The following is a 71,269-nucleotide window of genomic DNA, read 5'->3' as shown; positions in this document are numbered from 1 at the left end:
AAAAATGTAATTCACCACGTATTAGGAAGAATAAGCAATTATCCCTTGTGAATTATGCCTTCAATCAGTGCATATAAACAGCTGGTGATGCAGAACAGCCTTCACTTAAAATCAGAGAACCTTTTAGGAGAGTTGGTTCATTTCCATATATTTACCAAATTTTCTTCCTATAAAAATATCATGTCTTTAGGAAAAAAAAAAAGTGACTTAATCCTCTTGGTCTCTGGGGCAAATGGTGTATTTTTAGGTATGACTAATTAGCAAACATAGAGGGGGGATTTTAAAGCTGCTCTGAGAAGAGCTCTGTCACTTGAAACGTTCAGGAGGTGGTTGCTGGTTGTTATTTCTCTCCAGCGGTGTCGAGCTCAGATGGATGAGGCTGGTTCCTGATCCACAAGTGTCAAGCTCTTGCCCACCAACTTTTCTGGGAGCCTGATTCATGGGAACTCTCCAGAGGCAATCCCAGAGGGAGCAGCGTTGGTGCTGAGTGTGGGGTGATGCCCCTTGGAGAGCATCACTAATGAGCCATTAAAAGGGGAGGCATGGCAGTTAATTTTGACTTTAATTTTATTTAATAGTTCATAACACTTAATTTCAATATTTAACAAGCTAAACAGAATGAACAACTTGTGTGCTTTTTATGTTAATTGGCAATATTTTGCTGCTGACTGCTCCTGTGCTCTTAACCCTCCAAGTTCTTTCTCTTGACCTTAATTAATGCTCTCCAGGATTTCTGCTCTGCCACAGCTGCAATGGGTTATTTCTTCTGGTTGTTACCACTTTTGAGTAGGGAATATTCCCCAAGCTAAGGGGGTGTGACAGTGTTCCCAGGGGTCCAAGGATGAGGGAAGAGATGAGGATCTGACTCCATATTTCAGAGGGTTTGATTTATTATTTTATGATATATATTATATTGAAACTATACTAAAAGAATAGAAGAAAAGGTTTTGTCAGAAGGCTGGCTAAGAATAGAATAGGAAAGAATGATAACAAAGACTCGTGGCTCAGCTCTCTGTCTGAGCCAGCTGTGATTGGCCATTAATTAGAAACAACCAACATGGGCCAATCACAGCTGCACCTGTTGCATTCCACAGCAGCAGATAATCAATGTTTACATTTTGTTCCTGAGGCCTCTCAGCTTCTCAGGAGGAAAAATCCTAAGGAAAGGATTTTCCATAAAAGATGTCTGTGACAAGGGGGAATGACAGCTGAGTCTCAGGCAGTGCCTCCTGAGATGCTGCGAGGTCTGCAGGGGTGTGTGGTCACCCAGGTGCCTGGAGAACCTTTGGGGAGAATGTTTGCATTTTCTCTTAAATGGCAATGCACAATTTTAATGGCAGACAAGCAGGATTTCTAAACATAAATGCTTTGAACCACCTGAGGCCAAGGACAGATCCAACTGCAGGCAGAGGGAGGGAAACTGCCCATCTTCTCCATGGCTGATGCACCTCATCTTCCAAAAGAAGTTGGATTCATTTTTATTTGCTGAATTGTTGCTGTTTTAGGCCAAAATAGACTTTTCTAAGGAATGGAACAAGTGGCACCATTTTGTGGGTGTGTGCAATAGATGGCTTGGGACATGATTGGTTTTGGGACGAGGCAAAAAAGAATTAACAGCTCGGGAATGGTTTTGTGGAGAGAAGGCCCTCAACCCTTGCTCCCTGTGTGGCATTAATTTTCCTGTGCCACCAAAGCTAAGCAAGGATTGTTTTTCTGCTCTTGAGGGATGATGGGTAAAACAGCATCAAAACCCTGCAGTGCACTGTCTCCTGCCTGATTAAATTATAGTCAGAGCATTTCTTTCTGTCCATGGCCTCTCTGCTTATCACTTATAAAGTAACGGAGTGCAGTGATTTGTCCAGCCCGTGTTCCTCTTAATAGACTACATCACATTAGAGTGTCTAATGGGTACTTGGAGCACTTCTACAAAACTCATCAATACGCTTATGGAGTGCACCTTCCCTCACCTTTCTCCAGGGTATCTATAAAAGTATGGATATGCAGTCTGTGCTCATCATTAAACCAGAAGTAGTAAGTATTATTTCTTCTCATGAGATTGTGAAAGCATGGGCTGTGTAAACTCATTTGCACCAGCCAGAGGTTAGAGACCTGTATCTAAACTTCATTTTAACACTATCTTATCACTGGAGTTAATGTATGGTGATAGGTGCAGATGGCAGAATGATTGATTGAGTGAAGTTAATTTGTGTGCTGACTGAGAGGTGTGGTAGGGAATGGAGACATCCGTCACTGCAATGTGTTCTATAATATATATATATATATATTTGTGTGTATGTGTGTGTATTAGGATCACCTGCTGCTGATGTTCTCGGCAGGAGTAGGAAATTGAAGCTGTGTCAAACAAAACTAAAATTGTGTCTCTTTCACTGCTGCTCCTTGTCTTGGCTGGATCAGCCTGTGGTGAGTTTGAGATGTGGATGTGTTGGGATGTGGAGGGGGTGTTCCTGGAGGGTTCTGTGGTGGGACATGTCTCACCCAGTGTGTGCAGAGCTGCTCTGTGCTGTTTGAGGTGCAGGGTCTCACCTGATCTGCTGTTGCATCATGCAAGGATCACTCTCCAACACCCCAGTCTGGCTTCCCTTCTCCTGACAGAGGAGGATCATGAGTGGAGAAACATTGATTCCTCTTGCTGCAAAATGAGAGCTCCCACCAGTGAGGTCTGCAGCACATGGACAAGCAATTCCCAAACTGAGGCTGCAGTGAGGCTGGCGCTGACCAAGTGTGTGCATTTTGCTGGGCTGTGACCCCCAGAAGGGACACTGGGCCAACTCTCACAATCCTTACAGCTGGGATGGCCCTGGCAGCAGGGAGGTGCTGCTTGTACCTCTTCCTTCTGCTCTTTCCAAGAAGTCCCAGCTTGTGCACAGAAATGCCTAAAGCCACGTGCTGACCTGCAGAGAAGAACAATCCATTGCTCCTCCCTGGGCTGTGAGTGAGTGCTACAGGGGTGACTGATGCCATCCACCCTGGTGTGCTGATGGAGGGCTTGGCAGGGCTGGTTCTCTGCTTGGGGCACCTCTGCAGCTCAGCTGGGCAAGGGAACAGAGCAGCTCCTGGGCGGGAGAAGCATGGACCATGCCAGCCAAGGCTGCTTGTTCTCCATGGGAAGCAGTGTTAGCAGAAATTGGAATTTACAAGGCCTTGCTGCGCAATTATTTAAGTGTGTATTGGTCTCTCCCCTCTGTCACCTCTTTTATGGGTTGGTGCAGCCCCTGCTCTGTTAGGATCCAGAGGAGCCAGGTGACCACTGGCAGCTGTAATAACTCTGTGAGCAATAACAGGAGCTGCTGCAGTTTAGCAATTGTTAACTATGTTCCTCATTGAATTCTGTTATAGCTGTGCAATTAAGCTCACTGTAGTATGTTACACCTAATGTGTTTATTAAGAAATCTACTGAACCAAAACAAACATATCCATACCATCTGACAAACTTGTTTTACACCAAAGTTAATTAAAGAGGAGGATTCCTCCTGACTTGAATATTTTCTTGCCTTGCACCTTAAAAACCAGGTAATTTTAAACTAATTGGATTGTTAGCCATGCTCAACAGAGAGCAATTCTGACTGCAGGGGTTTCCCAAATGCTTGGGGACATGGTGGGCACCATGCAGGTTAAGCAGGACTGAGCCTGGTGCAGGGCAGCAGGGCAGGGGATATTTTGGTGTACAGGTCAGCACAGGGCAGCAGGGCAGGGGATATTTTTGTGTACAGGTCAGGCAGGGAGGGGAGGTTGCTTATCCCAAGCCAGGAGCTGAGATACCTGAAAAAACCCTGTGGGATTTTGGTTTGGGTGAACTCACTGCTGACCTGGAGGGCATTGGCTTCCTGTGAGCTGTTTTGTCTTCATCTTGGGAGGATTCTGCAGTCTCTGCAGGACTGTGCAATTTAGCAGCACGCTGGGTTTGATGGCAATGTCTCTTTCAGGTGATGTTATTGCAGGTGCTGTGGGAACTGTTGTGTCAAGGTGGAGCCAGGTCAGCAAATTCTTTGTGTTCATATGTCTAGAGAAGGAGGTTTGCAACATCTGTATTAAGGTAAAGGAGGCAGGGAGGAAAGCTTCCAGGCAAGTATGTTCCTTCCTATTTAGCTTTTATTCTTTTTTTAAAACTACACCAGTGTTCTAATAAAAGATAAAGCTTCCGGGAAGAAGCACTGTCTCTCTCTTACACTCATAGACCAGAGGATATTGATTTCCTTAACTCTTCCAGAGGGAAGATGTGCCCAAAAAGGTGATGAGTGGAGGCAGGGTGGCACAGCAGCATCTGAGCTGTGCTGGGGGACAGGCTCTGGACACTGAGGGCTGTGCTGGGAGGGAGCTCAGCCCAAAGTGCGAGTCTGAATATGTCCTTGGAGAGCCAAGCCTTCCCAGAGATCTCACCATCTCCTTGGAGAGCCAAGCCTTCCCAGAGAGTGACTCTGAAGTTTGCAAGCAAACTTTGCTTTCTAAACTGCACTGAAGAGACACAGTCAGCTCTGTCACTCTTGTTCAGCTTAATACTGCAATCTCCTTAAAAGCCATCATTACATCTGCCACCTGCTAAGCAAGAGTGATTTCTTTTTTTTTTTAATAGTGAGAGAGCTGTTTACTGGTATTTGAATGTCATCTAAGATTAAAAACTTTATTCAATTACCTTCTGAATGGTACCTCAGTATGATCTGATGATAGACAGGTAGTAAAGTGAATTGATTTGATTTTGTCTGAGAGATTCATCACAGGAGGTGAAAACCCAAAATATTCCCCAGCAGTAAATTAATATTCTTTTCCTGCTCATAAAAAAATCAAATACTTGTGGTGTTAATATATTTTAATCTTGTTAAGATTTGAATTGTGGATGTTCTTGTAAAGTTTTGTGTTGCCCTTTGTGAGGAGTGGCTGTTTATTTATTGTTTCTGTAATGAGCTCTGGCTGATGGACACTGATTTCCATTCCACAACGTCTGAACCTCTGGTTTCAGGGAGGGCACAGCTGTGAGTTGTTGCATGGCTAAATATCTTGAAAACAGTTACACCTTAAATTATGTCAGTACTGCACCTTCTTCTGTCTCCCTATAGAAAGCCACCTCCTGGTTTTACACACTCTAACTCTTTCCAGAGGCTTTCCAGGCTGGTTCAGCACCTTCCCACCCTGTTCCCAGTGTCTCTCCCACTTTCTTCACTGTACCCAAAAGCTGAAAGACAAGCCACAGTGCAATTAACCCAAATTATCTTCAGCACCCTTGAATGAGGGATGCCCTGCACAGCCTGGTTTGGCCATGCTGCTCACATCTTCACTGTGCTGTTCCTCCCTGGTTCCTGCAGCACTAAAGCACAAAGATATGTGTTTGGAGAGGGTAGGAGACCCTGCTAAGGCTTCTTGGTACAGAACTCATCTCTTCTGTAATATCTCTGATCATTTGTGTGCTGCTGGTTGTTCCTGCAAATAGCTGCTGAACCTGAGATCAGGATGCTTTTGATTAAGACATGCTGGGATGGAGACAGAATGTGCCTGCCTGATGTTTCCAAAATAGGAAACCTTCTAGCACTGCCACATTATGGCTTGGAGATGGGAAAATTATGCACTGGCTTCTCAGGAATTTTCATATTGTTTTTTTTTCCTTCTCTGTAGCACTCAAGTCACATTCATTTAATAACCTTACATGGGGTGGGTTAGGGGGGAAGTTTGTGCAACGCAATGCAGCTTAATTTGAATTTTATAGCAGTTTAGTACCACTTGGTGTGTGCAGCCTTTCTGGCTTTGATTTCTTTAATAGCCATACAGACATTTTCCTGCTGACGAAGTATCTGCTACTCTGCCCATACAGGGAAGATTGTGTTTGCAATCTTGGAGCTGAAGAGTCTGGAGAAAACTCAGGGTGGGAGTGTGCTCCTGCAAGGTGCCTTTGTAGAAAAGACAGCACAGACAGCTGAGGTCCAGACCTGTGACCGTGTTCACGGGGGTTTTCAGATGAGGGAAGAGACGAGGATCTGACTCCGTGTTTCAGAAGGCTTGATTTATTATTTTATGATGTGTATTACATTAAAACTATACTAAAAGAATAGAAGAAAAGGTTTCATCTCAGAAGACTAGCTAAGCTAAGAATAGAAAAGAATGAATGATAACAAAGATTTGTGGCTTGGACTCTCTGTCTGAGCCAGCTGACTGTGATTGGCCATTAATTCCAAACATCCACATGAGACCAATCCCAGATGCACCTGTTGCATTCCACAGCAGTAGATAATCATTGTTTACATTTTGTTCCTGAGGCCTCTCAGCTTCTCAAGAGGAAAAAATCCTAAGGAAAGGATTTTCATAAAAAGATGTCTGCGACACAGACCAGTGTCATTCCTGTTTGGTACTGGGCTTTCCTGGCCCAGGGAAAGAGTTCTTTGTGCTTTTCCACAGCAGGTTGGGTTTCACTGGGGCTGGACTGTGCTGAGGGACAGCCACAACCACAGTGTTTCCCTGTCTGGTGCAGGAGAATGGTCTCAGGCCTTTCCTTTGCTGATTGTATTTTTCTAAGCCATCCCTCAGTGCTGCTGGTCCTTGTGGGGCAGGGATTTGGCACCTGCCTGATTTTAAATTTTGTGTAAGATTTCAATTTTGTGTAAAGCTGAAATCCTTGGTGCCTCGGGATATCCACAGTGTAAAGTGTCGCAGACATATTTTCATTAAAAATCCTTTCTTGGGATTTTTTTCCCTTCTGAGAAGCTGAGAGGCTTCAGAAACAAAATGTAAACAATGGTTATCTGCTGCTGTAGAATGCAACAGGTGGATTTTTGATTAGCCCATCTTGGATGTTTATAACTAATGGCCAATCAAGGCTGAGCTGTCTCAGAGTCTGAGACAGCTGGCTTTTGTTACCATTCTTGTCTATTCTATTCTTAGCTAGCCTTCTGAGAGGAAACCTTTCCTTCTTTTTCTTTTTAGTTAGTTATAAAGTAATATATATATATATATATCATAAAATATTAATCAAGCCCTCTGAACATGGAGTCAACATTCTCGTCTCTCCCCTCACCTGAAGACCCCTGTGACCACTGTCACAGTAAAGCTGGAGTATCTAAACCTCCTCTGTGTCAGCATGAAGCAACCTTCACACCAGGCCATTGGCAAGGCTGTGACTGAGTTTGCAGAGGAGAGAGGATGGACTGAAACTCTGTGAGTGAACAAAGCTGTGCTGCAGCTGTGGAGAGGAACACAGGCTTGGGGAGCTTTACAAACTGGATGGTTTAGGACAGAAAATTTCTGCAGAACTTTCCTGAAGCTAAGGACATACACAGTTGTCCTTGTCTACTTCAAAGGACAATAAGTTGTTACATTCCCTTAAAAAAAGACTCAAAAAAGCACTTATTTTATGAGTGGGCTTATTAAGTACCTAAGATGTGAGAATTGAATTTCATCAACCATAGAAACTCAGACTAACCTTAAAAAATTAAGCCACTGCTAAGATAAAAGATGGGAGGACAAGAACACAGTATGTGTGTATTCTGGTCAGCTCCTTCAAGAGCTTCTCACTGCTAATAATTTTTGTAGCACCCCTTTTTTTATTTCTAGCTCCAACCAGCACTTTCCTATGCAGTTTTATTTCCAAGTTCCTTACAGATGTCCAAATAGATTAGACTTGCTACATTTTTCCCGTGGAAAACGAGTTATCTTTTTAAAGAAAGAGATTGGATTCAGTCTGGCATGAGCTTCTCTTTGTACACCCATGCTACATTTTATACTGCTTTCCATTAGCCACCATATCTTTTAATTATTGTTCCCTTCATAACTTGTCCAGGAAATCTTGCACACTAGTGCAGTTGGATTAATGGGCTTCTCTTAAACACAGTTTTATATTTGCTGTTTCCTAGCACACACTGCCATTTATGCCTTGATAGATTTTTTTTTTTTTTAATTATCATTATCCTCAGGAATTATCCAGTCCCCAGAACTTAAGTGCCTTAAGCTCTGGCTCTTACTTTCACTTCAGATGGGAGTGATTTCCATTTCTATTAACTCATTCATATTAGTCATCCTATTTGTGTCCCAGCACTCAGAATCCACATTTTTGAGTGCAAATTGAAGTTAAATTTTCATTTAGGTTTGGGATCTTAGCCCTGGTTTGGGCAGGGAAAAAAAGCAGCGCTCTGGGCATCCTCTCAGGGTTCACCTTGTTTGAGATGCAGGAAATTCCCAGGTCTGCTGTGACACTGGTGTCACCTTTACATTTTGCATTTATTTTCTTCCCTGTATTTTGATGTCTGGCCTTGTTATCAATGCAGGGCATTTTGAACCTTTGCAGGAAGTGCTCTCCACCCATTTCCACTGGCTGGACCAGATGGGCAAAGGACATGGCATAGTAAAAAAAGAACAAAAACATTCTTATGATGAACAGTTCCCCACACATAGTGTGCTTTCCTACTCATTCCTACATCCATGGCTTGAATATCTGTGGAGATGCCCAATGGGAGTGAAAGTTCAGAGGAATAAGAGGACGGAATTGTCCCCAGGGAAGGCTGGTAGATGGGATGTGCTCAGGGAAGGGGACCTGTGTGCGAGATGGGGCAAAGGGAGGAATGACAGTAATTGGGCAAAATAAGGGAAAAAGAGAGTCCTCCTGCCAGGACTTTGTGTAGGTTGCTGTCATGGGGAGTAAAGAAGTTTAGAAAAGCCTGGCACCCTCTGGAATACTGAGACCAGAACACTTTCAGCTAAGCCAGAGTCTCCCAGTCCCCATGCTTGGCCAGAAAACCAGTTTTTGTTGAAAGAGGCGCTGGCTCTGTGCCTCGGAGCAGAATGAGAAATGCCTTGGGGTTTCACCAGGGAGAAGAGGAGGAAGAAAAAAGCCATTCCTTCCTAATTTGATATTCAGTGCAGCTTCTCCTGTGTTTCTTAACACTGCCTTAACACACTCCAGAAGATGCCATTCCCTCCACGCAGCTGTTATTTGCTTTATAGTTATCATTTATTTCTATTTCTGCTATCTAAACTGCTCCTGCCCTGGGCACAAGTACAAGGCACGTTTTAGAGAGGGAGGAGGATAATCTGAAGTGTCTGAGCCTTTCCTGAGCAGGTAATGGCCTTGGGGTGACAGTGGAGGTTTGCTGGGTCAGGAGTGGGATGGATGCGGAGGCCGGAGCTGAGCCCTGGGGCTGCAGCCCCATCCCATGTCCTCCCTGCTCTGAGGACCAGGGCAATCTGGTCCTCAGGGAAATGGAAAGACATTCGTGGAGTCCCCTTTCTGCTGGGACTTGCTCCTGTGCTTATTTGACTCACACATCTCGTTCCTCATGAGCCCTGGTGCTCCAAAGGCTCTCCCTGGTGCCAGGGAGGGCATTTGTGCTGGTGAGGGACAGGGATGCAGCTTCTACAGATCCAAGTATTGACCAAGGTGTCAGGTGTGGGAACAACTCCTCTGACCCCACTGAGAGAGGCCAAAATCTCTCATTTTATGATCCAACCCCCTGAGAAAGAATTGGGGCTAAGGCTGCGGAGATGCTTCAGCTCTGGGAAAAACCTTTTCTTGCATAGAGGAGAACATGTTGTTTCTACATGTTTCATTTTGAATGGTTTTAGTAGATTCCTTTCATGCTCTGTCTAGACATGGGATTGTGTTTACTAGAAAAACCTATTTTTCTTAGCAGCAGTTTAAAAAACGTTCTTGGCTAATATAGTTTGCCCCTCACAATGGCAAAGGGGGTGGTGTTATTTAAGACAAAGATTTCAATTTTGTGTAAGGCTGAAATCTGCCCTGAAAGAAACGTGCTTGCAATTTTATTTTTTGTTTTTGTCCAGGAAAGCATGAGAATGCAGCCTGAAAAAGACCAAGCATTATTGTGCTTACAGGCTTTTTCTATGACCAAAACTAAGTCCTTTCAGCTCAGACAGGGATCTGCTTTATATCTCACTCCAACTTAGACTGAGGAGGTTGTACAATGCCCCAAAACATGTTTGTATTGGTATTTTTAAATAATTAATGGAGGAGTTTGTCGATGCTGTTGCATATTTTAAAATCAGGTTAAGGGAGAGCAACCAGATTCACAACGGTGTTAATTAGGAGAAGAGGAAAGAAAATTGCAACAAGTAGAAAATCATGTTAGCAGCCTCTAGGGGATGGATCTGTTCTCAGTCACAGCAGTACCTGAGGGGCTCTCAGAGGGTTGGAGAGCCAAAATAACCATGACTGTAGGTCTTTCTGTGCTTAACAGAATAATAGTAGAACAGATGATTGCAAAACACTCGCTTGGAACTGCTTGTAGTTGTTTGTGCACAACAATTTGTCTGCATGTGGAGGGTTTTCCTATAACAGCTGGGGAGGCTATGATGAAAGGCCACTTTTTATTTTAAATAAAAAATAGTAGCCTTAGTCTAGCTTGGATTATTTTGTACAGAAAAAAAAAAAAATGCTGCTTGCTGAACCTGCTGAAATGAGGGTTCTGTGCCTGAAGAGGGTGGGGATACAAATTGCCTTGATGAGGTTGGGTAGAATAGCACAGAAACATGTCTCTGAGCAAAATATTGCTTAAAAGCATGCAAACAAACTGCAGAGGGTTGCAAACTGGTGATGTTGGCTGAAATAGTGCTCTGGGCTGTAAAACTTCCTGAGCATTCCCCCCTGGACCTGCCTGCCTGGAAACACCACTATCTCCTTACTGCCTTAAGAGAAGGGATAATTCATCTCTGTGTTTTTCTTCCTTTTTTTCTTTCTTTTTTCTTCTTAAACATCGCTAACCTTGCAAATTAAAAATGGACCCATGAGTAATTAGGCTTTTCTTTTTCCTTTGTTAAGTGAGTAAGTGATGGTGACAGCTGAAAAATGCATGTGGTCTTTCTATCTGAGTCTACAGACCTTGAAGGTCCCCAAGTACAGGAGGAAAATGTTCTGAGATACAGATTTTCTTGGATTCCCCATAGAATATTTTTCTTGGGATTTTCAATTGTCTCTGTCTATGCAGGTTATAAATCTAGTTCAGTAGAAGCAAGACAAATTTTAATGGAATTTTTTGTTAAAGCTAATTAAACATCTGGCTCCCTCATCACCACAAACAGACAGAAGATTAACTAGAAAATAATAGCTAACTTCAAATTTGAACAGGGGTTTTGGAAACTTGCTTCACCTTTTGCCTTATCAGTTGCTGTGTTTTCTGGCTGTTACAAGAAGCTCCTGGTACCATAGGTGTCCTTGGTCACTTGCAAATGGCCTGCAGAACAGACTTTACACCGGCAAGCATTCCAGGAATGGAAACTAATTGATTAAGACCACTGTCTCTGAGAGTGATTCCTATTTCCTCAATCACATCTTCATCATCTGCAGCTTGCAGATCAATCTCGGCTTCACGCATCATAGTTCTATCAAAAACCACACCATCTGGTACAGAAATGCTGGGAGGCATTTGACAAATTTGTATCAGACACCTTTATTTCCCTCTGACATTTTGATGTAGGCAAGCCCTAATTGGATTTTGAGAGCAATCACTGTTCCTGTGGATATCTCCCCACAAGAGGTGCTCAGAGCCCTTTGGCTCGCTAAGCTCTTACTACGGACAACAAGAATCTCTTGAGTTTCACTGCACCTTCTTGGCTGTCCCTGCTGTTCCCTCCAAAACCTTCTTGTCTTTGATGTTCTTCTTGTTTCCTACTCTTGATGCTTTTGTTGTTTCTTGCTCTGGATGTTTCTTCTCTTTGATGCTCTTGAGCCAAAACTTGGTGTTGAGTTGCCTTCAAAGCAGTCTGAGTTGGAAATCAGGAGCCTAATCCAAAGATGGTCCAGATCCAGTGCTGGTCCTGTCCACACCTCTCTGCTTTTGCACTTCTCATCCCCACCTGCTCCTCAGGAAGGGGCTGTTGATGATTCTCCTGAGCCCAAATCTGAACTCACCTACATTTGCTTGTTTTAATTCCCAGCTATCACCACATTTGTCCCTTTCCCTGCTCTGAGACCTCTGCGGAAGGTGCTGTTTCTCTAGAGCCTGGGGTTATGATTTGGGGTGGTGAATGCTGAGAGTAATGTCCCAAACAGGACCCCTGTCCTGGTCCTGGCAGGGGAGGAAGTGTAAGTCCAGCTCGTGAGAAGAGCTTGGGTTCTTGTGGGTAATGGAATCGCCTTGGGATCACAGTTAAGTTTCTTCAGTCAGATCTTCTGTTCACCTTTTATTTTAAATTGTTCAGCATGTTCTTTTAGGATTTTCAGTTCTTTTATTCTGTCCCAATTTCAGCTGTGAAAGTCTTTCAAGTGATTTTGGCAAGAAATCCATGAGAGCATTGACTCTGTATTCTCCCACGTTAAATATTTTGATGTCGTTTTTTCATTTCCATTTTCTTCTTTCTTTTTCTCTTTTGGCTTTTCAACCTTCATTTGTTATAGAAACCTTTAAAACCAGAGAGTATTTCTCATCTATAATGGCATGAATAAATGAATGTGAGCTCTGTGATTAATGTGCCTTTATGTAGTTTTATATAGTGTGTCATCCTAGAAGGGCAAAAGTCCTTTGTGCTTGTTTTTAGAGAGCATATAGAGGGCTTGAACAGCGTCCACTATTTAGGGAGAAGGCAACAGAAACAAAATTATGAGGATGCTCTGAATGCAAAAGGTAGTTATTGAAAAAGAAAAATCATTCAGTGAGCCCAGGAGTTGGGCAGAGGGATTTTCCCTCGCTCATCTGGCATCTTCCAAACTGAGGTTGTGATTTCCAGTTGGGAAGTGCTGCTGCTGCACCACCAGCCCTGCTTGCTCCCCTTGTGCTGGTATGTGATGGTAGTGATGTCTGTAATAATTCTGGTACAGAAGGGAGGCAGTGAATTACTCTGGGAATAATTTTCCCATCCCACTGGTGCATTCATGTCCCCTGGACGCACCAGAGGATGCTCTGGGATATGAGGAGAGTGTCCTCCCATGACAGTTTAATCACCCAGACTATTTAGGCTGGCACTTGCCCTCAATAGGGCTGAGGGCTGTGAACAAGCAAAAACCAAACAGAAAGTGGCACTTTGACACTGATAGATACCAATAATGTGGTGCCAAATCAGACCAGATCCAAATCCTGTAAAAAAAAAAAAAAAGCTGGGGCCAAGATCAATGTCTCTGACATTCAGCTGCTTTTAGCACAGAAATCACATAAGATATTCACTTTAGTAGGAGGAAGGAAGGTTAAAATGGTTAGCTGAGAGAACAATTCGGCAATCTCCCCCTTTTTTGGTATTAAACCGAAGCAAATTCAACTTTCTGGCTGTGCAGGCTCTTTTCCATTGTTTGAATGGAAAAGAGCCCGAGTGAGGGTGTGGGATCAGATGTCTCTGATTTGGAGATTTGTCTCCCTGTGCCCAGGGCAGGCAGGAGGGAGCAGCAGAAGGGCATGGGGCACTGAGGTGCTCCTCACAGGGCTGCTTTGTCCTCAGGTGCAGCTGGTTTTTGTCAGAGACTATAGAGAATAGAGAATATTTCCAGCTGCTGGGGCAGGGGGGAGCTGAGCCTCTTCCCACAACAAGCACTCTGTTTAGAGGAGGAGATGGAAGTGTAATCTCTTAATTAGTTTGTTCCTCTGTTTTAGACATGCCTCCCACTTTTCAGGGTTGGAATCTGTGCTGCAGAGGTGAGCTAGGTATGAACTCTAGATGCGAGGACCAAAACACAATTCACTGAGATCTGGCTGTAGACCCTCTTGAAACTGGATGGATTCCCCCCTCTTCTGCACCTCCCTTTTTGAATCTAAGCTGTTCTGACATTTCAAAAGACTCTTAAATAAAGCATGGTGTGGTATATTTGCATCACTTGTTATCCTGAAGGATGGTGTAGCTTTTGTACTCATTTCCTCACATTGTCTGTGATGGATAGAACTGCCTTCGTCTCACTGAGGTCTTTGAATCCAGCAAGCCTTGACATCTAATGCAATCTGAATAATCAACAGAAGCAAATAATGAGATGCCAGTGCTGAGAGGAAAATTCCTGCAGCTTAATGTCCCAGTGCAGAGCATGGTGTACCAGCTTTGTAACCTGCTAATTTAATAATGGAGCCAACCGAGCTGACACATAAAGCATCTTCCAATGTTCCTAGAAATTAACCTTTAAAAGCCAGTTGACTTGGTCTCTCAAAGGCTGTGATTTTAGGCATGTGGGTTTTCTGAAAGATTTAAAGGGTTTGGGTTACTTAAGTGAAGGGGAGCTGGCTGAACCTGGTTTGCTGCTGAAAACTCAGGTGGGGTGTTTGGGGTTTTTTGGTTGGTTTGTTTGTTTTCAAGGGCTGTTGAGCTCAGTGCCCAGCAACATGGATCTGATCCCTGATAAACCTCCTGTAGCCTCAGTATCTGCACCTGTGAGCATCCAGAAAGGCACACAGTGATGTATGGCAGCAGGCACATCTCTGCTTTAATAAAATCCTGCTGTTTTGCCTAACAGCACTTGAGAGCTTCAAGTGGAAGTTTACTCAGCTACACAGATCCTCAGCTTTCTTTATTTTTTCTTTTTTTCCTGAAAACCAAACTTGCAAAAGAGCTGCAAAGTATTTCCAGTCCCTTTCCAGTGCAGTGTTGAAACACAGCAGCTGGATAAATATTTTGGCATCTTCTGGGGAGAAAATAAACATGGGGAACAGTAAGGAGTAAGCACAGCCTTTCAGCCTGTCTCTTTCTGGGCATTTGGTGAAAGGCAAGCCAAATTTTGTGGTGGTTTTTTTACTGAACATCCCAGCACCTCCCTTGCTTTATCTCCATCCTGCTGTGAGTGGGCACCATGTAACAGGATTTGCATTTGCCATTTGTAGTCACGGAGCCAAATCCAACTTGATCTGAACAATTTTCTGGGTTTTCCATCTGAAATTCTGATGCAAACTCACATGTCACTTGTACAAGAGGCTGCAGATGCTGGATGGGAGAAAACTCTAAGTTGGTTGGATGCAGGTGAATGATTTCATTATGCTCATGTGGGTTTCCTTAGTTCATCTGGGCTTCTAATATTTAAAATAATGACGACAACATTAACTCTAATATTGATTGCTGACTAGTGTGATTACCACTAGTACAATCTCCAGTTCTTTTTCAATATTTTTTTCTGCTGTGCTCTTCTATTGGCAACTAATCTCTTTTAAGCTACATATAAAAAAACATCCTTCTTCAAAAGGACATGTTTGCTTTGGAGGTATTTCAGACACATTCAAGAACAAACTTGCTCCAGTGACTTATTGCAAGCCCAGAGGAGTTCTCTAACATTGCAGCATCTTTTCTCTCTCTTTAGCAGCTGTTTTCTCCTTTTATTTTCTGCCTGTGAAAGACAGCTTTTGTGAGACAGGCCCTCATGGGAGCTGTTGTGTGATTAACCCTCCCACCCCCATGGACAGATTGTGCCCAGTGCAATTTTTAAGCTCTCCTACACCCGAGGCTGCCTTTTGCAGCTCCCCTCGCTCACATTTCCTTGCCTGCTCCCAGGCAGCATCGGGGTTCCCTCCCCACATGGTTCAGCTCCAGAGTTGGTCCATCAGATCCAGGGATTGGTTCCTTTGGGCAGCTGAAACCTGGTGCCAGGCTGTGACAGTGTTCACAGGGATTCTTGCACGGGGGAAGGTTTCAGAAGGTTCGATTTATTATTTTATGATATATATTACATTAAAACTATGCTAAAAGAAGAAAAGGTTTCATCAGAAGGCTAGCAAAGAATAGAATAGGAAAGAATGATCACAAAGTCTTTTGGCTCTTTCTGTCTGAGCCAGCTGACTGTGATTTGCCATTAATTAGAAACAAACGCATGAGACCAATCACAGACCCACCTGTTGCATTCCACAGCAGCAGATAACCATTATTTACATTTTGTTCTTGAAGCTTCCCAGCTTCTCAGGAGGAAAAAATCCTAAGGAAAGGATTTTTCATAAAAGATGTCTGTGACACCAGGCCAGCCATCAAATGTGAGACACTGGCTGTGCATAAGGAGCTTGTAGCACTCCCTGTCTCCTGGGCTGTGTTGTGCCAAATCCCCCCGAAAGATGGGAATGTTTTGCAGAATTTTGAGTGCTAGATGCTGGAATCCCTTCCAGAAGAGCCTGGGAGGTTAAGAAGCCCAAAGTCCACTAAGAAATGTCCATGCCTCTGCTGATTTTGGAAATGGGGTACAAAGTTCATCACTGCTATTAAACATCACCCTGTAATCCCCTGTTGAGAGTCCAGGGTTTGCTGGAGAAATAATTGTTTTGGCTTTGTTAACAAATGCTGCCAGCACCATTCCTGTCTGTGGCAGAGTCTTCCTGGGGACAGTGGTGATTTTTGGATGCTGGGTGCCCCTGTGCTCCTTGGAGTCCTACTGAAATGAGAACATGAAAATTCACCCAATGGGCCCAGGGATGCTGCTGGCTGCAGCAAAGGTGGGTCTGTGAAGAGAGCTGAGCTTCTGCTGATCACGTTAGCTGAAAATAGGTGAGATTGCAATAAAGACAAGTTTAATCACATTGAGAAAAGTGGTAATAACCTAGTTTTGGGCTGGCTCTGGGATCCTTTTCAGTTTTTTTCTGTAGTTACTGCCTTATGAGAGAGAGAGGATGGGGAAGAGAAAAACAGATGTCCCAGATACAGCAAACATTTCTGATAACTCGACTCCTAAAATAATCTTGCTTTATAGAAATTGATTTTGTTCTTTTTCTTTTACAAAGAACAACAGAGAGAAGGAGTTCATGTTTCCACAAATCTTCTCTAAAGGAACAGTAGTATATAAATCAAACTCTGGTTCAGGAGGTTTGTTTCTTTTTTTTTTTTTTAATCTTTAATATTTAATTTAAGCCATCACTTTGGACTGACATCTATTCATCTCAAAAGGGCACAGGTTTTTTGCTTTTTATGAGAGAGTGGTATTTTCCCTTTTAACAGACCCTTTATATCATGCTAGGGAAGGAGGAAGAAGCTACACCATTCCCCCAAGCAGTATCACGCTCATGACACCTTGTTTTCTCTGTAATGGATTCAGACTAAAATAAGGTCCTTCAAGGTTTTATTCTTCTCCTGAAGCCCTGGCATGTTGGGAGGACTCAGAGCCCACCAGAATAAAAGCAAGGGCTGGGATGGGTGCAGCTGGCTTTGCTGGTGATCACTGCATCAGTTGGAGCCATCACTGACCCGTGACCCATTGGGGGTTTCTGAGTTGATGTTTGGAAAAGGGAGGAAGGAAGAATGTGGGTCCTGAGCTCCTGGGACCCCCTGTGCCCTGTCATGCAGCTTCCATCAGTTTCAAAGTTCCCAGATTCAGAAGCGCTTCAGAGCAAATAGTCTATTATTATTTTTTTTTTCCTGAAGGTTTTCTTTATGGAAAAGAAAACATGCTCTAAGATCCAGCAGTAGGTATTAAAATGAATGTGTTTCTCTTCCAGGAATTTGTTCAGTGTGCAAATAAAATCAACCTTTGGGCACAAAAGCTCTGGAAGGTTTTGATTTAAAATTCATTGGGTTTTCTAGAGAAGAGTGTGAGGGTTTTTCTGCAGGTGTAGTAATGTGTTGAGAAAGATTCTCATCTGCATAAAACATCAGAGAGCAAATGCCAATTATGGATTCATAGACTAGCAAAAAATGTTATTCTTGATTTATCCTTGTGATAAGATTTATAAGGCACAGTGATATTCTATGCTAAAAAGAATGACTGCAGTTGGTATAAATAAAACCAATAAACTTGATAGCAAAAGCGATAATATCAGCCCAAAACATGATCTGAACAGTATGAGACACCACAAAAATTGGTAGTTGATGTCCAGAGGAGAGGACTGCATTTCCTATTTGCACTTGAGGGATAGATGAGCTCATTTGGGTCTGCAGGAGAGTTTTCATGTGTGACTCAGAGGAAGAGCAACGAGAATTATTGCCCCACTCACTGAAATGCCCGTTCATACTGAAGTCTCCACTCTGAGTTTGACTCCTTCATTTCAAGATGGGCTGGCACTTTCCAGTGTGATATGGAAGGACTCAAAATGCACATCTCAGGAGCCCTCCATCTAATTTTATTGCAGACTGCACCAAAATGGAAAAGCAAAGTCCCACATTAGTGGTGTGTCATCTGAGCAGCTCTGCTGTGATAATGTAACAGCACTCCAGAAGATGATGTGTTTGCCCTGAGAAAAAGCTGCTTGGAGGAGATGCTAAATGCATTACCTGGTGGAGGAGGGCCATGCAAGCAGTGAGTGTGAACGGGCTGCACTGAAAGCTTCAGCCTGAAAATGCCATCCTGGGGTGCTGTGCCTCTGCACAGGGAGAGGGGGTCATGGCCAGGGCTTGAGCAAGGTGCTACAGAGCTGGGGAAAGCTACCCTGCTGTCTGTGGACATCTCCTGCCAGTGACAGATGTGATTTTTGCACCTCTTGTGGGGCTAAAGCAGGCTAGTTTAGCTGGAAATGAGTGATCAAAGTATGGTTGAGTTGTGACATTGAATTTCTGTGCCTCAGTTTCCCACATACTGTTTAGTGTCATGGTATGTGATGATATGGGATGGTATTTTGTGAGTCTATTAGTAATGTTACTGTGTCAGTATGGATAATGGTTATTCTCTGTGATTTAAAAGCCTGCTTTGCCACCAGCAAAAGTCCTGAGTCCAGCATTATGGTTTCTGATCCCCATTAATGTTAAAAATCCCACAATTTGGAGCTCTCCTTTGTATGAACCCTTCCTGCTGCCCGTCAGCAGGGCAGCAATCAGCAGGCTGGTCCTGTCTGTGTGCACACCAACAGGTTTTATTTGCATCTGTGCCCCTTCCCTGCCAGGGCCCAGGGCAGGAGCTCCATGGTCTCCCTGGCCACTGGGCTGTGACCAGGAAAACACAGTTGAGGTGAAAACTGTGTCTACACCATTTGTAAATCTGGAAGTTTTATAGAACTCTTGGAAGCTCTGGATGGTATGGGCTGAGGGGGGAGATCTGTGGCATCAGAGAGACCCTCTAGCAGGTCTGGTGTGTGCTCAGTGCGAGAACCCCGACCTCAGAGGATGGGCTGGGAGCAGAGTGCTGTCATCCCACCCCAATGGGCCCTACAAACCTGCTCAGCCACAGAGAAAGGGTGTGGGAGACAGGCAGAGCTCATTCTCCCTGCCTGTCTGGCTGTTCCAAAAACTCACGTTTCTGAGGAAGTTTTTTTAGCCCATCAATTTACATCCATTTGTTCTCGTGCCAATACTCTTCCTCAGCTGAAATAGCTCTTCTCTCTCCCCTGTGTTTACCCCGTTGATGTATTTATAGAAAATAATCACAGCCCCTCTCAGGCTTCATTTTGCAGAGCTAAAAGGAGCAGCTTGTCCACTTTCCTCTCACAGCACTGGCTCATCCCTGCTGCTTTTTGCTCTGGGTTGGGCACTGCTGAGCACAGGGATGGGGCAGGGTGTTCCCAGTGAGATGCTCCTCCTTCCCAGTGATCTGTGCCCTGTAAATGTGTCAGCATCTCCCCAGGAGCTCTGTGCAGAGCTACTCATCCCATTCCCTTTGATTTTGTATGGCCACAGCCTGACAAATGCTCGTAAGCATCCTGTGCTAGACCAACGCTTTGCCTTTCCCCTTCCTCCCCGCTGATAAGCTCACAGATATTCTTGCTTCTCATTCAGTACATAATTGTAAATTATTTTTTGTGTTTGACCCATCTCTCAGCCTCTCATCCTGTGCAATTTCTCCAAGAATGGTTTCCAGCTCTCTGTCTGATGCCTCTGGAGGCATTAGTGCCTTTCTGCTCTGTCTACAGATAATTAATTAAAATAGCAACAGAAGTGGGTCCCAGACACAGAGGAATTCCTCTAATAATCTCCCCCAGCCTGCTCCTCCTCCTCTCAAAATGGCATTTCAGCATCTCCCCTACTGGGGATGCTGGGTGGGGACGTAGTTAGTAGTTGTGAATTAATCCAAATAATTTCCAGTGAACTTAATTTTCTATGTCAGCTGTTTTGCTGAAGTCCTGATAGGTTATATGTGCTGCTTTAAAAAATGAGGATTTTTATCAGAGAAACATAATGGTGTCCCTGGGTGTGATTTATCTTGGTGCATTTTCTCCTGCCACCATTTGCTTCCAGAGCCCTTTTCTTCATCATGTATTAAACAGCCTCGCTTGCTTGTGAAATCAGACTGGAGAACCTGAAGCTGCCCAGATTGCTTGTCTGCACTTCTAAAAAATTGGAATATCATATTTTCTCATTCTATCTGATTGCACAGATTTATTAAATAAATCGTCGCCTAGTAGCTATCTTACATCCAGATTTTCAAACCTGTGCAGGGAGGATGATGGTTCTTTCTTTGATGAAATCTATTGAAAACAGTCCAGTAAATGAATCCCAGTCACCATGCATTTAATAACAAATGCAGACAAATAAAACATCCTTAGGGACTCTCATTTTTCAAGCTCTGTGTAGGTAGCATTTAAACACCCTGTCACCTGCAAGGAGCAGCAGTTCAGATACACAAAGAATTTGGCAAAGAATGGCTGCAGAAAGGTTTGCAATGAGCTCTGCTATCACTAACAGGTTTGTCATTAAAGTGGAACATCCTGTATGGACACTTCAAATTTTATCATTCCTCAGGAACAGCAAGCTAACATGGTATTAACAGAGCTGCTATGATAGATGGCTGTGTTATAATTGAATTAGTTGGGAAGCATTGACCTTTTTGATGTATAATGTCTCTGAGTGTGAACAACAAATACAAACTAATGCTTTTATGACTTTGCTGGGTGAGTTTAGTCATCAATTGGCTTGTGATAAATAAGACATTGTGTGCTCCAGTCAATGGAAAACATGTTTGCAGCTCCTGTGCTTGTGTTTCTGTGCTCTGTGAAATCAGCTCTGCCAGCACATGCTACTCAAGTATGACTTTTGTTTTATGAGCTGGACCCAAGTGTGAATTCAAGTCCTCAGAGGACCTTATACTGCTGGATAATGATAAGCCCAGCAGCCAGTGCTTGGTGTTAATTGTTTTCTCCCTTACTGCGTGGCCAGATTAGCTGACAACGACCTGAGGAGATTTCTGCTGTTTCTGCAGCACCTCTCCTTGTCAAAATAGTTGTAGATCAATAGCTGTTACCTCCACAAGCCATAGCAAAAGTGGAGTTAGATGGCAAATGCAATTAGAAGAGAGGAAGCTATTTGCAAAGAATTCATGGGGTTTGTTCTTGTTCTGTTTCTACACCTTGGTCCTTCCAGCTTCAGAGCAGAAAATGAAATTTTTCTGCTTTTTATTCAGTTTGGGCTCGACAGAAAAATCACTATTGCTCTAACCTGGGACATTTTATTAGTGTTTATCTGACTGTGATGAATTCATATATTGCTGCTTGCCACTGGAGCCAAAATAAATGATCTCCAGTGGACAGAGTGCGTGGGGCACTGATGGATGTCTGATCTATCTCTACCAGTGCAGCCTAGGTCAGAAAACCTCGTCTTGAGAAACACTTGTTCACTGTGTCGTGCAAAGCCAGCTGATGGTCTCAGCCTGCGTTTGGACACCTCCAAAACGGCCTGACCTTGGTGCAGGAAGATGCCCCCTACCCCTCTCTGTGCCTGTGTGTAAGTGTGGCTAATTCATGGTGGCTTTGGTTTTCCTCACCTCACGCCCAGTTTCGTGCAGTTTTCAGGTACTTTCTTGCACACAAGGATTTCCAAACCCCTCTCCAGGTCTGAGACTCAGCCAGAGCCTGAGAGCCTGCAGCTACAGCAGCTTTCTCATAGTTACTATTGATTTAGGTAAAAGTATGAATGTAGCATTCTTGCAGTTTGTGTGTCTGTCTCTCGCCTCAGGCTCTTCCTTTTCCTCTGTGGGATCAATTACCTTTCTATCCTTGGATGCAGCCTGGCATGCCCTGCTGGAGCACAAGAGCAGGGCCACTGCTATGACAGGTTGGATCAGAAGAGCCCCTCCAGTGCAAGGCTTTGTCACCAGGAGGGCCAGCAGCAGGCATTTTGGGGGGCACTGCAGAAATGCACAGTCATGGCTTCATTTTCCTCTAAGAATACAACATGTATTACTGCCTTCACAGTCAGGTCAGAGTAAGCCATGGAAGAGCAAAACCAGACCAACCAGCTACCAGAAGAAATGAAATTAGTCTTATCACTGTTTTTGTACATCTGTGCCCCACTCTCTATTTTTGGACATCCCCTAAAACTCATGTAAGGTTCTGATGTTTATCACTCCAAGTCTAGATAGTATCATTGTCTATAAGAGACTTTAAAAAGCTTTTTTTAGCTCTTAATCTTTGGTAATACTTGGTAGTAGTGAAGCTTTACAGTACTGATGCTTAAAGGAAAAGGTCTCCAATATCACCTTCTCTGGCTCTCTGCATCAGTGTTGGACACAATGAAGATATTTTAAAATAATTTTGTCCTGCAAATTCAGGAGCAGGATGCTGCTGCTCCTTGGACTTGTCTCTGTACCTCCAGGCAAGACTTTCCTGAATCCTCATGGATTTCATGCACATAAGCAGGTCAGGTGTGACACACCTCATGGATCCTCTCTGGTGCAGAGCAGAAGAGCAATTCCTTTAAGCATCCTGTCTCTCCCCTGAGCAAAACAAATTATGCCAAAAGTGCCATGTGAAATGTGGTTTTACATGGTCCCCACTGATAAAGCAATTATGGAAGAGTGTGAGTATAATCCCCTGGACATCACAGGGATAGAGTGAGGTCTTAGAGTAACTCACACAGAGAGCAAACCTTGCAAACCTAATAAAATGCAATACAGACACAGGAGGAAGAGAGATTCTTTTTCTGTATGACCTGTCCATGGTCAATGGGAGAAAAGATTAAATGCTAGAGAGGTTTCAATCTATTTGTTGTGGTTCAAGAGCCTTGTACAAGACGTGCCACAAACAGTTCACTGTGTCCATAATGTAATTGAAGTTACTGTGATCCATGTGGGTCGTTCATCTGCTGTCTTCCCCAGCATGGAGAAGCATGACTTTTTGGCTTATAAAGGCATCTTGTTATGATGCATCTTATTATATCATGCAGTCTCTCCTGTGAGTGAGCCAGGGGAGGAACAGAAGGGAATGGGAATACGTGGAGATGCTGTTCCCTTGCTCTCCAGTGGCACTCAGAGGGTGTCACACTGCCTGCTCTGCTCTTAGCAGCTACTGGAGAAATCCCAGGGCTGCTGAGATCAATGAGATTTTGCTGGCAATTCCAAATGAAGGGACTGATTTAACCCTACCAAGCCCAAAGATACAGCCTGAGTTGAGCTGCTGTGTGGATCTTTGGATGGCAGCCAGTGGATTTTGCACCACATTGTGGTACAAAGTGGCCTGGAGAAGGCAGCAAGGAATGGCTTTTCCATAGATAGACTCTGAACTATTCTTCACTCTGGGAGCACAAAACCAAGCATGGTTTCAAAGGATTTTAAGGCAAACTCAGCTCAGAGGTATGGATACTAGGAGCAGGGAACAATTTAGAGATTTGAGCTGAAACATGTGAAAAAACTCTTTTAGAGCTTCTACAGATCCTCTCCCACAGGCCTTCCCCAATTCCCATCCCAGGGAAGCTGACCTTGGCCCCACACAGCAGCTGTTGTTGTTGTTGTTGCAAAAGTTCACTTTTGACTCCCCACTTTGCATGGGCTCAGCCAGAACATATTGTTCCATCCCTGGAAACCCTTGGAGCATCTGGTTAGTACATGATCCTTATTCCCCCAGTGAAGATCCAGGAAATGGTTATAAACAAAAGCAGGGCCAAAGAAGCCAAGGTTAAGTGGAGGTGCATCCCTGCCCACCATCATACATGGACAAACTGGACCTGTTCCCACAATGTGACATTGTTTTCCTGGAGCAAAACTGACCGAGGAGATGGAAAACTGGAGCTTAGAACAAGCAAGACAGAAATACTGAGGGAGAAAAAGGCAAAGCAGTGTGACTTGTGATTCAGCTGGAGGAGGAGTCAGAATTAAACCACTCCACCACAGCAATGGTTTCTTTCCTCCAACCCACCTGGAAGAAATGGGAACTTGTCCTTTTCCTCAACAATAACTTGCAAAGATTCTTCCTTCATTTTCCAGACTGCAAGGCTGGAATTAGGATGAATAGCTCAATCCCCTATGACAATTCCAGGCATTTCTCTGCAAGACACACTGTGTCACACTGCTGTGGGGGATACAAACCCATGAGGATGCTGGGCTGGAGATGTTGGTGCTCCCAGCAATGTGTCCAGAGTTGTTCAAAGGTGGAGAGATATTTCATATTAAATACATTTTACTTTTAAACCCAAGAGGAGATGAGGCACCAGATAAACCACTGAAAGAAATGGTAGCTTCTTAATTTCTTTATTTCTTCAGTGGAGACTGCAGGCTTTTCTGGAAGATGCTTTTTAATCAAATGCTAACTGCTGAGCTAAACACAGTGGTGGTTATTGAGTGAAATGCTATGGGATATGTTATTTTGCAGACTGATGAGCTAATAGTCTCCACTGGCCTTAAAACCTGGATGGACATTTTAAGGAGATTCTATAAAAAGGCCATCCCAATAAATAATTACTCAGGGCAGTAAAAGCTAAGGCATTTGTGAATTCCTTGGTGACCACAAGGAATCTGAGGACTGTTTAGTGTATTACTGAGTGCCAGTGAGTGCCATCAGACATCCATCGATACGACTGGAAAGTCTCCTCTGCCTTCAGTGGACATTTGGCCAGGTCACCCAAAAAAATGGAAATTGTGGAAATTGTGTGAGGGATGAAGCCAGCAGGGAGGCAGAGCTGTGCCACCCTCCATCACAGAGCTTGACAGAGACCTTCCTTCAGCTTTTGACCCTCTTGGGAAGGTGATTTTGATTTTCCTTCAGAAAACCTGGATGGGCTTGGGGATGAGCCAGTAACCAGCAGAGAGACAGATTGCACAGAAAATTCACCTGAACGTGCAAGAAACCTGCAGGTAGTTTGCACAGCTTGGAGGCACTTTCACCTCTCTGGCACTCGCTATGGGAGGCGTTACCTTCCCAAGAGCTCACAACAATGGAACAAACACCTCTCCAGCCCGGACCTGAGATCCCACTCAGCCTGCTGTGGGGCTGGGCTGCAGGGAGCCCTGCAAAGTTACCTGTCACACTTGCTGCTGCCTTCACCTGTGAGATGTGAGATGGAGGGGAAGCAGTGCCCAAAGAGCAGGAGTGATGGCAGGGCACAGATAAACGTGAGCCGCAGTGGCTCCATCTGCCCAGCCTGCAGCTCTCCCTCCCTCCTGGGGGCTGCACTTCAAAAGCAACCCCCTGATTATCTTTTCCTTCACTTTTGACCTAAAATCTGTTGCACCTGTGCTTTTGTGCATGTTCACTCCAGAAAGGAGCTTGTCTGTGCCATGACATGAGAAATGTCTGAATCTTACCCTTTTTGCTCATGGCTAGCAATGCATTCACAAAGAGCAGAACTGAGAAGTGAAGGCTCATTTGGAGAAGTATTGGTCATGAATATAAATAATGAAATTGCTCTGGTTTTGAGTTTAAGTTGGTTAAACAAACCTAAATCTAACATTTCTTCTCTCTCTGATGGATTAGCCCATGGCCACTTTAGTCATCAGTGTTTTTCTACATGGCTTTAAAAGTGCACTTTCCAAACTCAAGCATTCACTATGGGGAGGTGTATATTTTTCATAGGTGTTTGTGCCAGCAAAAGCCAGTTGTTGCCACACCCACTAAAAAGAAATTAAATTTAGCAGAGGGAAACTCATTAAAAAATTTAGACCAATAGTCACAAAAATATTTTAACTTATCCATCCTACTCTACAGTTACTGTTCTTTTTGTTTGTAAATGCATTGGGGGAAAAATATCACTTCTGCCTAGGACTGCTGTCAAGTTGTATTGCTTTGAGGAATTTGGCATATTCTCCAGGCAGCACATCTGGTATGGGTGGATGCTCTTCAACAGACTGATTTTTAAATCTTTTTTTCTGGTTGTTGTTATATTTCAAGTGATCCTGTGCCAAAGCCCGTTTAGCTGAACAAGAAGTTTGCCCATTATCAATCACTCTCTGATAACTGCTGCCAGCTCCAAGATGCATTTTCCCAGGCACAGCCTGTGTGCATGCTGGCTGCAGGAGTCAGCTTCAGCAATATTGAGACCCTGCTGAGATTTCAGAGGAAGTGCAAATTCAGAGTGCTTGATAAAAATAGCAATCTGCAGGCTCCGTATTGCTAAGTGCCATTTAACGATGCAGAAAGTTTTGGTATTTGTCTTTAAGCTAGGAAAGGATTCAGTGTTTCATCCAGAGAGGAGGGAAACAGTGCCCTGGGTTGTCTGGCTCTTCCCCCAGAGGTTGCCTTGCTCTCCCAAATCCTGGTTAAAGACTTCAGGGAGCACAGCAGGCTCAGACAGACTTGTCTGCTTGGAGTGTATCTAACTGTGCTCCCAGCACAGGCTTATGCTCTGGGCTTTAGAAATTCTCTTTCTCTTAAAAGCAAACCCAGAAGAGATTAAGGACTTGCTACTGGAACACTGGAAAATATAAACTAGTCTCTGCACTAAAGGTGATATTGGAAAAGGACTGTTTTATTTTCTACAGTTTAATACCATTAGAATGCTGCTAGCTGTTTAAGAAATGTCTGTGCTGAGGAAGGTGCTAGGTAAAGTCATGTCCCATTGAATGAAATTCGTTTTCTTTCATGTCTTAGTGAAAGAGATTCACCAGGAAATGGTTTGGGGGCTCCTGAAAGCAGCTAAAACACCAAGTTGACCGATGGGTTTTTGGTCTCGCTTTTCTAAAGGCACAAATTTGCCCAGAGGTCACAATAAAGAAGGTGAAGAAAAGACTTTCTGCATGAAGACCTGTTAGTGCTTTTAGATGAGCCCTTGGGGCAGTCCCTTTGCTGTCAGTGGGACAAACAGCTTGGGTTGAATTTATAAATACTTGTATGAGTACTGTTTGAGGGGAGCACATGGCAGCTGTGTGGTGCTGCAGCCACTGGCAGGAGGAAGGGCAAAGTGAGAGCCCAGGCTTGCTGATGGTTGTGCTGGCTCCTTGGATGCACATTGCTCTAGAGGGCTAAAACAGAGAGGAAAATATGCAGGAGACTCTGGACAAGACATGAGTGGAAAAATCCTGCCCCTCCATAGGGAGTTATTCACATGGAAAGAGAGCCAAAATTTCAAAGAAATATCTAGTGAGTGTTGCAGTGGTGAAAGGTAGATTTTCTTTCCTAGATTTTACCCTCAGCATCAGTTTCCCCTTCTCCATCCATCAGCTTCAGTGTTTCCAGCCCTGTGGAACTATTCCTGTGCACAAATAAAAAGCACCATTGCTGCTGTGAGAGAGGACAGAGGCAATGCATTCATTGTTGTGTAGCTGGAACTGGCATCACGTGTGAATGAGGAATATGCTCTGGCCCTGGCAACCTAATTGGGCTGAAATATCTTTATGTTAGGGCTGTGCTGCATAGGGCAGAGACTGTGAGGAGCTGGGCACTATTTCTGCAGCACTGTGATGCTAATCAAACTGGGACTGGTGCTCAGTCCTGGACACCCCTGGCTCGAGGAGACATGGACATCGAACTGGGACTGGTGCCAGTCAAACTGGGACTGGTGCTCAGTCCTGGACACCCCTGGCTCGAGGAGACATGGACATCCTGTGGGTCACCTGTTCAGTTTGGAAGGAGTTGCTGAAGCAGAGGGAAAGGAAGCTGGAGGGAAGATGGAAGCTGTGGGGGAGCCAGACAAGGTAAATGTGCCAGCTGCTGAAGGAAAGAGATGAAAGGGAAAAGAAGAGTGAAGAACAAAGCAGAAATGTCAAGGAAAGGTGGTGAGGGGAGACAGGAGTTGATGGTGCTAAAATTAGATGGAGAATGGGGACAGGGAGAGCTGATCCCTGCTCTCCTTTTGGACGAAATTCCCGCTGAAGCTGCTGTCAAATCTGGCCTGGAGAAGGAGGAGAGCTGGAATTGGAGAGCAAGGGAAAGGGAGGGGGGCAGGTGTCCCTGCAGCACCCCAAGAGCTCGCAGAGGATTTCCCCAGCCCCAAGGGGAGACAGCCCTGCTGCCCTTGGGACACACTTCCCAGTGTAAAATCAACACCTTGTGTGTATGAGTCTGCACCGTGTTTAACTGTTTCAAACCAATTTTTGCAGGTGATTCCTAATTATATGCTGCTAGTCACAGCCCACAAGAAGATAATGAAACCCTTGCCATCAATTAAATGTAATTTCTGCGCGCTGGGGTGCAAGCAAGGAAGGCAAAAGGTTAAGTCACCAAATTTTCCTCTGGTGGGAAATGGGAACCAGCTCTGGAAACCTCTCAGAACCTGGGCAAAATCAAGTAAGATCAGCTAGACCAGAATTAGGGGTAAGAAATGTTTTCAATTTATTATCTGGTGTGTGCAGTTCTGAAGGATACAGGGAGTTCTTCTGATTATTCTGATGACCTGAAGGCATGTACTCTAGGAAGCCGTGTAGGGCTGAAATCACCAGCCGTGAAATTTGCAAGTAAATGGATACTTATAGACAAAAAAAAAAAAAATCTGACAAAAGCATGGAAAATGTGGCCCAAGGACACTCCCTCTCTTAATGCTGCTAAGTAGTGGTAAGAATAATGTGGTATAAACATGTTTTCCTTCCATTTTCAAGGATGTATGTTTACCCTCTCCTCTTGTTTAAGCTGCTCTGCGTGTTTTCTTTACAGATATAATGTATACACTGAATCACACACAATATTCTTCAAAGTCAGTGGGTTTTAAATAAAATCCCCCTCCTGACTCCTTGTTTTTCTCAGGAAAGCAGAGAGAGCTCTGTTCCCAAGGTTGTCAGAATAAGTAAACCACATAGTTTTAGGCCAGTTTTGTCCATAGGGGTCTGATGGCTGTGATGTGCTTGTGCATACAACCCCTCAAATTAGTCCATCTAGGAAAGGGAAGCCGATAGCCTGCTCCCCAAACAGTGCGAGTGAGAGGAGAAGTCGAGCCTTTGACATCTTCCTGCTTTATTTCACCCAGCAACACCTCTATTAAAAACTCTCTGCAGTATTTCTGCGTGGCGTGGCCAGCCAGCAGCAGCAGGGGCAGCGGCAGCGCTGTGGCTGAGGTCAGACCTTGCCTGCCAGACAGGGAGTGTGCGTGTCCTGGGCACTGCACGTGTACCACGGCACACCTGGGGGGGGGACCCCACACCCTGCAGCCCCTTCCCACACCCTGCAGCCCCTTCCTACCCTCCCAGGCCCATCCCTGCAAGGACCACCTGCCTGAGGGCAGCTGTGCAGTTCAGGGATGGGCACTGGCGGCCTTGGTGCCCCGGGGTGATGGATGGGCATGCAGGGTGGGCACGGGTGTGCAAGGTGGGCACTGGATGCTGTCACAGAATCACGGGATTGTTTAGGTTGGGAAAGATCTCTAAGATCATCAAGTCCAAGTGTTAACTCACCTCAAAACCGTGTTCCCAAGTGCTACATCTATCTACACGTCTACAAGTACCTCCAGGGATGGTGTCTCCACCACTTCCCGGGGCAGTCTGTTCCAGCCTTCACTTCTCAGTGAAGAACTATTTATTTCCTAATATCCAACCTCAACCTCCCCTTGGTGCAACTTGGGGCCGTTTCCTCTTGCCCTGTCGCTTGTCACCTGAGACAAGAGACCCCTACCTGGCTACCTGCTCCTTTCAGGGAGTTGTAAAGATCCATAAAGTCACCCTTGCCTCGCCTTTCCTGCAGGCTGAACAGTCCCGGCTCCATCAGCCGCTCCTCCTCAGAGCGCTGCTCTCCATGTCCGCAGCTGGGCAGAATCGGGCTCCTTTCCCGCTGGTCACCCCTTTCCCTCTGGACACCCCTTCCCTTTCCTGCCCCCTTTGCTCCAGGCTGCCCGCGGGCGCTGTCCCTGCCCGGACAGCGGGGCTGGCGGTGCGGCTGGAGCCGAGCGCTCCTCCCCGCCCCGAGGAGCGCCGGGGCTCACCCGAATAATAACAATGACAGGGATACGGTGGTTTGGGGGAGCGGAGCCCCGGCCCCTCCGCCGCGCCCGGTCCCTGCGGAGCCGGAGCCGCCGCTGCCGCAGCGCCCGGGGCCGGCCGGGGCAGCGGGACCGGGGGCGGCGCGGGGAGGCTCGGCCTGTGCTGCCCCCTCCCTCCCTCCCATCTCCCCTCCTTCTCTCTCCTCTCTCCTCCCCTCTCTCCCTCCTCCCATGCCAACCTGCTGCCGCCTTTGTCAGCGCAGCCCGGCGCTATGGCATCCTGCCGGGGCTTCAGCCTCGGGCTCTTCCTCCTCCTCCTCCTCCTGCTGCTGCTGCTGGCCGGGAAGCGGCTGCTGCAGCGGCAGATGCAGCCCTGACGGCCGCGCTGCCCGCGCCGGAGGCAGGTGGAGCCCGCAGGTGAGCCCCAGGTGCGGGAGGGTCGCGGGGCGGTGCGCTGGGGGAGAGGGGCGCCGGGGACAAGCCCCCCGTGCTGTCCATCCCCAGGGATGCGCTGAGCGCCCGGCGGTGCCCGGGAGCGCCTTCAGCACCGGCTCCAGTGCCGGGCTGGGAGGAGGAGGAGTAAGTGCAGGTAAGAGACCCCTCTGGTCCCCTGTGGGTGGCCCTCTTTGTTAAGCTCTCTAGGAAAAGGGGGTGCTCCAAAATCGTGAAACTCTGTCTGGGACTTTGGCAGCTCCGGTTTAGTCCTGCACATCCGGATCTGCCCGAGAGGAGCAAGTGGGTGACCCTTGGGCTGAGCCACAGGGACCCCAACCCCCAAACGGAGTCTGGAAGGATGGGGATCAGTAAAGCTGGACCCACCAGGGCAAGGGAGCAGGGAGGCAGTGAGATTGTTATAGACTTGCTGTTCAAAAATCCAGGATGCCCACAGATGGGATGAATTGCTCACATTTAATTAAATTAGACTTTTTTGTGTTTGTCCGTCAGTATTTTTAATGGTGTCTCCTTATACAAAAATTTCCAGTAAAAACGTGGCTTGGATGTGCTCTTATGATGTATGGGGAGGACAGTATTTGTGTGTGTCTGAATGGGCCAAGAGTTGGCAAAGAATAACCAAGAGTATATGATGCAGTAATAATTCCAGTAATTTATTGCACAGTTTTAGGATGATTGTTTGCACTTTCCCAGATCGTAGAGATACCTTAACCTGGATTGCATAACTGAACCATGCAAATAATCAGATAATCAGCCTAATGTTACTGTGCAAGAAAAATCAATGGCAAGCCCTGTTCGACTTGAGCTCTCGCACGGCCGCGAGGGTCCGCTGCTTTTATCCACAAGTTCCCCATCAATTTAGGCACTCAGATCCTTTAAAAACCGCTGAATTCTGGGGTGTTGAGGCAGCTCAAGTGTTGTGCAGAGTCCTTTCACAGCAGAGCCTGCCTCTGGTAAGGAGCTGGGTTTGTAAAGCGCGGTTTCCCAGGGCTCATTCACGCAGGATAAGAGCCAGAAAACAGCGGCTTCTTCCTCCCAGCGACCCCCGGTGACCCTCGGAGGGGGCTGGCAGCGGGATGCTCGGGATGTGCCGGGTGTGTGCATCCTTCCCGGGTGCACAGGCACCGTGAGCTCCCGGCATGCAGGGGCTCCTTCCCTTCCGCTCTGAATCAAACCCACAGCAGGCAGCCAGCACCCACCTCCTCCTGCCCCAGGGACTGAGCCCACCCTGCTCCTGCGCCGCCACAGAGATGCTCCGGAGGAGACAGCCTGTGCCACACTGGTCAGGAGGAGTTTTCATTCAATGAAAGGTGGAGAGGAGCAGTTGCCATTGCACGGGCAGGGCTCCAAAGTGTGTGTTTTAGTTTTCTTTTTAATGAGCGGCAGAAGGCTGGAGGGAGGAGGAGGAGGAGGAATAAGGTGTGTGGAAATGGGCATTGTTTCCCTGAGTGCCAGCTCCTGTGTCTGTGTGCAGTGGAAGCCAGATGGGGCTCGAGGTCCCCATTCCTTCATCAGAAATTTCTTAATGTTTTGGCAGAGCAATGGATTTATGAGTGTGGGGGAAAACAAAAACTGAATTGCGTCTCGACGGGTTACATTTCATGTGAGGCAAGCGTTGCCTGCCTTGTTTTATAGTATCTGGTGCTGGGAAGGCAGGCTGAATGATTTATGAGCCCAAGTTAATAGTAAAACAGCATATCACTGGCTCTGTATTAATGTTCTGCTGTGCTGGAGTGGCTGGCTCTTTCTGAGGGGATTTATGCAAGGATCACTCTGCTGTTGCATTGCTGTAGTGGCATTCTGGGGTGGCCCGTTTGTCACCGTGGGGGGGACAAAACGAGGATGCTGTTTCCCTCTTGGCTGGCAAATCAAAGGGAGAGTCACATCTGTGTGTTGGCTGCACCTGCTGTGGATACTGGGAGATGGGGAGAGCAAATGTCAGTGGCACGAAGAACAGGGGAGGAAATGAAGGAGGAAATAAGAGAGGCAGATAACGTGGTCTGTGTGGCAGTGGCTGTGATTCAGACTCGTGCAGGGCACCTTGCCACCCTGCAGCTGCTCAGGGAAGTCGAGTGGTGGGACTGTGTCTTGAATCCTCCGCTGGGGTTTATCTGCCTCAATGTGTGCTGCCCTTAGACCATTTGGCAGGGCAGGGTTTGGGCTGAAGGAGTCACAGGAAAGCAGCCAGGGCAACTGGGAAGCAGTTCTAATTCCATGAATTCCTGTGGATGGCAAATTTATAGGGTAGGCAGGAGACGAGGGGAGCACCCCCATCTCACTGGTGATTTGGGAGGTGGTGAGGATGGGAGGTGCATTCTGGCTTTCCTGCAAGGAAGCAAGATGCATGAAAGAGCCTGCAGATTCCCCTGGTCTGAAGAACCACAGGGGAGAGCTTTCATGGAGGCTTGGTTCCTAAAGACACCAGAAAATAGAGCAGTATATTCCCTTTGTGCAGCAGAGAGCTCCTCTGGGGATGGAGCTTGCAATTGTAATATTCTTGGACTTCTCCTCCAGAGGCTGAGACAGTGGGTTAGTGGTAAGATGAGAGCTCAGTTCATTGCTCCTGGTGCAGGGCAAGAAGATATCGATCTGTGGTAAGTCTGGAGCTCATCTGCGAGCAAGGAGAGCCAGCCCCCATCGACTGGCTGTGCAATCTGATGCTCCACGGGCCCATGCTGGGCTATAATTGTGCTATTAGAGCAGCAAATGTCAAATCTCGGGAAGCTGAGTCAAAGCGACCCTTCCAATGCTAATATAACAAAATCATTAAGGATGAAATGTTAAGTGGCTCCTTTGGTCAGAGATGGGCTTGGTGGAGATAAATAAACCAGATCCCATCCCTTTGTGTGGGGAGCTCCACGTGTCTGGAGGCCAAAGTCAGTTTGAGGGGGGTTTGGAGGGTGTGTGTGGCTGCTGGCAGTGAGGGGAAGGCACAAGAACCTTGGTGGAATTGAGGCCATTTGAGGAGAGGCCCTGTGTGCTGCTGCTCTTGCTGTGGGTGCTTCCATTTGCTTTGCTGCTTTTGACTGATTCGTGACCCTGAGCCCTCTTTAAAAGGCCTTCCTGTGCTCATTTCAGAGCTCTGCATTTCTGTGCCACGTCTAGCTCTATTCTGGTCCTGCTTTGAGAGATACTGAATGAACGTGGACATAATGGCTGAGATGGTGCTTGGCCAAGTGCTTGGCACCCGGGATGTGGCAGCTCCTGGGCTGGCCTGCCAAGAAGCACCTGTCTTTGTTGCAGGCTGTTAGGAGGCTTGACAAGAGGCAGAGGAGCTTAATGTGCCACTAAAAATTCTGGCACTAGGTTTTTACATCCCTGGAGCAGGAAACAAGATTCCAAGGCCCTTATATATTATCCTTAGGGGTAGTACATCCTGTTCTTCACAGCCCCAATCTGTTGATGCTCCACTAGCAGCAATGTTTCTGATGCTCTGGCACAAGGGAGCACCAATTTCCATGCTCAGGCTGAAGCCCAGAGATATCTTTCACACCTAAAATTCTCTCACACCAAAAAGCTGTTTGTGAACAGCCACGGGGTGAAGAAGAAATTATTCCAGCTCCTAGCTAGCTTTCTTTTCCTCAAGGCCTATATCTGAGTTTGCAACCTGCCTTTTCAGTTTCACCTCCCCTAGCTGAGTCTCAGTTGAATGAACTGGCTGAATTCCCACCGGAGCAGGTTCAGCTCTCTCCTGGTCACCCTTGTCTCAAAGCCTTTGTCATATCCCTGATCTCTCACTGCTTCATAGCTGGCTGCCACCTGCCAGGCTTGGGTCTGGGGGCACAGGGGTGGGACTGAGCTAACCCAGTCAAGCTGGGCTCTCCTGCTTTGGGTCTGTGCTTCAGTGCCTCCACCTTTCTGCTTGGATTGGGGTCCCCAAAACAAGGGTCCTTGTTGGTGCTAAGTACAAGCAACATGAGATTGGGGGTATGCAGCAGGGCTTCCACTCAACTTACTGAGCTTGTCATCACTCAGGCTGCACCTGAGTTTTACCAGATTCATAGTGTTTAGAAACCTGAATTGAAGTTAAAATCTCTGATGATGCAAAGAATGGCTTGGTGCAAAGCAAAGATTTTCAGAAGCTGTACATAGGATATCCTCTCTGGGATGAGAGAGTAAAGGCAGAAGGATGGGGAGCAAAATGGGTTGACACACTTGTCAAAAATACATTAGTGCAAACTGGCTACTTGGGTGTTTTAGCAGGAGAGTGAGTGGGGAGAAGGCAGGCCAGTGCAGGGTGTGCATCAGGCTGTGAAAATGGATATCCAGGTGAGGGGCTGGCAAGAAGCTGTGAATTTACAAATAGGAAGAGATAGTTGCTTTTGCTGGTATTCAGCCTGGAGGTGACAAAAAGACATATTTTCACTCCTGTCCCAAGTGGCAGGTTTATAACATGCAGAAAATTGACTTGAAATGCCAGTGCCCTGTCAGCTGGGAATGTCTCTGAGCCCCACACGTGAAGTTTATTCTGTGAGAACTTGGTAGCCTTGGTGGTGACTAGCAGAGTTTGGATCTAGCATGGGAGCATCATTAATGGTGGCACGTCAGAGAAATACTGAGGCAGGCTGTGAAAGAGGCTGTGCCTCCAAGCACACTCTGCTGAGAGAAAAAGGATACAAGCACCCTCCTCCAGCCTTTTGCATTACTTCTTGGAGCTGAGCACAGACCAGTAACATTTTTCTCCTTTGTCAGCTGCGCTGCTATGCATAATACAGGAGCTTTAAAAGCAAACATGCATGCAGCAGAGGTGTTGGAAAATCCCTGTAGCCATTGCTTTCTGAGAGCTGTGTTTACAATCACAGAAATACCTCCACGTTGCTGCTGCTCAGCTCCTGATCACACACAGTAGAGAGTTGTTATTTAAATAAGCAATGGAGTTCATATGGAGACTTGTTTTGTATTCTTTTGGGTATGACAGCTGAAGTACTCTGGCTACTGACACTAATAGCAATCACTGATGTGTGATGTCAGGGCAGGAGATGGAGCAGGAGCCCTGGATTCTGGAGTGGTGCTCAGGAGTCCTTAGGTCTTTGACCAGAAGGTGCCTTTTAGAATGAGTAATAATAAGCCTTGCTATGTTGACTTCAGTGCTCTGCCATTTGGGTGGATATTCTGCATTTGATGGAGGAGAGGCCAGTTCCAGGGGTGGCAGTGAATGGGGGAAGATAACATACCTTTTTGAGAAACTGAGAACATTTTTGTCATTCCTTTCAGTAAGAATAACAAAGACAGAGTGACCAAACTCAGCAACTGGCAGACTGCATCAGCCTGTGCTCTGTCTTTCCTAGTAGCCAACAGTGGAGACACCAAGGATATTCAAATAGATGGACAAAAAATTGTCAACATCCTTTCCTAATCCACAATAGCTAAAGGTTGTTCTCAATTCTGAAAGTGCAGGGGTTTATATTCTCCCCAAGATGTTTGCTAGTGTTAGCTGAGCTTGTTCAAGCTATTCCTGTTATCCACATAAATGTGCAGCTTTTGCTCTTCACCTCTGCCCTGTCATTTCGGGATGGTGAATGGAAATGCACTTCTAGGCTTCACTGGGAGCACATCACTGAAGAGGATACTCTCTGTCCTTGATATTTTTCTGTCTTCAAATCCATCCTGATTGGCAGCCAGCCCTCTGGCATCTGCTGGATTGGTTTCAAGGTTCAGTAAGATTTATTATTTTCTAACTCCTTCTGTTCTTTGCTAAATTTTGGACTTTAGAGTCCAGACAGGGCCCACACACACTTTTCATGTGGGACCTGGCAAATTTTCCATTCCTGAAAAGGTATTTCTGGAAAAAAATATGTCAAAGTATCCAAAGGAGATAATTCAGAGCAGAGGAGAAAATAATGGATTAAAGCAAGCAAGATGGCAATTATGTTCTCAGAAAACTTCTAAAAACATAACAGAAGTTTATTGACAGAAAATCTTCAGAGCCATTTGCATTCAGATATGAAAACATGTCATAGTGCAGTAGGTCAGCCCTGGTTAGGCTAGGACTGAAATGATTGCAGACAATTTGATGCTTAAACTGTGCTTTGAACCTCTCATAAGTTGGTAAGAAATTCTGTGCTGAAATTCTGTGCAGGCTCTTGTCTATCTGCCATTAGTTCAGCCTCTCCTAAGCTGCTTCTGTTTATTCACTTGGTTGCTTAGTAGACATTGGCATAAAGGAGCCTTCTCGGATAAAACCCCGATTCCATTTAAGTATTGATTTATTGGATGCTAGGATTGCAGCCTGAAGTTCAGAACATGAGGATGGGTTATAAAAGCAGGCCCTGGATGGCATGGTTAGGGAGCCAGGCCCCATCTCTGGCTGAGTTGCAAGGCCCTGGGTGTTACCTGTGGGTGACTTACAATCTCTTTTGTGTTGCTGTAGAAGTGGAACGTGGTTTCCAGGCTAAACGGCAAAACACGCTTGAGCCATGGAGTCCAACCAGGAATCCTCACTCTTCCTGGTGAAGATATTGGAGGAGCTGGACACAAAGCAGAATACTGTTTCTTACCAGGATCTCTGCAAGTCCCTGTGTGCCAGGTTTGATTTATCCCAGTTGGCCAAGCTCAGAAGCGTGCTGTTTTACACTGCTTGCCTGGATCCTAATTTTCCAGCGACTTTGTTCAAAGACAAAATGAGATGCACTGTAAACAATCAGCAATCAAAGAAAATCATGGTTGCAGCAGATATAGTAACAATATTCAACCTCATCCAAATGAATGGGGGAGTGGCCAAGGAGAAGCTTCCAGTTGCAAGGCACAAAGTGAAGAAGAAGGAGTCCTTCGAGTCCTGCAGGTCTGACACGGAGATCTGCAATATGGCAGACTGTGTGCCTGACTGCGTGCCCAACTGTGAGCTCAACGACCAGGACTTCAACAGGGGCTTTCCTGTCAGAAGGTCCTCAAAATGCAGAAAGATGGACTGCAAAGACTGCCAGCAGTTCGTCCCCTCATCAGAACCCAACTTCTTGCTTGGTGTTAATAAGGACATGAAGGGCCGGGCTGCCTCTCTGGACAGGCTGCAGGCGCTGGCGTCCTACTCCATTGCCACATCCCCACCATGTGAGATGCAGAGTACCTACTTCCCCATGAACATTGAAAATGAGTCTATTTCAGACCAGGATTCCTTGCCTATAAGTGCAGGATTAAAAGAAACTTTCATTACAAATGACGAGCCGTTCATGATGCAGTCGTGTGTCCAGAAAAGAAATATATTCAAAGAAGATTTTCATAATCTGATTACAATATCTCCCAACTTAATACCATCCAATAAAACACCAGAAGATGGACACAGAGAGCCTCAGAACAGGAAGGAAAGCTCTAAGCAGACTTTCTTCAACCACAGCTTTGAAATGCCATACAGCAGCCAGTACTTGAATCCAATTTATTCTCCTATACCGGACAAAAGGCGAGTGAAGCATGAAAGTTTAGATGATCTTCAAGCTTCAACATATTTTGGCCCAACTACTGTTCTTGGACCACAGGAAACCAAAAAGTGGACTGGAAAGCCAGCCAAGCAAACTGCCTGGCCAGCTAAAAGCTGGAGTTTAAATACTGAGGAGGTCCCTGACTTTGAACGCTCATTTTTTAATAGGAAGCAGTCTGAAGAGAAACCACGATACCAGAGTTCGAGCAACCCATCTCCAAACTTTCCTTCAGTTGAGAGGCATCAGTCCTACCTAAATGCAAAGGATCAGCAACCAATTATGCAGGCAAACTATGCTGTGAAACCCAACGGGCACAAACCTAAGGAAATTCCTTCCATTCTAGATGTGGAGAAACATGAGCCAGTCAAAAAGTTTAAGGATAAAAGCATTAACTGTACTTCTGTGCAGATCTTAAGCATTGACAGGACCATGAGTGTTGGGACACAAACAGAGCAGCAAGTTCTGGAGCACAAGAAATGCAAGGATTTGTGTGCAGCAGGCCAAGCTAAGTATGGTGAGAGGCATTCTCTGAAGCAGTCAGATGATGACTCTGAAATCGTGAGCGATGACATTAGTGACATTTTCAGGTTTTTGGATGACATGAGTATCAGCGGGTCCACGGGAGTGATGCAGTCCTCGTGCTACAACAGCACTGGTTCCTTGTCTCAGGTGCACAAATCAGACTGTGAGAGCTCACCTGAGCACAATTTGACTAAGATCTCCAATGGGAGTGCCTGTAACAAACTGGATAAAGTGGTCAGGGCAGATGTCAGTAACACAGATGATGAACTGAAAACGAGCGTCTGCAAATTAGTCTTGAGGATCGGTGAAATAGAGAAGAAACTGGAATCTCTCTCAGGTGTCCGAGAAGAAATCTCTCAAGTCCTGGGAAAATTAAGCAAGCTGGATCAAAAAATCCAGCAGCCAGAGAAGGTCAGTGTACAAATAGATCTCAACTCTTTGACGAGCGATGCCGCGTCAGATGACAGCAACTCCCCGCAGATATTCCAGTGCCACAATACTCCTCATGGAGGCAAACTGGAGAATAATCCAGAATGGTGCTGTTCAGATGCCAGTGGAAGTAATAGCGAGAGCCTTCGAGTAAAAGCCTTAAAAAAAAGTTTGTTTACTAGGAGATCATCAAGATCACTAACAGAAGAGAACAGTGCGACCGAATCCAAAATAGCAAGTATTTCAAACTCTCCCCGAGACTGGAGAGCTATTACTTACACCAACCAAGTTGGCATTACAGAGGAGGAGGTGAAAGAGAGAGATGGAGGAGAAAATAAGGACTGGCACAGGAAATCTAAAGAGGTAATTTCAACTTTAACTCACATAATAAATGCTTAAAAATAATGCGGTTATGAATTCCACAGCCATCACAAGCCTCCGGGTATGACAATGCTTTGCCTTGCCATGTTATGCCTGCCTTTATTGTTATCATAATTGAGTGATTTTGTACCTGCAGGTTCTTGCTTGGCAGCTGCAAAATGGCCAAGTTGCTTCTCAAAAGCTTTGCTTTTTTTGCAAAGAAAGGGTGGTAATGTGGGTGACATCTTGGGAAGGTGATGATATTCTTCATCATCTGCAGCAACATAAGGAGGCCTGGTAATTACCTTGGTGGAAAGGGTGTGGGGAAAACTGAAATTGTCTAGTGGTTGTTTTAGAAGGGATATTTTGAAATTGAATTGTGATGGCTTTTATCAGAAAAGTATGTACATATTTAAAAGCCAACAAAATAGATTCGTGGATTCAAATCCCTCAAGGAAAGAAAACCTTGTACGTGTGCTGTGAGGTGCTCATTTTAGTTATGTTCTCTCTATCTGACTTTCATGGTCATTTAAATGAGTCTTTAGCCTCCTGTTGTGGAACTGCAGTGTAGTTGGGCAGAAAAACTCTGCCCATGCTCCCAGCAGCTTCCCTGTGCCCCATTCAGTGACCCCATGGATGCCCTTGGGGCTCTGGGTGCTGCTCTGTGAAACTGCACGGGGTGGGCGCTTGTTCCTGTTTGGGGAGGGGGTCCTGCAGCCCCTTGCCAGCTGTGACCACAGGACAGGCTTGCTGTGCCTTCTGCAATGGGGTGTGAGGGCAGAGAAGGGTGGAGAACAGAGAGCAAGAGGTTTGGTGGAAAGAAGTGTGCTTGGGTGAACAAGAAACCACAAACCATGGGTTATTGCTAGGCTGCAGAGGGAGAGGAAGGCCATCCTTAGTCAGCCCACACCTTGGCTTTTGTGTTCACTGCTTTGCTTAGGATGACATGCTGATTTTGAGAGTCCCTCCCAGACTCCTTCAGTGGCCTGTAACTGACACTGGATGGTACCACAGATGCTGCAGTGTCAGGTGGGGGCATCTCTGAAAAATAATTCACGTTAGGATTTGATCTGGAAGCAGAAACCTGGAAGCCTGCTTGTATCTCTCAGCTTTTGCAGATCAGCTGGGCTTCTCTGGATGTCAGGGCCATTTTCAGAATATTTTTTTGATCTCTGAACAGCACAAACCATAAATTTCTTCTGCTGTGTCAGCATCGTGTTGGAGTTGTGTCTGTAAAATACCTCAATACCTCTTTCGTTTGTTTGTGAGGAGAAGGTGGGCAAATGGATGAAGGCCATCCAAAACCTTTATCTTAGCTGGTCTATTTTTTATCATATGGTGCTTCTGAAAGGAATATCTCTGTCTTTTATGTTTAACTCCCTCATAGTCTTGTTTTTTCTCTCAAATTCTTTTAAACCCTATTGCAGGCAGACAGGCAGTATGAAATCCCACAGCCACATAGACTCTCTAAACAGCCAAAAGACGCTTTCTTGATTGAACAAGTCTTTAGTCCTCATCCCTACCCTGCATCACTCAAGTCACACATGAAAAGCAACCCTCTCTACACAGACATGAGGTTGACAGAGCTGGCTGAAGTGAAACGTGCCCAGCCATCGTGGACCATAGAGGAATACACGAGGAATTCGGGGGATAAAGGCAAGATTGCAGCCTTGGATCTACAAGTGAGTCTCATTTGTTTAATTTGAATGGCTTGATTGGAAATGGATGTTGCCAGAGTATGCCTTTAAGAAGGGATTTGGATAGCTCAGGAAAGAGCCGTGGATTGCTGAGCCTCTAATCTTGCTGATCCCTATCCATCCTGGCCAGGGACAGTGAAGAATGTGAATGTTTTGTTTCTGAATGGTGATCCTTGACAGGCTGATGCTCCCAGCTTATTCTGCAATGGAGAGACATCTCCTAAGCCATGGTGGCTTTAGTAGCTCTAAAGAAGAGTTGGGGAATAAGGGAGTGCAGAGGTGAGCTGGTTCCTAACTGCAGCAAGGCAGAGTGGTGCAGGAACTGGGACTGCTGCCTTTTCCTCTGACTCTGAATTATTCACAGGGAATTGCAATGTTAGGTTGTTTTTTTTTTTTTTTTTTTTTTTTTTTCATTTTACTAGGAACACAAGACATCAAATACTTGTAGAAGATGTTCAATACCACGGCTGGTTTTGAAACACGTCACTGTGGAAGCTTTGAAGTGGCTGTTGGAAACCAGCCAGGCAACTAATGCTGTGTCTAGTTTGCATTTTGGTTCAGCTTGGAAGTGTGCAGGCTCTTGTGCAACAAGCAGAGGAGACACATTCAAATTTTACATTAATGTTTTCCTGACACGAAATCACAAACCTGACATAAAACGAGCACCCACATTGGATACCCTGTGTAGTCTGATAAACACAACACATCTTTTAGGAAGGAAGGTATCTGAGCAGAGGTTTAAAAAGAAAAACTGAAAGATGACATCCAAAGTGTGTAAAAATGAAAGAAATTTTGCATTTTTGGTCTTGAAACCCAAAATGTGTCACACAATGAAGTGCACACTGATGTGCAAATATATGTGTATCTTTTATATGCACTTGGACAGTAGAATGTAGGACCAGTGGGGAGGTCTGGTGCTGACCTCAACTGTGGGCCCCAGTCTGTGGGGTGCAGCTGTGCTCAGGGAGGGAGTCTGCTTGTCTCCACAGCTTGTCTGCTGTGGAAGAGTCTGAGACTTTGCTGCTCCATTCCAGCCCTGAATGGCTCAATGCTGAGGTACCAGCTCCAAACCCATCAGACTAATCCCTAGGAGAGCATCAGGATGCTGTGCCTCAGCACCCTGAGCTGGCTGATTTGGATTTGAAACCATTGCTCACACAGTGCTGTAGTGCAGCTCCCATGAGTGTTTGTGCAGGAATTTGTGCACAACAAATTCACCTCCTTGCTTGGCTCGTGCAAACTTCCCTGTCCTCACCAGCCCCTGCTCCTTGCTGTGGCTGAATTGCACTCTGAGAAAAACAAGCAGCACAGGGAGCGGGCTGCATCTTGCCTCAGCTCCCTGCTGCTTTTTGGGTCCTAAAATCTTTAGATGGCTTACTGAGTCCCTAACCCTGGCACTGCAGGCTGTGTGCTGGAGTAGGAATGGGCTGGAACAAGTTCCTCTGCAGCAGGCAGTCACAAAGCATCACTTACCTGCTGTGTGAGGCAATAAGGGAGGTGATATTTGGAAGCAAAGCCCCTCTGGGAGAAGTGTTCTCCATCTGCTCCTCGTTGGGCTGTTTTGTTCTCTGTAAGCAGCTCTGCATGGCTGTGAGCAAACCAGAGAAATCGGCTTATTGCCATCATTTATCTTTAGGATAAAGGTGATAGAAGTTTACTGGTTTGATTCTCTCCCTCCAAAAAGATTGTCAGAATTGCATCTACCCTGCAAAGCCCATGTCTAGACTTTATAATGGAGCTTACTGACAAACTTAAAAAATAGACACAGACTGATGAGTGGGTTTTTTTTCCCAGTGATTAAGTTTATTAGAACTGAAAGTAAATACATTATGCCTTAATGAACATTCCTACGTCTGGCAATGAAATGGGAAAGGAAGCTGATTAACAGTAATGGGCCTTTTTAATAATGCATCTTCCTTCTGAAGTAGTTAAAAGGTCAATGCCAAGGCAGATGGGTCCAAAACTGCAATTTCCTTTTAGCATACTATTGCTATCTTTGGGGGTTTTCTACCTTTGTTTACTTAAAATTTCTCCTGGAGCCTGACAAGTCTGCTGGGTTTTCCTCCAAAAAAAGAAACTGCAAAACTAGTCAGGCCCAAAGCTTGTCCCAGGTGTGGGCTCTGTGTGAGATTCATTGCTTTGCTTTTGTGTGATGATCCACTGGGATCAAACAGTATCAGGCTATTTTGATGCCTTTAGAGATGAGATTGCTGCCTTTTTTCACAAGGCTGAAACAGGTCATTCAAAGCCATAAAGATACAATCACAGGTGTGGCTGATGGACAGTTTCAGCATCCTAACACTATCATAGAGGTGTCTATTAAATGATCATAAAACCATTGCTCAATTTTCTTTGTTTCTTTCTGAGATAGCTATAGAATCACTTCTTTTAGTAGTTACTTACAAATAACTAATGCTGCTATCAGGAAAAGCAAAGTTTTAGCCAGTAGCTCCTGGCCTGAATCTGAAAAAAATCTGAATTAGTCAATTAAAGGCTAAAGGATTAGTCAAATCCTTCTCAAGTCAGCTGGAGTTTCTTTGCAGAATCCAACAAGCTTTGGATCAGGACTGTTACAAACACAGAAATGATGTGCGTTGAGGTATTCTTACTGTAGTATTTTTATATGGAATCTTTTTCATTTTTTTTAAAGAAATGGGCTTTTGGAGCCTCAGATAAAGGAGACAGCTTTGGGGAAAATATGTCATTTTTCAAAATGTTCTTTTTGCTTTACTCCTTTCTGCTGATAAGTTCAATATAATGTGTAGAGTTTCAGTTTCCCAAGTTTTCCCTTTATTTTCCTCTAAAACAGAGGTTAAAGGGGGGGAAAAACAAGCAAGGCTGAAATGGAAAGCTTTAAGAGCTCATAAATACTTAGGAACAAAAAGCTGTAAGACAAAAAAAATAAGTAATTCAGATGGAAATACTGATGAAGTTCTGCAGGCTGCCTGTGTCCCCAGGCAATGCCATTCCAGAGGAGGGGTCTGTGAATTGCCCCTGCAGCAGGGCTGGGTGCTGGATGGGGATGGGTTACCATCCCTGCAAGCCAATCATGGAGACAAAATTAGGGTTAGCTTTGTAAAATGTAGTGCATGAGGAGCATATATTAAGAACCTTTCCCATCAGCTGAGCTTTAATAATTTAAAAATTATTAACAGTAACAGGCCGGCACTTGCTGACACCTCTGCTGTCGAGCAGATTAAAGAGATCCTATTTAAATGCCATCCAAGATGACGAAGTTTCCGGTAAATCAGAGGTACGTGAGGGATTTTGGAGCAGAATCTTACTGTTGCAGGAGACTATTTTTTGCAGTATTTTTACCACTTTCATCAGCTTTATGGAATTGGGACCAGGAGATGGAGGGCTGTGAGAAGTGACAATAACCCACTTTATCCTGCCAGCAGATCCAGGTGCAGCTGGATACATCTTCTTTGCTCACTTATTTTATTAATGGCAGACCCCAATCAATTAACAACTGTTTCCTTTTGATTTTTAGACTCAAGAATCCTTAAACCCAAACAACTTAGAGTACTGGATGGAAGACATTTACACTCCTGGCTACGACTCCTTGCTGAAACGGAAGGAAGCCGAGTTCAGGAGGGCGAAGGTTTGCAAGATCGCTGCCCTGATCGCGGCGGCCGCCTGCACGGTTATCCTGGTCATCGTGGTGCCCATCTGCACCATGAAATCCTGAGCCTGGGCACACCCTGTGACCCCCAGCCACCCGTGGCTCGGATAGCTCACGCTGTGTGACAAATGGCTGCTGGCAAAACTGTGAGGAGTGCGCTAAGGGACGATGCTCTGAGGATATCCCGCTGGAGAACGGAGGCGGAGCGCAGAACAAGTAGAGATGTGTTTTTGGAAAAGTCCTATTTTAAATAACAGACTGTGTGGTGGAGTTAATGGGAACTCGGTTCGATTTTTATGCATTTTTAAAAGTGCAATATTTTTCTTTTTCCTAAAGGAATGATATAATGTTTTACAGAATCAGAGACTGATGAGAAACCAGGCAAGAGAGGAAAGCTGTCCGAGCTATGTTGAGGTGTGGGCCCATGGATGTAGTACTGTATAGAAGGGAATGTTCTATATGCATCACATTGAGGAGCTAGGGAAGTCTTAACAGCTCTCTACAGTGTTGAAAACTCTGAATGTATTGTATTTATTTTATAGTATTTATGTATTTCATGATCATTTGTTCGAAAGCAGACTGTGTAGCTGTGAACAGAGTTCATTCCTACGTTCAGATTAAAAAGGGCTCTTTGTATTTGGTCTTGCCCTAAGACCCACTCTATCATCACTGAGTACTTGGTTAAGTGCAATGTGCTGCAGACCAAAAAGATTATGTTTTAAAGCAATCACAAGAGCTTTTAGTTACTTCTGTTGAATAACATTTGCATAGAGCTGGCATACTTGCCTTGCCAAAAGGGTATTCTTTACCTCTGCAGACAGTGAAATTGTCTCAATTTCACTCCTGCCAGCAAGCAAATCTAGCAAATGAAGGCAACACTGTTAAAGTTCTTGGAAATATAATCTGAACAGTTACAAATTTTTTTTTCCACCAAGTCTTTGTGCCTTTTTTTAGACTCTAGGTTAAATAGAACTGTTTAATTTCTTGCTATTTTAAGCCCATACCATAAATCACAGCATAATGGGTACTAATGGAGGTCCTTTTCCTGCAAGCCTTCTATTCAGTTCCGAGTGCTCCTCAAGCAGCAGGGCTGGTGGTTAGTGAGCACTTACATTAAGGGCACAATTTCTCAGCACTGGTAGAAACTTGCTGCTGGTGCAATGCATTCAGCACAGGGAGGTCCTTTGCTTCCCTCTTGCTAATGTACTTAAGAGTGATGGTTGAATCTACTGGACAGCAAGCAGTCTGTATCCCGTGGGAAATGTCCATTTGATGCTTTATTCCAAATGCAAATAGTAGGTTTGATGGAATTCTCAGGCTGGGACAGAAATTGCCTGTCATGGTTAGTGAAAGCAAAAACCCAGACAGTATTACTCTTCTGTCAAGTATAAAAAAAAAAAAAAAAAAAAAAAAAGGATTTTCAGGAAATCTGTGGATCTTGCTGGTTCTCCTAGGGGAAGGAGATTCTTTTAGTGAATGCTCTTTATATAGGGTAATTTTGGTTTCTTCAGAAGCAGCCTCCCTACGCAATGACACAGCAGCTAAGAAAGCACTGGATGCTCCTTCCTCTGGCTCTCTGGGATGTGCAGCACTCACTGTTTGTTTCTGACTGGTTTAAAAAAAGTATTGAGGGAAGGGTGTGTGGGAGGTGAAGGCTTTGTTGTGACTTGAGATGTGTGTCAGTTCTTTCCTGCAGTTGGAGAGCTGTTTGTGTGCTGCTCACGTGCTGTGCTTTATTTAGGGATAGGTGATTCCTGAGACTGTTGATCTATCAGAAAAATAAGCACAGGGTAGGATGTCCCATCAGCAAATAGAGAATAGGCCCACACAAAAAGCCTGTGTCTGCCTGGCCTGAATCCTGACCCAAATTCTGTGACTTTGGCCCATTCATAACGCTAAGCTAATTTCTCTTTCCTCCCAGATGCTGCAGGATGGAGTCACAGCAGGGAGGGAGCAATTCACACTGTCTATTTTAGGCTGCCTTTGGTTGTGGTGTGATTCAGAGCACCTGAGCACAGGAGCTCGGGATCTGTGCGTAGTAAATATAGGCAGGTAGAGAAACCTCTGGGGACAACTCAGAGCTGCCAGCAAGATATCTAATATTAGACATGGGAGAAACACTCTGGAGGACACTGCTCTGCAGTTTACCTCGTGCACAATTTAGGTTGATTGTCTACGTAGGAAAGGCTATTCCTGGTTCCAGGTGATGTCAGGAAGCCCTCAGACACCCCTCCCTGGCTGCTGGACGGAGCAGGGGGGCCCTGTGGGAGCACAGGGTCAATCCCCCATCTGCCCACCCCACACAAGAGCCTTGGAGGGGCAGGAGAGGTGGGGACAGAGCCCCTGCCCTCTCCAGCCCCGCTGAACCTGCTGCCCCCAGCCCCAAATCAGCAGTGCTTTCACCAGGGCATCTCAGTAATCTGAAAAATTTAGAAAATATCAACACAAGGGGAGGTAGGAGATTGGTGTGGGAGGTGTCACTGATCACAGGGTTTATCTGTGCAGCTGGCACCAGATGAGTCTTTGCATCAGAGATGCCCAAAATCCTGGGAAGGCTCTGCAGGTTATGGAGCTGTGGGTGATGTGGAGCTGGCCCAACCCAAGCACTCACCATCCCAAACATCCAAGCTGCCTCCTAATTTACTGAGGTGCTTTTGCCCATCCTTGCTTTGCACAAGCAGCCAGTGGCACCCGCTGCATTGGCCAGTGGTTTCCTCACACGCCAGACTCCGGTTTGTCATGGAGCCTGAGGGGAGCTGGGAGAGCAGAGCCTGAATCCCTGCTCCACAAACACCTCTGTGGGCCACTGCCTGCCTTCTCCTCCACTCCTGGCAGCTCCTTGGCACCCCTGGGATGTGCATCCCGAGCATTCCCAGTGGGATTTGCAGCTGGCACAGAGCCCTTCTGAAAACAGGCAAGGAGATGGAGCTTTGGGATGCTGCTGCTGCTGCTGCTGCTGCTGGAGGAGAGCAGCCAGGGGAGGAGGAAGCCTGCACAGAGTGTACAAACTGGGTGAAATCCTGACATATTAACCTGCAAGAATATTGTGATCCACCTTGTGAACCAGTTACCAACTAGAATACACTGTATACCATATGATAGACTTTTGTATAAAAAAAAATAAAAAAGAAATTAAAGCTATAGGTACATTGTAATCCTTGGTGTGATTGAAAAAGTGTCCTAGATTGTATTACTTAAATAAAATTATGATGAGCATATTGAACTGTTTTTCGTATTTATGCCTTATAAACTTGATATATTACACATGATAAAATGAAACTGCAAAAACTATAAGAAAAGATACTCCATTTTGGGGGCAAATTCCATTTTGCTTTTCCTAAAAATAAGAGTGCTGCTTTAAATGAGCTTAATAAATCATGTGTGAAGAAGAGCAAGACTAGGATATGTCCCCAAATGACTTTTTAGGATTTTTTTTTAAATGGGGCTTTGTTTAATGTACTATGTAATAATTTTATTTTATAATGTTACTGTACAATGTTGCCTTTTGGTTCATTTAAATATAACACCAAATAAACTTGAAAATTACAGTGTCCTAAGTTTTAATGAAACAGTTATAATAATTTATTACTCCATTGCTTTTCCTGTTTTTTTTTTCCCCAGGGACATCAAGATAGCCATGGGATGTGAGTGTCTCAGTGTTAGATAACTAAGCAGCCTATCTAGTTCTTGGCAGAATTGCTAATGGATTTCTAACTTGTGAAATAATAAGATGGCAGAAGATAATGAAAAATGAGTTTGTTTGGTTTCTTTTAAAAGCTCCTTTGCATCACATTGTTTGGGCTTCTGGAAGATTAGCTCTTGACACTAATCATATTTCATTTTATAGGTTATTTCATGCCTGAGTTTTGCCATATTAACTGTTTTAACAAGGTCATGACTAACATTTTGGTACCTCTTTAACTTACATGTTTATGCAACCCTGTCCCTTTTATGTCAGTACAATAGATAAGTGTTTATAATCACCTGGGAACAGGCAGCCAGTTTATTTAGGGTCCCTGTATGAATTTAATTTGCTGCTTGCGAGTTGTTAATTGCAAAATCAGGTTGTCTTGAAATTCCAGGTATTGAAACAGAGGTATTGAACCTACCACTGTCAGAGGGTACAGAGGGCAGCTGTGGAAGAGGACACATAAACAATGGGCAGTGACATGAAAACACAGTGATGTGAGATCCTCAGTTCCTTGTTTCTGCTGCACAAACACCTTCAATGTGTTGCTTATGTAGCTTTGGTCAGGATGGGGAATGCTGAGTGTTCTCTGCAGGGTCAGGCCTTCAGCTCCCACCTTGGGTGCTCATGTGTTGTGAGTCAGGCTGCAACCACTACAGGTCCCCATGGAGGGATTGTCAGTCACAATTTGGTGTTGGTTTCAGTTTTGGAGATAGTTTTGCATTCATTTGCACCAATGGTTTATCATGGGTTTGCATCAATTTCAGTTTTTTTTCTTGTACTCATCAAGTCCAGAAACTTACAAGCAGGAACGCCCTTTCGATTTTTAGATTACAGCACAAATCCAGGAGCAGGAACATTCATAAAAATGCTAAGTGGGACCAGGCTCATGCCAAAAAACCCTAAGCACTCTGGCACAGCCTTCCTCAGCCATGAAGCTGTGAATATTGGATATATAGATCGCATCTGGGTCATTGCTGTCCTGGAAGATGGAGTAGCTGCCAGGTTTCTGTCTGCTGGATGGAGCCACTGAGTCTCAAGGTAGAAGAAAACTCCTACTCAAAATGTTGTATTGGCAACCAAGGCCCAGCCCCAGGAGCTCAGTGCTCTTTGAATGTGTCACAGCAATCGATTGTGCTGGTTGAATAAATCCTTGGTTTCACATTGAGCTCTGGTGAATGGCTCTGGCTGTTGCACAAACAGTCACAAGCAGAATATTGGATCCCAGGGCCATACATTTCCTTTTGAGGAGCTCCTGTGTCTCCATCCAATGGCATCTGCAAGCAGAAGAAGGGAAAGCAGGCAATGCACTCCTACTGAAAGGAAAGGTCAGTTGTGTTGGTGTGCACTTTGGGAAAACTCAAGGACCTGGGGAAGCAATTGTGGAGATGAGGTAATTCTTTAAATTTCATTTTTTCCTTGCTGTCTTTTCAGGAAAGGACACTCTGTCTTGTAAAGTGCTGCTCTGCTAGTGGTTCTCCAGCAAACTTGGCTACTTTGGACGATTTCTGAGACACTGCATAACTTGATATCTTGCAGGATGTTACCTGAATCTACACTTAGATACTGGAACAAAATCTTCAAACAAGGAAGAAGTGGGCTGTCAGCAGCCAAACTCCTCCCATGAGTAAGTTCCCTATGGTTTTATTTATGTTCTTCAATACAAACTATGAGCAGGACAGGCTTGAAGCTCTTCCAGAAGCAACAGTCTATCCACACCTTCCCAACAGGCACAGACTGAGATTTCCAAGGGAGAGCAGATCATGGCCTTGGATGAGCCCAGCACAAGAAATCAGCTGTGCCTGGACTGTGCACGGCACCACAAGGCCCTGCTGGTCCTGGTGGGCAGCAGTGGATGGTGGGGAGATGTGCAAAGCACTCTCTGGATCAGGGAGGTTTTCTGCAAGGCATAGCACAGGGTTGAGGGAATGGTGGGTGTCTGTAGGTATGGTTGCTGCTGAGGCTGAAAGCTTTTAGAAACTGAGAGCATTGAGGCTGATTTACCCATCCCCAGTCCTGCTCCTCCCTGCTCTCCTGCACCCTGGACCTGTGGAATTTGGGATATTCCTCTGAGGCACTAAGCAGGTCTCTGGACATACAGTGAAGGCTCAGATCCTGCCTTTTCTCAAATTTAACCTGACTTCCTCAGTAAAAAGAGGGAATTTTTTGTCGGACATTGATGCTTTGGCATCACCTAAAGAAAAAATCCTGAGGTTTGTGATCTCCTTATCCCATGGAGAGGCTGACAGCACTAAGGGAATGAGACCTGGCCCCTCTTCTCATCACTCCCAAAACATCAGGAGACAGCCCTGGAAATGGCAGGGCTACAAAACAATTCCCATTTGCTTTCACACTGGGCTTTGTGGGAGCCACATTTCCTGCCAGCCTCTGCAACCAGAGGGCTGGAAACTGATTTAATTTATTAAGGATGGAAATATATGGGTGAACTCCTCGGGTAGGAACACGCAGTTCTGATTGCTGGTTCTTCAGGGAAAATGGGAAATCCTGCTATTCACAGCAGAATTGCTCTGTTTTCCCTGCTCATTTTGAGCCTGTGTGCAGTGTGCTGTTCCCCAGCACGTGGTGAGGCTCCAGCCTGTGCCCACAGCAGCAGGTGTCCCCCTGGAAGAAGGAGAAAAGAGGGAATTACACACAGTAAAAAAAAAAAAAAGGGACTAGAGAAATGCTAATTATTTTGTCTGCTCCTGGAAATTATGTGGAATCTGCTCCTTTTTGAACAGCTTTGCTGTAAACTGTGCTTTAGTGACAGACGCATCTCTGCATTGAAAAATCCTCCTGATCTGCTGTCCTGCCAGACTGCCACACTTCCAGCAATAACAGAGATTCATGTTAGGCAGCATGTTTTTCCTCATGTAATGTTGGGGGGAGAGGAGAGAACCGAGGAAGCTGACTCATTTATCTTTGCTTGTCTTGGTAATGAAATATTGCTGTTGAACTTTACCCTGCTTTTCCTGTTACTATATTTTTTATTTTTTTTTTTTTTGCAATGGTTACCATTTAAGAGGCTCACAAAATTGCATTAGTAAAATTTATGACTGTGTAGCAAATACGTGCATATGCATTAATTCTGTTCAAGGCCAATATCTTGTAGCTGCAAAATTAATGTTATGGTGCGGTTTCTAAGTATGGCTAATGGCTGTTCAATAAAGCAGGGCTCATGTTTTTCTCGCCTTACAGCTCTTAATTACTTGAAACAGTGCTGCCTTGAAGAGTTTGCCAGGTAGAAGTTATAAAATGGTACATACACAACACACAAATATGTATTTTTTATAAATTTTTGTTTATGCAATCAAACCTTGAAAATTTTGGCCCAGTGAGTTGGTTCAGTTGGGTTTCTGCTGCTTTGCTGAGCTTTTAGTTCCAGGTTTCAAAAACAGATGTCTGTGGATGCAGTATATTAAAAATGGGCTTTTTAACCACTATTCTTCTCTGGAGAGACTGAACTGGATGTTAGTGCTGCCCTGAGGGATACACCTTGTGCTGTTTTGGAGTCAGTGAACAATAATTGTTCAGTAAATGATAAATTAACGGACATCACTTAAATTTAAACTTTTATTTTCTTACTGTGTAGAAAAGTCACTTTCTCCTAGAAGGATGAATTAGTGTTTGTAGCCTTTTCACCAATTTAAAGATAGTTGCTAGTCTGGTATTCAAGGTTGGAGACATAACATAGACAAATAACCAATGATGAAGGCTTGCTCATGTTGGAGAAAAGAGGTTGGAAGAATATTTTCAGGATGCTGAGGCAGGAATTTGGAAGGTATCTGACAGCACTTGTTTATGTCTCCAAAGCTCTGTCTGACAGCCAGAAGAAAGCTCAGTGCTGATCTTGGTGCTGATTTTTGAGATGTGGCATGTGCAAGATCACTGAAAACTCATCCCTTGGGATTCAGGAGCATGAAGTGTTGAGGAGCTGAGATGTGCTGGAGCCCTAGAGCAGGGAAATATCTGGGTGTGTCCAAGTCACACCATGCAGGAGCCTACTGGTCCTAAAGGTGGCTCCAACCACAGCAGACAAAGGGATTAGTGGCAGCAGCCTGCAAAGAGAACAAAAAAACCATTTATGTTCTTGTAGCCTCTAGGAACAAGAGCCATTGTGGGGAGGGCAGGGGACAGTGACACTTATTTTTAATCTGCTGGAAGAGCTGAGCTGCCAAGAATAAGGCACCTGTGGGATGGAAAAAGCAGTGCAGTGGGAAAGATAATTTCATGTGAAAGCTCTCAAGGCAGTGCCGTATGTCTTCCATGTTTTGGGACTAGTTGCTTGTACTCTGTGGGCTTTCATTTTGTGCCAGTTACTCACTGTGTCTCTCTTCAGGCATTTGCTTGGAATACAGCTTGTGCCTTGCTGTGGGGTCGTGAGATGCCCAAGAAAAGAGGGGCCAAATGGGGGCTGAGAAATCTGACAAGCACCACCTTGATGCTTGTGATGGCATTGCCAGTGTCATAAATAGTTACAGCCAGATCAGTCATCAGATTTGTAACTCTGGCGATAATCAGAGCTAGGACACCAGGGAGGTGTTTGTCTCAGTTTGTCAGAGTGTTTTGGCATTGTGAGAGTGATGGGAAAGCTTTTGGGGGAAGATAACATGAGAGAGAAAAGCAGGGGAAGCGCGATGCCCTGCTGGGAGCATGGGGAGAGTGGGATTAGTGCTGCACAAGATGGGCAGACAGTGAGCATCTGCTCTGGGCCACCAGGATCACAGCACAGCAGGACTGAGAAACTCTTGGACCAGTTATCAAGGAATTGGGAAACTCCAGGATACTCTCCTCATGGGGCATTTTTACTACCCAGACATCTGCTGGGTAAGAAATGCAGCTAATCACAGTGATAATGTACAACCCTAATTCACTATAATTCTCTCCCATATGTTTAGAATTGTATTTACAGTAGGAAGTGAGGGATAGTTATTCATGAATCAAGGTGAAGTGAATTACTGGTGCAGAGTCAGCCATGTATTGTGGAAAATAATGTGTGACAGACTTGAACAGAATCCTTCTGAAAGCGTGGCTGTATTTCAGGTGTTTTAAGTAAAAAAAAAAAAGTTCCTGTAATTACTACTTCCTTTCAAATGTGCCAATTGAACCACTCATTTCTCCATAACCTTTGCTGACCTTGAAGCACAAGTTCACAAGTGGAGTTGATGAAGAATTATCCTCCAGATGAAACACACCTCCTCAGATCCAATTCTGCTGATGAGGAGGTGGAAAAGGGTTAAGAAAAAATCAGAAAGGAACCTCAATACTGGCTGCTTAGCTCACCGGTAGCACATGAAAGGATGTTGTTTTATTGATATACTTCTATGGCCTTTCTCCTGTTGCAGGCAATAATTTTGCCCTCTAGCTCACCATGGGCGCAGAAGAGCACTGTGAGCTCAAATATATCTAATATAGAGGGGGGAAGGAGGTGGCTCAGCTGCCGGAGTTCAGGGCTAGTTCCCCATGAATTACGGTGCCTTTTCCTGCCGTTCCCTGCCTGTGCCTGCCCTGCTGCCTCTCGGGTTTATTTGGGTAAGGATGTGTAAACTGAGCTCTGGCTCCGGCCACTCAGAGCCCAGGGATTTGCATAATGGCATTACTGCTTATTCCTCAATTACGGGCTTTGAATATGCAAATCTGCTGGTGCTGGTTGCTGTAATCCGCCTGCCCTGGCAGGTCCCAGCTGGGCAAGTTTCTGAGCCATTTATTGGCAATGAGGGCTCTCCTCGTGGGTTTCTTATATCCTGCTGTGGGCAAAGGGGAAAACTCCTCAATCAGCTGCCTGAAATAGAGAACAAAATTCAGAAAATGGGAAGAACATTTTTAAAAAATACCTTGGATGCTTTTCCCCCTCTCATTTTCCTTGCAGGAGCTCATGCTCACGCTGGTGAGATGGGATGGGTCACTTGCTCTGTGCTGCACACTGCAGCAGGGTTTGTCCTTGCAGAAAGTGTCCCCTGCTCCTCTCTTCCCTGCCTGCTGCCCACCTGGAATTTGGGTTCAAAGCAAGAGAGAACAAGCAGTGGTTTTGGAGGTTGTCTGTCCTTGGTGGCCTCCTGGCTCAGGAGGGGCTGGGCCAGGGTAAAGCAGGAGAGGAGCTCAGCAGAGGACCTGCAGGCTTGGATGGAGAGATGGGAAACCTCAGCTCACAGCACTTAAGCTTAGACAAAAGAAAGTTTGGTGAACTGCAGTGTTTTGCCATCTGCTGTGCTTTTTGTGCATGCCTAGAGCTGGAGCTCTTCTTATCAAGGCATGAACCTGAGTGACCTTTCCCATTCCTACTCCCAGTATTTTTCTAGTAGTATTTTCAGTAGTACTTATTTTTCCCCTGCAGACTTTTAAAAAAATTATTTTCAAATAAGAAAGAGTCCAAACTGCCTTATTTTCTGGAAGAAATAGATTATAACAGGAAAATCAATGCCTTTTCAATGGCAAGGCCGAGATCCTGGAGTCACTGAAGTCCTACTTCCCAGGTTTTTCTGAGCAGGCAGCATCTCACCAGCAGGCCCTGCAGTTTAACCTCACTCAGTGCCATGGAGGTCAGCCCTCCATGAGCAGACACTGTCTCCTCAGATCCAGTGCTTGGCTTCATCCTTTTCTTACATCTTTATACCCCTCTGCTGAACACCCAGGGCACCCACGATGGCTCATGTTCCTCTTCCCTCAGCCATGGACATGCCAGCTCCCTCTGCACAGGCAGCATTTGCTGGGAAAATCAGTTCTTTTGCATCTGTGTTGGTGACTGTGCTGTGAGAATGTCACTGTCACACAACTCAAAATGTCCCAGGAGTTCCTGGGGTATCTTGACAGATTTGAGAGGAACACTTCTGCCTGTGCATGGGAATATGTCCCATGCCATTATGTGTTAATGGGTATGATTTATTTCAGAAAAAAAGACCAAGAAAAAACTAGAACAAAACCCAGGCAAATGTAGAATAAATGATTTATGGGAAACAAGACTGTTTGGAATATAAATACAGACAAGCAGCATATTTGTTGCTGATGGTGCTATGTTCCCTGGGAGAATAAAGCCATTTTGTTACTATTTGTCTGTGTCTTGAGCTTGCCAACATTTTGTCTCAGAGTTTTAAATTTCTAATAATTTCATTTCCTATTACAATATTTTTCTCAGGCCAACAAAAATGGTTTGACACCCACTTGTAAAAGGCTTCATTGTAATCTATTATTACATTCTGTTCCCAAACCAGTTTCTTCAGTTCTCAGGAGTTCCCCAGTAATGCTTTATCAGCCAGATGGGAGAAGATACCTGAAAATGAAGGTGTATGTTGTACCAGGGCCTGCTTCTGAAAATATCCTGAGCATTCCCGAGTTCTGCTTTGATGCCATACTTAGCAGAAGCTTGTCATGCTCCTTTCCTGCAAGATTAGTATGAACTGAAACACTTAGAAAGAAATTGTTCCTCGCATGTTTTTGACCCCGTAAGGGAGTAATACATTTGGAGCTTTTCATCTTACTTTCACTGCAGGCACTTCTGCTGTTCAATAAAAGTAACAAAAAATAGCCAGAGAACAGGATTTTAATCTTATTCTATATAAACTAGTACACAAGAATTATTTTTCACTATGTACAAATGAACTGTATCTTTTCTAGGTAAACTAGATTCCTGGAAGGGGAGGAACCTCTTGGGAGCTGAAGAGCTATATTCAGGTCAAGTAAAGGACAGCATTGCATTTCTGATTTTATCATCATATACCTCTAATCTGGGAGAATTCCTCTGCAAACCTTTAGGAATAAGAGGATAATCTAGTGCTTGGGTTTATTCAGTATTTAGCTTGTCTGATGAGATCAATGGGAAGAGATCTGTTCACTATGCTGATGTTTGCAGGAAGCTGAGGTGATATTGCTAAAACTCTTCAAAGATGTAAAATGCCAAGGTTACAGGAACCCTTTATGTTTCAGAAAAGGTGCAGACAAAATATAACCATTCAGGAACACTGCAAAGATGGAACATGCAACCATTTTTGTGTTCTGGGACAATAGGGCAGTGTAGAGCAAGAAGCAGCCCAGCAAAGGACAGGGCATGAGAGATGTCACTTGATGTCCAAACTGTCCCACCTCTCTTCTTGTCCTGACCCAGCTCCCTTGTAGTAAATAATAGTAGCCACTGTGAGACCTGAAATGCATTAACCAAGACAGACTTCCCCACACATTGCCAGCCTATGAAAGCTGTCCAGTCTTTCCATCTAAATTCTGTTTTATTCAAGTCTCCCCCAATAACAGTAGGTTATCTTTCCTGCTCCTATCAGTCTGCCATGCATTGTAACTGGTAGGAGAGAATGAGATTCTTCCAGTGAAAGTTCTGCTGCAGTGATCTGAATTACTTAAATATGTGATCAAACGAAAATGCAGCTTCTGAAGAACACTTTAGAACAAGAGCAAAATCTGGCATCTTGTTAGGTGCCCTCGATGACTGCAGTCTTACCAGAGGCTTTGATCACAGCTTCCTTCATCTCTTTTCATGCTGCTTGCAAAGTTACTCTGTGTAAAAATGTAATGTGTGATTTACTTCAACCAAGGAAAGACAAATTCATTCTGAAGGTGGGAGGTGGTCAGTCTCTGAGCTGGAGTTTGTGTGTAGATCTTGAATAGCTTTGGAGCAGTTGCTCTGGAGAGGATGTCCCAAGTGGCTGACAGCAGGGCCACACCATGACCACAATGAAGTGGAAAGGTGACCTTCTGCACTCAAGTTTCATTATTACAAAATTGGAGATGGTTCTTCCCCAAGATGCTGTGGTATAGGGGGTGTCTCTGTGCTACTTCTTCCACCAGCCCTATCTGTGTCCATTTTGAGCCATCTGGAAGCTCTCATGGGCCAGGAGCCATACCTTGAAACACAGAAATCTTCTCCAGGGGAGCTGTAGCGGTTGCTGGAGGAATCCAGACTTTATTTAGTCCATGAGACTGTTCCCACCACTGCTGCCCTGCAGACACTGCTCAGTTGCCGCTCTGTGACTGCTGTGCTACACTGCAGTATTTCAGGAGGAGAAGTGGAGGATGACTTTTCCATGCGAAGCCATTTGAAGGGATTCAGTCAGGCACCATGTAATTCCCCTAGCTGGAGCTGGGCCAGGCAGGGGATCTGTGGCTCCCCATCTGCAGGCTTGTTTTCAGCGGTCCAAATGAGGGATTTCGACAGAACACGTGGAAATTAATGAAACAAAGTTAGTTTCTCTCTGGATATCTCCTCCATCATACCCACATCTGGCACAACTCACCTGCCCTGGACTGCCCTTCAAAGGCTCATCTTACAAGCCCAAATGAAAGAGCAGCTGGAGGCAAGGAGCCTCTCCTGTTCATTCAGGTGAGTTGTGGAGTGGGTAATGAGAATGCTATTGTGTTCCAACATGGCCAGAATAGGTTATTCAGGAAAATGAATTCTGCCTGTGACTTTTCCTCTTACAACACAAACCATGGCCATAATCCAGCAAAGCACTTTAGCATGTGCTTAGGTGGAAATTTGTGAGTGGCCCTGCTGATTGCAAGGGATCAGCTCTCATGCCTGGAGTTAAATGTGAGGAGTGGGAGCTGGCAGGTGGGAGGCTGAGCATTGCCCAGGGGTCCTGCCTTGTTATCCCTGATTAGATGGGCTCAGTGCTGGGCTGGATCCCAGCCCGTTGGAACAAAGAGCGGGATTAGCAGGCGTGCAAAGAGGGAGCAGAGCCAGAGGGTTCCAGCAGAGCCCAAACACAACTTTGTTACCCTGACAGAATGTATAAAAGTGAATGAAAAGGCTGTATGATTGCTGTTGCCATCCTGTTAATTAGGCTGAACTCATGCTTCATTAGTGCTACAATATGCTTCCATCTTAACAAAGCCCTGTTGGGTGTATGGAGCCACTTTACTCTGAGTAAAATAAGGCCTTATCAGAGAGCCCTGTAATTCATTTTGTAAGACAAGTCATGACATATATTGTGTTGAAATTGCAACGAAGAGACAGATTACTTGCTTAACACTTGTTTTTCCTAATGAACGGGAAAAGATGTTTCCAAAACTAAGTTATTAATTGTATTGGGAGCTCTTCTGACCTGGTGCCTAATTACATCACATAGTCCTTTAGCAGTGTTTCAAGTAGCTCCTAAATAACCCAAATTGAGCTGAGCTGCTTTTGCTCTTGCACATTCTCTCAGTGACACTGTGAAATACCATCCAGCATTAAATTCCTTGTTCCTTGCCATCATTGTGGTGAAGACTTCAGCGTACAAACAGCACAATTTCCCTGCAGCAGGAATGCAGCAAAAGCACTGGCACGACCCTCATTCCCTGCTTGCAGCAGCACTGATTAGGCAGCACAGTGAAAACTTGACACGGGAGCAAGAAACAACAAGCACTGGCTTGTTCAGTGCCCCCAGGAAACCACTGAGCTCCCCAGCACGGGCAGAGCACGTGTTTGTAGCAGAGCTCTGATAGATACTGACCTGGTGGGGATTTTTCTACAAATTTCCTGTGCTGGGAAGGAAGTTTGGATGTGACCAGGGAACAGATCCACATTAGCCTCTACATGAGAGCTGACTGAAGTCAGTCCTGCCCCACCTGTCATTCCCAGAGTGGGTCATGCATGGTGTAGTTGGATTCAACTCTACCCTGGCTCTCAGATCTTCCTGCCTTAATGAGCTTAATTTGTGATTTCTGCCCAGGGAAGGGTGATGTGCAGCAAAATCTGCTTATTTTCCCGTTTCTTCCTTGTACCATTCTCTGGCCTTACTGTAAACATCCATGCTTACTCATGTTTTTCTACAGCAGACCTAAAAATATCCCCCTCTCTCCATTCTGATGCTGTGTCCTGCAGACCTGAGATGACCCTAAATGAGAGAGTCATAACAGCACAGTCTAATGGAGAAGAAAAATGGCAATGAGGTAATGTAGCAAAAACAACTGTCTGAAAGAGCATCTCTGACCTGCTCACCAATTCTGGTTGCTCTTACAGCTCAGGCTGCTTGTATTGTTATTGAACTCCAGGGCTAAGGGCACTTCTTGGTATGACCCCATGGTGAAATCCATGGATTTTATCCCAGGGTGGCTGCAGTCATTCAAGTGAATGCTGTGGATGATGGGCACAGCCTCACATTTGCTGCACAGTTGTGCATCTTCAATGAAATCAGCAGCAGCCCTGAGGGCCCAGGGGGGTTGCACGTGGTCACACTAAATCAGATCTGCCCCAGAGCTCTGAAATCAGCACAATGGTGCAGAATTTGGAACAACCACAACTGGGAATCTGAGCTGGTTTTGCAGAAGGATTGGTATTTACCGCTGAAATAGAAATATCTTATTCTTACAGGCATGGAAAATGCTGTACTGCAATATATTTGGAAGCATCCTGTAAGATTTTGTTCCAGGATGGAATAATGCCTTTCTTAATGCCTTAGGGCCACCATAAGACACAGTTGTTGGTTTTCATTGGGGTAATTTGAATCTGGCTCAGATCCCTTCTCTGCTTTGCCATGCAGCTGTAGAGATGTTTGACTGAAATGCAGGGGTGGGACAGGATGAAGCAAGGCAGCACAGGAACAGCTGTTTTGGTGGCAGAGCCAGCTCGCAGTGATTTAAAAGGATCACAGAGCTCTCATAAAACAAAGGTGATGGCTCATGTTCTCAACTGCTTGTGGTCAAGGACACACCATCCTCTGGTTGCTTAACCAAGTGATTTCCTCAGCTCATTTTGTGGAGGCTACATACATACCCAAAAGTGAATAAAGAAAACGAATGGCAAATAACAGGAAATTGTAGGGTTCAGTATCTAGAGGCTGTAAGAATATCTAATTTCCCATTCTTCTCACTGTGTTTGTAAATGTGAATATGAAGTAAGTGACACGTTGTCAATGCTCTCCCACAGAACGAGTTCAACAGCATTACAAGATGCAATCCTCTTGCAAGTGTCTAACCAGGTTATTCTGTGGGGGTTATTTAGACAGCCTTCCTTGGGACAAATTACAGATTTTTAGAAAGTGGATGGTTGAAATTTAACATGTTGAGGAGCACAGGCACCCCTTCCTCTTCCCAGTGCTTGTGACCTGAATTTGCAGGGATGGTTGGTATCATTTGGTACTGGGTATATTTTGCTTAACCTGTCATATGCCTTAACTCATCACCGTGTTTTGCATCTGGGCTGGCTGTATTTTTATCAAGCATTAACATGCACAAGGGTTTGCCAGTACTTAATAAAAATGCTGCTGAAAACTGCATTCTTTCACCTGTTTACTGAAGCAGATTATATTGTGTTTGAACTGTGTTTGAACTGAAGGCACACTCATGTGAAAACTGTTATATTCATAACCCACACCCAAGCAATAAGAAGGAGCTCAGTTAATCAAAATCATTCAAAGGAAATCACTGCTCACCCCTTCCAAGATCAATTAGAAAGATTATTCCAGCATCCCTAATGCTGCCAGGCTGCTGTTGTACTCTTAGCTCCTCTTCCCTTTGGAAGACTAAGGTAAGGAATTTGACAATAATGTGTAATAAAGCATTTATGATTCTATTACCACTGTAAGTTTCTACAGCAAAGAACAACGCTTGGACAGTGTAAATATATCAGGTCTCTGTGAGCCTCCCATTCAAATGAGCACAAGAACAGAAGATTTGGGACTAACCAACACTGGATTGGAGAGTTCCAGCCACCTTTGCAGGTAAAGGCAGGCAAAGCACTTTCCAAAGGAGTCTTTCTCTTTGGAGGACACCTCAGTGTGGCTTCCTCATGCTCAGCAGAGCAAGGATCATCTGTTAGATGCCCGTTTCTCCAAAGAGAGAAGAAAACATCCTTTCTGGCAGCACCCCAGCAAATTCAGATGCTGCAACAGCGCAACAGACGGAGACTCTGCCAGAGAGGAAATCCTGTCACTGAGCTGCATGAGCATGGCAGTGTGGGCACGGCCCTGGCTGCTGGGACACAGTGATGTTCACTGCCTTTGGAGACATACAGCAAATTATAACTGCTGGGAGCCTGGCTTTGCTGTGGGCATTTCAGTTTTTAAATGTGTTTGTTCTCCTTCCCTTTTTCCTCTCCTCTGGTGTCTCTGCTGACAGCAACAGGTTTCTCTCAGAATTTATTTTTTCCCCAATGCATAAAGTGGGCCTGAGTTTAAATGTGCAGAGCTGTCTGCTTGAGTTTCTTAATAAGTGGCAAAGGACTTAAAAGCTGAGACTCTAATATTTATTGATGATGAGAAACCTTCAGAGCTGCTTTGAATATTTGTTTGATAGCAAGTGTCCTGCCAAAAATAGCCAATTCTTTAACCACATGAAAAAAGAATATTGCCAAAGCCTTGCTTCTCATTGCAAAAAACACTCCAATCCTTCAAACAGCATTAGAGATATAATTCATTGACTTATGCAAATGAAAAATGTGCATAATCATTTTGGTAAATATTTCATCTAGTGTAAATACAGATCCATTTTAAACTGCAAACATATGCAAAGGCAGGTAAGGTTTATTTCAATCAGCTCACCACACAAAGAGCTGCAGCCTTTTTCAAGTGAATTTTCTTTCTACCTACATCTGGAGGCTAAAAGGGAGGAAAGAGAAGAAAGCAAACTTTTTTCTGCAATGGTTGTGACTGAATCGCTGAATAACTACTTTTTCCTCTTTACAGTAGTGTTTTTTATTGAGTGATTCATGTGCTGCTCTATGAGGGGGAAAGTGCCCCAATCCAAAGAGCTAGAACACAGAAGTGCTAATCTTCACTACCCCTGTGTTTAAATAAGAGGATTTATGGAGCACAGTAGGAAAAAGTGAGGCATTGGTTCCCTTTAAAGTAAACCCCCAGTTTTTGCTCTCCAGCCACACATACAATTCTTTCATTATGATGCACTAGTTTGGTCACGTTAATTCCTTTGAAATATGTTTTATCCCACTGTACCTTCAAAATCACAAACCAGTTGATTTATCTTCACATACTCACATGTTATTGGGAAGAGAGGACACTTCCAATTTGGATTTGTAGCATTCCCTAATCACATACTTCAGATTTCTTGTCTGAGCCTTTAATAAAAGCTCATGAACCTCAGACTCGTGTGATTACAGTCAGGAAATATCTTTTTTAAACACAGACATTGTTTGCTTTTATCAAGCCAGAAAACAGAGAAACTCCTTCTAATTCCCTCCTGAAAACTGATAATTTTTCTTTCTGTCATCCCTGAATGCTGCTGAGTGGTTTGTGCTGTCAGTGCCTGCTGGAAGCATCTCTGAACAGTTTCATCCTATCGCTGGCTGGGGTCTCTGTACAAATCACAAACAGGACGGGACTGCTGAGGAACGTGCCTTGAGCTGGTTTATTTTCCAGCATCACTCTCATGACATGGTTATGATAATGGGAAGATGCCACCAGCTCACATCCCAGGCAGCAGAACAAGAACTTAATGTTATAACTTACTTTATAAGTTTTTTGACCATTCACACAAAGCAAAAGCACATTGACTGTAGTTCCATCCAACCACTATAAGCACAGGTACCTTTGGTTAAAGCAATGCTTGCTTATTTCGAATACAATATCTACTTGTAAGCCTTAAAACACAATGCACAGAGCTCCATTATTAAGCTTCAAACTTCTTAATATCTTGCTAGATAAACTTTTCTGTAGCTTAGAGAGTTATTCTAGACAAGCATTAATACACAGACCATTGTTCTATTTGCCCTTGCTTTTCTACAGTTTAAATAATTTTTCTCCTGACCAATCTCATGGCTGCTGCTTAGCTCTAATCACAGTTCTGCTGCCTCTGAGGCCTGCCTTTTGCAGCTTTCCCAAAACCCTCTGATTTTGTGGATTCCCACATCATCCCTGCCCTTGTAAGATGTTATCTGAAGTCCTGCATGAAGCCAGGATCCCCTCTGGTTGCCCCTTGAAGAACAGTGTGAAGAGAAGCTGATGCAGGATATGGATTTTCCCTTGGCCAGAAGCTGCTGTGCAGCACAGCACAGACCAACAGCCTGGTTTGCTAGCATGAAACCCCCAGGAAAGCTTGGGAAGGGAAATCCTGCTCACCAAGGACTTTTACAATAACTTCAGCAGACTCAGGCCATCACCCCCCACCCTCTCCAGCAGTGAGAGAGGGGTCCTGCTGGCCTGGTGCTTTGCTCAGCACCTTCAGCCTTGTAATCAATCACGTGTCTTCAGATTCAGCTGTAGTCTGTCCTTAAGATTTCCTGGAAAACCTTAGACCAGCAGATCCTGGCCATGAGATTTGTAACACAGAAGAGGAACAGGCACATCTCTCCCTTGGGAGTGGGAGAACATTGCTGCTGCAGAGGCTCCTGCTTCCATCTCCCTGGGGCTGTGGGAACCCGGGGAGCAGGGCCACCCTCAGTTTGCAAATATGGATAATATCCAGGCTGCAGAACCTTGTTTGTACCTGCTGCCTGCCCCTGGTGAGGCTCTGCAGAGCTGGGGCTGTGCTCAGGACCCACAGCTCCAACGTGACACTTTTTCCTTTGGCACCTTACACCATTATGTACATTACAGCTGCACTCCAGATGTGCCATACTCCATGGTTTTGCTCCAAGTATTCCCTGAAGATGTACACAGCTTTTCCAATTTTTAAATACTAACAGAAGGATTAGCATCATTATTTGATGGTTGATATTCTGTCCCTGAACAGACTCACATAGATGGGCCAGGATTTTTTTCTCTTCTATGTGAAGAGGCAGGCCCTAATGTTCTCACGCCCTGCTCCCATGAGGGATTTAATCAAGAAATCACTCATTTAATTGCAGTTTTATTTAAGCTATAAGCTTCAAAATGTTTTCTACTACTTTAATGTGGTCAGCTGAGTTTTTCTGGTGATAGGACCAGGATGAGGGAGACCAAGTGCTGGGTAAGTCCCTGCTCTGGCCAGGTTTTAAGTGTTTTTCTTTTTTTTGTACAGAAAGGTAAAGATATGAGCAGATCCCTCATTCCTGTTTATGTAGACCCATCCAGCAGGGAACAGCTCCATTTTCTGGTCAGAGAACTGAGTTTGGCTGATGAAAAAACCAGAGAGACAGTGATCATCAGTGATGGTGCAGTCTTTACCACGAGGAAGAGAATTTCTGCATTTCCCACCTTGGTGAATGCTGAGGAACTGTCTCTGCAGATCTGAAAAAAGCTGACAAGAGCATGAATCTCTGTGTTGTTCTTCCTTGTAGTTAAAAGGAGAGGTAGCTTGTACCTCAGTTGTTCCTCTGATGGTACCAAATCAGCCAACTACTGCAATAACATGAAAATGTCATTTCCTGCATGATAAATAGGGATGTTTCATCCTAGGAAGGATACCCAAGTGAAAACTTGCCAGTGAGGTGACCCAGGCTCGCTACCTATCAAAGTCAGGCTGCTTGTGGATTTCAGAAATAATCTAAAAGCAGAGCAAGAGCTCAGCCTGCACCTGAGATTGTCAAACCTGATGTGAACAGCAAAGCTGACAACTCACTTATCATAGAAAATCACTTGTGAGGGTTTTTGCATTTTGTTGGAGTCTCCTCAGTGGCTTAGAAAAAGAAATATAGATGCACTGAAGAGAAGAGGTTTGCTTAGGCAGCATCCTGTGCTGCTTGCAGCCTGTGCACAGGATGATTCTTTTAGAGGTTTGTGGGCTTCTGTGTACATAATAATAGCTGCAGTGAAAGGAGAGGACTGGGAAGAGACCAGTGATAACCCAGTGCCTGGCAAAGATGCTCCAATAGGTAAGGTAAGTCTTGGCTAAACCACAGTGTTATATTTCAGATGAGGAGGGGTGTGAGGAGGAATAAATTGAGAGGGAAAATAACAAGCACATGCAGTGGAAGGAGAATGTTTCACTCTGTAAAGGCTGGCTCACCTGTAAAGGGAGAACTCTCCTTGCTCTGATTAATCTTGGCTCTGTAAATGTCACGGTCTGTGGTTCATTCTCAATCACCACACACAGGGAATTCCAGCCAAGAATGATGAGGCAGCAGTGCTCAGGATAACCAGGGCTGGTAGACTTCTCCAGGTGTGAGCTGGGTTCACATAAACCCAACTGGACCCCAAACTCTAGAGTAACCCATAAGTGTCTCCTGCAAAACTAGCTGGGTAATGGCAGGTGCCAAAAAGGTGCTAAACTACTCAGGGATGTCAATACATTTGAAATTATATTAAAATATTTGTTTAAAAAGTTGTCAACCTATACAAATAGTTCCAAACCTATCTCAAAAACCTGAAAATGCAGGAAACTACCTCAGGTTTGGTCCTATAAATTTTGACCTTAGACTCAACTGCCCAGACACTGGCTTGGATTTTACATTGGTTTGCCTCATAATTAGGTGAAGCTCAGCAGTTTCAGCTGAGTTTATGGGTTCAATCAAATCATCATCTATAAGAACTCAGAAATTACCATGAAAAACCTACTGGGAATTCACATGGCAGCCCAAAACCCAACAAAATAATTCTCAGAAATGTTGAGGTGGTGTCTTGTACAGCTGCCCAGAGGTAAGTGTTGAGTATCTGTGGTGCTTCTGACATGACCCAGCTCTTGCATCCCCTGTCCCTGTCCCTGTCCCTGGCTTCCAGCTCTCCACATGGCAGCAGTAATTGCCTCCTGCTCCAAACTGCTCCGTGGAGTTCCTTAGCTTGCACTAAGCTTGATCTATTTTTTCCCAAGCAGAGCAATAATTTACTCTCCTGGGGAAAGGCTGCATGAGCAGTCTTGTGTTCAGGTAAAAAACCTCAACTTTTCCTTGAAAACTTGTTTCTCTGCTCTGATGTGTGCAAGTTACACAGCAGGATGTTTATTCCCCAGAAGCCTCCTGCCTGCAGTTTTCCATAGCAAACAAAGTGCCTCAGTTCTCCCCTCTCCTTGATTTCTGCCTGCATTAGTAGGGGTGCAGGTCATCTGAAGAGACACAGTAAAGGGAATTATGTTTTTAAATATTATGTCTCGCTGGAAGTATTAGGCAGTTTGCTTTTTAAATTGTAGTGTTTGTTATTTGGATGTACCTATAGAAGACTTTGGTCACCTGGGTTTTTTGTGTATTTTCTTTTTTTTTTTTTTTAATAAATAATTTGAAAAATAGGCCTGTGTCAAATATTGCTTTTGCATTTCTATTCTGCATGGTGATAAAGCATTTCAGTATTTGCATTGCTTGCTTGCAGCTAATGCTATGCCCCTGGAGGGTCTCTTAGCAGAAAAAGCATTTTCTGTAGAGCAGCCATATGTGTAGAAGAGATAAGATTTACAATGGTATATTAAAAAAAAAAAAAAAAAAAAAAAAAAACATAGGTCAAATGAACAGCTGGTAACTCCTGTTCTCAGTGAGCTTCTCTGTGGCCAGGCTCAGCTCAGAGCATTTATGGAGTCCTGGCACCCATTACAGCACTGGTGGCTGAGCTGTTATAAGCAATCAGGAAATATCCCAGGTGAGAGACAAGGATCACAGCAAAAGCCCTGCAAGCTTATTGAGAACAGTGAGTTTTTCTGAGTTAATCTTTTCAGTGGTTACTGGGCCTGAAGGAACAGACTTTGCAGCTGGTGCAAGTTTCTCTGATGGCTGTGAATGAGCTGAGGGGTTTTACAGTGGGAAAGTGCATTAAAAAGTTGCTGTTGCTCTGTTCTCATGATTATTTTTCCTGCTTGGGGCCAGGCAGTTTAGGAGGTGGGTGGTGGTTCCTATCCAGAGATGGGCCAGAGATCACCCATGGATGCACCAGTTTGCACAGGGATTCACAATGCAGAGGTCCTGCAAGTATTTGGGACAGTGTGTGGTGATAAAAGTTTGGCTGAAGTTTTCAGTCCACTTCAGGAATTTGAATTACTCATGAAAAAGGATTGGAAGCAAGAGGTCCAGCCCTCTGAGAGGGTGTCAGGAAATTTTGGCATCAAGGTTGCTGGAGGACAGATTTATGTGTTTTCATCACATGCCCCATTTCTCTTGTGCTGTTCCTTGGCCAGCTCATCTGCTGAGATCCTTCTGATTTAGGATATGGATTGTGCATTCTCCTCCCAGTCACTGCCCTGCTGACAGGGACATGGTTTTTTGAGAGAATACCTGGGAACACAAATCCATCAGGAATTTCAATGAGAGTGGCTTGTTTGGAAAGCAGTAGTTCTAAGTTTTGTACATCTGTCTCCTTACAAATGCGCCTTGTTAAGTGTGTGAAGAGGCAAAGCTTCTCTGGAGAGGAGTTTGTGTATCCTCTGTCTGAGTTCCACACTCTGAAAGGGGCAGGATGGAATCCAGGTCCCTTTCAAGTGATGAGAATCTTGCTGATAAGTATTTCTGCTTTCTGATAAGTATTTCTGGTTTATTTCCACTCTCTTTTCTCTGTTCTGATGGTAACAATGTTATGTTTATGGCACCTTCTCTATGATCTGTTCCTCTGCTCTTTTCCATCTCAGGACACTAAATACAGGGATGATGCTGCTCACTTTCTCAGATGAGGAGTGATAGCTGCATATTGATTTATTTATTGCTTTTATAAAACTCAGGAAATGAGTGGTACAAGTTAATTGAGCTATGCAGTGATCACGGAATGTTAAATACCCCAAGCATTGTGTGCAAGTGGTTTCTTGGTATAGAGCTGGTCAAATTTAATTGCTGGGTTAATAAGGCTGCTGTCAACAAGCTGGGATCCTCAGTGCTCTGTGCAGCTCCTGTTATCCCTGAATGAGGATGGATGAGGAGGGATTCCCTTGAGGGTTGCTGCCAGAGACTTGCCTGGGTGATCCAATAGAAAATGCTGGAGAAAGAGGTTTCTGCACCCTCTTTGCTTGCTGGTGCCTTAAGATGCTGATCTAGGGTGCTTATTTTGCTCTGTTTGGGTTCTCATTCCAGTCCCAGATGCTGGAGGATGGACCTGGCTGGTGCTGAGGGAGGAGGCAGAGGTGTCCTCTTGATTTTGCTCACTGCTGTGATCTGAACCTCAGCTGGGGATGGCACAGACCAGGGGACAAGTCCCTGTGTGCCTGAGGGGGTCCAACCCGCTCTCCCAGCACCCTTTTTGGGTGACAGAGAGATCCCTGGTGTGAATTTTCAGTAACTGTGGTGCACTCAGTATAAAGTGTCTCGGTTTCTGGTGTTCACCTCCATGGCACAGGGCTGGGGGGATACAGGGACACTGCCCAGGAGGAAGGCTCTGAGCCTCCTGCCATGATTCCAGCAGCCTGCAACGAAAACAGGGGCAAAATATAGGGCACAAAGGAGCTTGGTGTGTTTATTGAGGGCAGCTTTGAGAGCAGCACTTGGAATTCAAGCACCCAGGCTGTCCTCACTCACTGCTTTGGGCTGTCGATCCCTTTTGTTGGTCTAACAAGGGAAGAGGTTTGTGCAGAGACAACTGCCAGGCACCCTGCTCATCCCTCATGCTGATTTGAGGGAAAAAAAAAAAAGAATATTATGGAGTGCTTCTCTCCTAATTCATTTTCAGCTAATGGGTAAAAATAGCTGGCACAGCTTGAAAAGTGCAGCACGTGTAGTTCGGGAGAGTCTCAAGTCACAGTGGGAAGAGTTAAGCTGCACTTAGTTAGTCTTGTTTATCTGATTTATTGTAAGCAAAGGCACTCCAAGCAAAACAACAATCCCTTAGATTTTTGTAAGAGATCTGACAACTGTTTTTCAGAGGTATATGATAGCATTTAAGAACACTAAAAAAGCATCTATAATTGCCTCCTAGGAGAGGCATTGCACAGTGCAAGTCAAGAGAGTAGAAAATGGCAGATTTGATGACTAACAGTAAAGAAAACCTGAACTCTCAAAAAAAAAATATTATAAAAGTGTGATGTCTAAAGACTATTTTGATACTAGCAAAATGTTACACAAATATTTAAAGAGTAAATCACTTGTTTTCAAACTCAGAGACAGAATTTATTCAGCAAGAGATACAGATTTCTCACTGTCTTGAGTAGCAAATATTGGACCTTATCTCTGCATTTTAGAATTCAATGGGCAGGTAAGTAGATTAAATCTTAATATTAAATACAGGGGAGAAGCATTGGCCAGTTGGAATTTTGTTTTATTTAATATTTAGAAGTCCAGTTGACCCTGAAATTTGTCAGAAATTGGACATTGATCTGAACATTAAAAATTACCTGAAAAAAATGAAAAATTAAAATTTGAAAATATCTGAACATTAAAAATGTTCATATCAGGGTATAAAACCAGCAAATATATTTTTCTTGCACTACATAGACGATTGGGATGGGATGGGAAGAAGCAAGGACTTACTGGGTGTGCATCTGTGGGATGCAGTTGCTGGGCTATGCAGCATCATTCTGGGGCTCTGCTTTTGGCCTGATGGCAGCAGGAATCCTTGGGACACTGCTGCAGGAGAGCTCAGCTTAAAAGGAGATTGAGAAGATCTCCCACACAAAAAATGGGAGATGTCTGAGTCCTTTCTTCAAGCTGTTTGCCCAAAGAGAGGATCTGTGGAAAAATTTCCTCCACCTGACATCCGATCAATTTTCCGAGCACTTAATGTATGCAGTTTGTCACTCATTAACTTTCAGAGAGTCTGTTTAGCACTGAGGGTCTGGCACACGCTAATTCTTCAAAGGCCTTGAAACTAAATAGGCTACTCTGTCAGTGACATGTGGAACTGCTGGAAAGATGGATGTGGTGAAGCCCCACAGCATCCACACACTGCAGCTCTTTGAGCAGGCAGCAAGGCAGAGGGGGTGCAGAACCCTTTTCTGTGGCAGCAAAGAGCCTTGTGGGGCTCCTGCAGATTTTCAGGGGTTGTCAGCCTGATGCTGGAGCAGGATTTGCTCTGGAGCTCTGAGTTATGAGAGGTTTGGGCTGGCAGGATGAGGGCTGGGAGCTGCCAAACCTGACCCAAGATCCCATTCCACAGAGCGCCGTGGGGAGCTCAGAATCCCTGTCCAGCTCCAGCTCTTTCCTGTCACAGGCATCTTTTATGGAAAATCCTTTCCTCAGGATTTTTCCTCCTGAGAAGCTGAGAAGCCTCAGGAACAAAATGTAAACAATGATTACCTGCTGCTGTGGAATGCAACAGGTGGATCTGTGATTGGCTCATGTGGTTGTCTCTAATTAATGGCCAACCACAGTCAGCTGGCTCAGACTCGCTGTCCAAGCCACAAGCCTTTGTTATTCATTCTTTCCTATTCTTTATTCTTAGTTAGCCTTCTGATGAAATCCTTTCTTCTATTCTTTTAGCATAGTTTTAATATAATATATATAATAAAATAATAAATCAAGCGTTCTGAATCACAGAGTCAGATCCTCGTCTCTTCTCTCATCCTCGGACCCCTGTGAAGAGTCACATTTTCCCATGCAGGGAAGTGACCAGTGCCAGGGGGATGATTTTCATTTTCACCTTGAGAAAGCTGTTATTCAGGGTTGAGGTTGTTGTGTGTGGGTTTTGGTTTTACAGTTTTTCTTTTCTGTTTGTTTAAAATACCAGGTTCTCTTCCTTCCCTTCTCAGATTAACTCCATGGCATTTTTCTGCAACTGGGGGAGCTGAAACTTGCAGGGACCAGTTGCACTTGATACTGCTTTGAAGAAACACATAAAATGAGAATTTATGAATGAATTTAAAGACCTATAAGGGGAAAAATGCTGGTGAAGGGAAGTTTTTAGGTGGAATTCTATGACTTGATAACACCTTCAACCTCTGTGAGTTCTCTCATGGGTTAATATTTTTATACGAGTTAAAACTGCAGTTCAGACAGTATAATCCAAAAGTCATTATAGAAGAGGATAAATCTAACTTCCAACCTTTAATTTAAAATAAAAATAAAATGTCCTAGGGGGAGTTTAATCGTACTGTGCTAATCGCTTTCATTATCACTGATACAAGCGCAAGACTTTGCAAAGTTCTCTAAAGAGCAGCTTAGGGATGTGCCACCAGCTTTTACAATTTTGGGTTGCTTGTTGTAGCCCCTGTGAACATGCTCTGTGTGTATCTTGGCTCTTTGGGGATGCAACTCGTGCTTTATTTCTTCCTCCCTCTAACGCAGAGCGCTCTTCCAGGAATTGCCTTAACGACAAAACCTCGGAGGATCCACCAGAGTGGGAATTCTCAGGATTCTATAAAAATTTATCAGGGTTCTACAGAAATGGCTTGAAAAACCCCAGATAATTGGGCTCTGTCTGTGGGGGGTGTAACCATCTAAAATAGGTCTCTTGCGGGGATGCAAGTCTCAAACTCCACCAGGAACATTTTCCTGTAAATTGCAGCTTCTCCTGTTGAGATCCTGAAATTCTGCCCTGCTCCACATAAGAGGAAACACAAGTATTTTATTCGTAATCTCCTTGGCCCTTTCAGACTCAGGGTGTTCTGAGTTGGACTCTGCAGCAGAAGAATCTTTTCAGGGTGTGATTTTTTTCCC

General features: G+C 44.8%; 1 protein-coding gene across 2 annotated transcripts; it reads left to right on the top strand.

Annotated features, from left to right (window-relative positions):
- Window positions 1–30,042: 30,042 nt before the first annotated feature.
- Window positions 30,043–47,945, top strand: MINAR1 (membrane integral NOTCH2 associated receptor 1). Of its 2 annotated transcripts, XM_063169843.1 has the most exons (4): window positions 30,045–30,213; window positions 36,620–38,975; window positions 40,400–40,654; window positions 44,163–47,945. In XM_063169843.1, exons 2-4 carry the CDS (start codon window positions 36,666–36,668, stop codon window positions 44,358–44,360), a joined length of 2,763 nt encoding a protein of 920 aa, XP_063025913.1. In that variant the 5' UTR covers window positions 30,045–30,213; window positions 36,620–36,665; the 3' UTR covers window positions 44,361–47,945. The 2 variants fall into 2 exon arrangements, with proteins under 2 accessions (XP_063025914.1, XP_063025913.1); XM_063169844.1 differs by lacking the exon at window positions 44,163–47,945 and having other exon boundaries at window positions 30,043–30,213; window positions 40,360–40,557.
- The last annotated feature ends 23,324 nt before the right edge of the window (window positions 47,946–71,269 follow it).

The sequence above is a fragment of the Melospiza melodia genome, chromosome 15, assembly GCF_035770615.1.
Source record: "Melospiza melodia melodia isolate bMelMel2 chromosome 15, bMelMel2.pri, whole genome shotgun sequence".
In the NCBI taxonomy this organism is placed as follows: domain Eukaryota; kingdom Metazoa; phylum Chordata; class Aves; order Passeriformes; family Passerellidae; genus Melospiza; species Melospiza melodia.
Note: the sequence above shows the minus strand (reverse complement) of the source record. Positions and strands in the feature narration are given on the sequence as shown.

What these genes read in the sequence shown, in the direction of transcription:
- MINAR1 (XM_063169843.1), top strand. Translation starts at nt 36,666, where the DNA reads ATGGAGTCCAACCAGGAATCCTCACTCTTCCTGGTGAAGATATTGGAG. An exon ending in GGCACAGGAAATCTAAAGAG is followed by an intron (nt 38,976 to 40,399) that starts GTAATTTCAACT and finishes ACCCTATTGCAG; the next exon opens with GCAGACAGGCAGTATGAAAT. An exon ending in TTGCAGCCTTGGATCTACAA is followed by an intron (nt 40,655 to 44,162) that starts GTGAGTCTCATT and finishes TTTGATTTTTAG; the next exon opens with ACTCAAGAATCCTTAAACCC.